General features: G+C 49.2%; 4 protein-coding genes across 4 annotated transcripts in view; 3 read left to right on the plus strand and 1 right to left on the minus strand.

Moving 5' to 3' along the window:
* Positions 1 to 11,724: 11,724 nt before the first annotated feature.
* Positions 11,725 to 12,195, plus strand: LOC144255107 (scavenger receptor cysteine-rich domain-containing protein DMBT1-like). Its single transcript, XM_077799127.1, has one exon. The coding sequence runs from the start codon at positions 11,725 to 11,727 to the stop codon at positions 12,193 to 12,195; it is 471 nt and encodes a 156-aa protein (XP_077655253.1).
* Positions 12,196 to 13,764: 1,569 nt separating this feature from the next.
* LOC144255108 (scavenger receptor cysteine-rich domain-containing protein DMBT1-like) lies at positions 13,765 to 18,960 on the plus strand. Its single transcript, XM_077799128.1, has 6 exons — positions 13,765 to 13,784; positions 15,640 to 15,669; positions 15,752 to 15,781; positions 16,719 to 16,766; positions 18,245 to 18,252; positions 18,587 to 18,960. Exons 1-6 carry the CDS (start codon positions 13,765 to 13,767, stop codon positions 18,958 to 18,960), a joined length of 510 nt encoding a protein of 169 aa, XP_077655254.1.
* Positions 18,961 to 20,715: 1,755 nt separating this feature from the next.
* Positions 20,716 to 34,001, plus strand: LOC144255109 (scavenger receptor cysteine-rich domain-containing protein DMBT1-like). Its single transcript, XM_077799129.1, has 9 exons — positions 20,716 to 20,743; positions 22,616 to 22,645; positions 22,728 to 22,757; positions 24,193 to 24,384; positions 25,097 to 25,244; positions 27,275 to 27,483; positions 28,380 to 28,564; positions 31,001 to 31,389; positions 33,692 to 34,001. Exons 1-9 carry the CDS (start codon positions 20,716 to 20,718, stop codon positions 33,999 to 34,001), a joined length of 1,521 nt encoding a protein of 506 aa, XP_077655255.1.
* Positions 34,002 to 69,676: 35,675 nt separating this feature from the next.
* C5H10orf120 (chromosome 5 C10orf120 homolog) overlaps positions 69,677 to 70,179 on the minus strand; it is a 1,707-nt gene continuing 1,204 nt past the window's right edge. The window contains exon 3 of the mRNA XM_026384304.2: positions 69,677 to 70,179. This exon is cut by the window's right edge and continues 151 nt beyond it. Within this exon, the coding sequence (XP_026240089.2) occupies positions 69,677 to 70,179 (503 nt within the window).

Below are 70,179 nucleotides of genomic sequence, written 5' to 3' on the forward strand. Positions count from 1 at the left end.
ACAAAAATGGGCTTCCCAAGCCACGCAGTTGGGAAAATCATCCAAGAGGGATGCTCAGGTGATCCAAGAGCTTGATGAGTCTCCGTGGCCTCGGGACCAGCTGACTGGGAAGCCTCTGCTCTCATTCCCACTCAGCCCTGGAAGGTCCCTCCTGTCCTCCGCGAGTCTTCTCAGTCTCAGTGGCTGGCTGACCCGCTTGCCTTTGGCGTCTCGGCTTAGGCACCACGTCTCTGAGTCTGCCTCTGCCATCTGACTAGAGGCTTTTCTGTAGGTCTCCAGAGCAATGTGTGCGAGTGTACCATCTGATCCAGGTCTCAGACCAGGCCCCTGCTGCTGCTCTGTGTGGGAAGGACCCTCCTCCCTCACAGACACAGGGGTCCTCCACCACTTCCTGCTGTCAGGCAGACATTGCTGACCTGTCACCGCACTCTTCTTCGATGATCCCAGACCCGACTTCAGCATCGTGGTCAGCTCAGCACTCCAGGATTAGTCTTAGGCTCCCTATTCTCCTGTCACCTGATACTTTTCAACTGTCATACTGACAGCAGGAGAAGCAAACACTGTGGGCCTGCCTTGCAGAGATGTGCTTTGTGACTTTTATCTGGATGCAGCCAGAGGCGGATGTCCAGTCCTGAATCCAGATGGGTGGCTGACATAAACCTGGGTTCAAGATATCCTTCTATAATGTAACATGGAGACTAGGGATTGATAGCTCATGGCGAGAAGTCAAGGTCCTTCTGCCAGGGAGGGCCTTGCTCACCCTCATGGTATAATAGATGACCCTGCAAAGCCAGCTGCTTCTCCCTTGGGACTCCTCACCCATAGAGTGTGTCTCAATACAAATGCAATGCAGGCAATCTTCTTGGTAGATGGCTGGGGATTGTCAGAGACCGGGGGTGCAGACTCGGGGATCTTGCAAATTGAGGTGGTATTGACATCACCAACCCCAAGGAGAGGGACTGTGTGCAAGGCAGCAAAGCTTGGAGGCAGGTTTTGTGAGTTTTCCAGGCTCCTAGCGTCACATAGTGTGAATGCCAAGAGCAAGAAATCAAAGCCGTGTGAAATGTTTGCAGGTGGTTCAGTGTGAGGTCATGTGTTTCTCAGCCCCTCTGTGATGGAATCACCGTGAGACCTAGAAGGTGGTGGCCGAAGCCAGAATGGGCCCATGGTCTCTGGAGAATGACCCTTCATGCCTCCTACTCTCCAGTCATGTCATCAAAAATGTCATCTCTGTCCTCTGAGCCTAGGGTATGCACACAAGGGCAACCAGAGCAGGTCCTGCCAGGACCTGTCATCCCAAAGAGATGCTTTGCCCCTTGGCACCATGTCCCTTATTTGCCCAGCAACCCACATCCTGCTTCCCACAGGTTAATTCAGACTCTCCAAGATGAAAATCCAGCTCGTTTTCAGGGAGCACTTGGGAGTCTTGGAGGCTCCCCTAGAAGGAAGTTGGAATTCGTATCTCTAATGTCAGAGCTTTTGCCGTTGGCTGGGCCGGGGCCAGGTTGTTCATACGGCAATCAATCAAACACACCTCAATTGTTCCTACAGATTAGCCACAAAGTCCTGTCCCTCCTTCACATTGATTTATGGTAGTAATAGAAATATACCACCTGGGGGACACGCCTCATTCAGCCAGGAACCTATAAATATCAAGGAGTTTCCATTCAGGTTGAGAGGGACCCAGCAAAATGGGGATCTTCACTGTCATCCTCCAACTGTGTCTTTTGTGGGGTCCAGTTCTATCTGCAGGTATTCTGATTAACTGTTCTATTCTTTGATTGTATTCTTGCAACCCCAAATCCTGCCACATCAGATCTACTCTTTTAGTAGATCAAGGGACTTCATCCCTTGGGGATTTTTGTACTGGGGAGAAGGTGGTGATCATGGTCAACGTTGGCCAGTGTTTAAGAGAAATGCTTCTTTTTTGTTTTGTTTGTGGTTAGGAAATTCAAATGGTTGTTGTAGTTAGAAAATGCCAATCATATGTTAATGTTTTCAGTGAGTTTTTTGAAGGGGAAGTGACTGGTTGAGCTTAGGAAAGTCCCTAAAGTTCAGGAGGTGTGTGTGTGTGTGTGTGTGTGTGTGTGTGTGTGAGAGAGAGAGAGAGAGAGAGAGAGAGAGAGAGAGAGAGAGAGAGAGAGAGAGAGAGATTAAGAGGCCCTAAAGCTTCACCACATGGGGTAAACAGTTTGTATGCAATGAAAACAGGAGGAAAGATTCTCCTGGAGATGCTCCTGTGTGACTTCTCTCTGTGGGTGCGTCAGGTGTGATGACCTGTATTAGCTGAGCCAAATCGGGTCAAGGAATGACATGCCAAGGTTCCAAGGCTGTGTCACCACCAGCTGCTCAGACAGCCGGGCTGAAGCCCAGTTACTTGAGCACAACTTTGTGTTCTCAGAGTGTCAGATGATCGACAGGGCCACTGGCCCGTCATTGTGATGGTTGAGTCTCGGTGTCATTTTGCAGAGATGCTGTGAGAGCAAGAACCGACACCTGTCTGCTTGCTGTCTTCCTGCCTCTCTTTCCTCTGTCCCCCTGTCTGTCTGACCGGCCTCTCTTCCTCTTTCCCCTCTCTCTCTGACCTCTGGCACCTCACCTCCTTACCTCTCTTCCTCTGCCCCTCCCTCTTTCTTCCTTCATCTCTTCCTCCTCCTCCTCTTCTATCCCCCTCCCATTCTCTTTCCTCCGATGTTACCTTTTGCTGGATTCATGGATTCCAGGAGGCGATGTAAAAATCACAGATAACCCAGAACTCTGGCCAGCCCAGGCTTGCTGGGGGAAGCTCTGAAGTGGAAGGTTCACTTGGGAGATGGCATTCGTGAAAGCAGCACCCCAAAGTCAAGGCCTCAGGGCCCACAAGGTGTGGTGAGTGTGCACATGTGGTGGGCAACTGACTGGGGACAGCCACTGTCCCCTCTTGTCAGGAGGCCTCAGGTCCTGCCTTGGGGTTCGACATTCCAGAGCCTGGACACACAGTCTCCTTTGATAACATAAGAAAATGGGAGGCTGGGCCTCAGTCCCTGACTTCATGGGGACCGAGTTGCACTGGCTCTGAATGGTGGCATGGAGTCAGTCAGCCCTGGAGGACCGGGAGCCAGGTGCCCCATCCTTATCTAAAAAGGGACAAAAGGCAGCAGTGCTCAGGGACCAGGGGGAACTGGTCATCCTCCTGCGAGGCTACATGCATATGCACAGCCACACAGTGCGTGCCTGTGCTTGTGTGCAGAGGCGGGAGTCACCCTCTACCAAGGGTGTCTTGCTTCTCCAGTTTCACCCTGCTAACCACCACAAAGTCGATGCCATTATCTCCACACTTCCAACAGGGAAACTGAGGCTCAGAAAGGTTATGTGGCTTGTCCAAGGGCCGCAGGTGGTAGGAGATGGGGCCGGGGTGTGAACCTGAGCCAGGTCTGCTAGCCTTTGGGCAGCAGTGTGGCCACAGCCCTCACTGCTCCTTGTAGGGAGCAGAGATGAACAGGGGCCTCTGCTCAGCCCTGGGGCCCTGCCATGGCACGTCCCCTTCTCAGCTCTGTCTCTGCACAAACTCTTGAAGAACAGGCAGGGTGCCGAGGCTTGGGCTGGGTGGGAGTGGCCGTGGCCCCCGATGCTGGTCCCAGTGATGTCCTTGACTCGGTCACTGACCTGTGTGAGGCCGCTGCTGGCCTCGGCTTCCTCATTTGCAGGTGGGGTTATGTTCCTGTTCTCCACAGGGTGTGAGGAATGAGGGGCCCCGGCAGGGTCTGGCACACAGGGGCAGCCGCAGGACCAGGACGGTCAGCGGTCCTGTTCCAGGCATCTCTTGACATTTTATCCGAATGCAGTTTCCAACATGCAATGTGGGTCTTGGATTGGCTCCTGGAAAAGGAAACTGGAGGGACCCAAGTCAGGTCTGCAGTGTCGTTGGTGGACGTGTGCAGCGCGGGGAGCTGTGAACTTGAGATGTCAGTGAGGGGGTTGGGCCACATGGGACTCTCCGTAGTACCTTTGCCATTTGTCTTTAAGTCTTGAATTTGTCCAGACATTTTGGCCTTCACTTCCTTTAGTCCCCTCTCTTCCAGTCCAGTGCTTTGCAAAACAAGAAGGTAGTCTCTGCCCCTAAGCGGTTCCTGGCAGTTACCTTCCCACTCGGCCTTTCTGCACTGCGGCTGGATCACAGCCCTTACTAGTGCCTTAAAAAGACGGGAGATCTAGTGGAGAGACCTCCAGGCGCTGTGAAGATAGTTTTAACATAGGTGACGTTGGGATGGGGGACTTTTGAGTCACTTAAATAACGGTCACTCTTCGGCACAGTTCTTTAATCTTCTTAAATGTGCAAACACACCACCAGGTGTGATGAAACTCAGCCGCTGCAGCTGCCAAATGCTACGGAATGAACAAAGCCCGAGGCTTCACCTTGGGATCCAGAGCAAGCGCAGCAGCCTGGTGCCCAGGACCCTGGACCCCACAGTCTTCTGTGGATATTCAGGTCCTCACGCCCGGCTTGCCAACACCGTGTGTCGGTCCCCCACAGGTTCCTGCTGTTTTCTGCCTCCACCTTCTTGTTTTTCTGGACAGCTTGCTGCTGCTCTCTCCCACCACTAACACCCCACTGCCGCCTCCCACGCTCCAACCCTCGGCCTCCAGCCAGAGGGCCTCCAGCCACGGCCTCCCTGCTGGCTGCTGTCAGCACCTGAGCAGTCTCAGTCTTGCCCTCCTCTCCTCCACGCTCCACCAGGCTACATCTAACTTCTCTTTTTCAGGCCACAGACCTTGTCTTTCCCTGAAATAAGCTGCACACATGAAGACAGACACACAGACAAAATCATTTGTACACACACTCTCACCTACAAACAGATACATCCGTGGACACACAGACACAACTTCACATCACAGATAATAGTCACACAAAGACACACACAGGCACACAAGCAGACACATGCACACACTCACGTATATCTCACACTCACAGAGCATCTCACATACCTGCTTACACACACAGATGTACAGACACAGGGGTACAAGCAACAAACAGGGTTGGGCCACATGGATAAAAACACAGCAATGGGTCCATGGGCACCTGGGTGCCACCCACATCCTCCCACAGCGTCTTGGCTGGCAGTGCTTCTTGCACTAGACAGGATGTTTCTAGGCATGGTGCTATGCAGGAAGTCCCTGGAGGGTTGGGACCATGCCTTGTCCACTCAGTGCCTAGCCCAGCTCCTAACAGGGTGCCTGGCTGAATGCTCCAGTGCCAGGCCTTGGCAGGGCGTGCCCGGGACCCCCCAACTTTATGCCTCCTGCTTTGAAACACCAAAATCCCCGGCTGCTCGATTCCCTTACCCAAGATTTGCAGTATTTGTTCCTGACCTACCCCTTCTCCTGCACACCGTGAACCACCTCTAGGTGACTACGTACTGTGTGCAGTATAAACGCTTATAAATAGTTGTCACCCTATACTGTTCAGGGAATAACGACAAGGAAAAAAGCCTTTGCGTACTCAGTACAGATGCACTTTCCCCCAAGCGTGTTTGATCCACTCTGTTGAATTTGTGGAAGCGGAACCCAGGGGTACATTCCACTCTTTCAGAAGGTTCTGCCTTTACGACGAATTAAAATGGACTCTCTCTGCCTTAACTTGGCTTTGGGCGGGGGAGAGAGCAGAGGTGTCTAACACACCTGCTCAGGTCAACGTGCTGGACCCTGATGTCAGCTGACCATCGTGCCAGTTGCTGTCTCTGCTTCAGAGTCAACTGCATGGCTTCGTTCGGGGTCCCTGTGGGTGAGACACAAGCACATCTAAGTTTTCTTTTGTTTCATTACAGGTACGGAATCAGATGTTGTGACACCTGGTAAGTACTTTGAAAAGAATGTTCTATGTTAGATGGTAGTGTTTTCCACCCTATTCACCTATTTTTGTCTTTCAATAAAAGCCACCTCACTAAAGGTGTGATTTGGTCCTATAGAAACGCAGAGGCAATAGAGACCTCCTTCAGCCATAGCATAAAAGGACCTCGTGGATGCAGTTACGTTCTTCAGTTTTGCTTTGCCTCTGCCTCAAATTTCAGGGCACACAAGGATCAGGTAGAATAATTACATAAATGCAGGTCTTTGCACTCAGCTCCCTCCCTTGAGAGAACTTGATTTGGAGGCCTGAGGTGGGGCCTAAGGCTAGTCTGCCCACCACACTTTGGGAAACTCTCCTGCTTGGCTAGAATGAGACTTTGGTATACTCAAGGTGGTTACCGAAGCATTACTTTGCTAAGAATTTCTAAGGAAAGTGGCAGTGTGTATGTGTAGATATTTTAAATGCTAGCTCTTTTTGTTCATTATATCTGAAACTATTGAGTGCCTCATCTCCAACCCACTTCCTTCATGTGTTGCACAAACACGTTTACTAAGAATGCCGGAGGCACACTCGCAAGATTGGGCCACAGCGCCCCCTGGCAGGATTGTGAGGCAAAGCTGAAGCCCATTTCTGTGACCTGTAGATCACAGAAATGACTTCCAAACGGTGGGACCCTTTTCTAAGACACCTTTGGTTTCTTTCTAGATCAACGGTACCTGGTGACTACAGAGTACGGTAAGACCTAATCTCTCTCTCTCTGTTCCTGGGGTTGAACTCGGGGACACTCAACCACTGAGCCACATGTCTAGCTCTATTTTATGCTTTATTTAGACACAGGGTCTCACTGAGTTGCTAAGCGTCTTGCTGTGGCTGAGGCTGGCTTTGAACTCTCGATCCTCCTGACTCAGCCTCCCAAGCCGCTGGGATCACAGGCCTGTGCCACCGCACCTGGCAAGACCTTTCCTCTCTTTACTCTTCTTTCCACAGTTTTGGTTATTGCCTGGGATGGTCAGCTCTACTGCTGCGGCCATTGGCTAGTCAGGACCACAGAACAAATGCCCAGGGATGGAGTGGGGACAAGTGTTGTGGAAGCCCAGTCCCTGGCCAGGTCCCAGATGCACAGTTAATCCCGTCTCTCATTTTCCTTCCTTCTTTTCTCTCAGCCATTTCTGACACTAGCTTCAGCCTACTGTCAGAAGAGACTTGAGAGCAGCCAGGGCGTCTCCTTCTGTACAATAAGGGCCGTTATCTCAAAGACAATTGACCTCTGTGAGGCACTTGTTCTGTCCCTAGCACAAAATGGTTTTCATACATTAAATGAGTTACTCTATAACAAGTATATGACCACCTGTCACCTCGTAAGTGCTCACAGAATGCATAGAGTAAATGAAATCTTCCCAACACTTGAGGTAAGTATCGTTACGCTTCTTTTTCAGATACGAAAACTAGGGAATTTGGGGGTAATTTGCCAATACTTATAAGTTTAAAGTCACATGGCTGGTGAGTGGCAGGGCAGAGATTGGAACCCGGATCTGGAACCCTGTCGGTGGCTCTTGTTAAGTGAGCCCCCCACATGCACACACTCTCTGCACTGACGTGTACAGACCTTTGTGGCCGAGTTTTGATGTGTTAGGGTCATCTAGGACCAATGATCCCTGGAACTCTTGAGCTAGCCCCCTTTCTAAGTCATGCCTTGAAATTTGCAAACGTGAACTGGGAGAGGACTTGAGAGGCGCTTTGTGACTGACCCGGGTAGGGCCAGGCTGAGACAGGAACTCAGTGAGCTCTTTTGTAGGGATCATCCCAGGAGTGCCAGAAGGGGTGGTCATAAAAGGGGTGAACAGGCCCAGAAAACACCTCGGGAACACCCAGGAAACAGTCCCATTGGCCTTTTTTCTCTGAACATCGCCTGCCAAACGAAAGCAACCGCCTTTCCCCTTACCTTGCACCTCATTTCAACCTGGCTCAGATTTCTCAGAACCTCCAATGACCACGGAAGAGCCACAGTCAGGATCTAGCTGCACTGTGTATTTCCTTGACCACATCAGCGTGGCTTTCCACTGAGGGTGACCTGCAGGCATCGTGCCGCAGGAGCAGGGTGCCTGTGGGAGAGGAGGCTGGAAGGGTTGGGCGAGGCCTGCTCCCGACACACGCCATCTTGAGCTTGACCCCGGGGGTGAGCAGGGAAATGGCTCAGACACCTCTGCTCTTTGAAAAGGTTCGACGTGGGGGCCTTCAGTGGAGACAGACAGTCCTCTGGGTACAGAGGGCAGAGTGAGCTCTGTTGGGTCTGAATGTGGCGCCTGAGAGAGGGAGGAGCAGAGAGAGATCACCCGGATCCCCGGAGAAGGCCAGGTTCCAGAGGGTGAAGGTCTAACACAGTGATGGCTGTGGGAGGGAAAGAGAAAGGGGCCTGGGTGCTCAGTGGAGTGGAGCTGCGGAGGAGCAGGAATCCAGCCCAGCTGCTGCCGTGGGCCAGCACTGGCAATCCAAGGGGAGGAAAGAGACCCTGCTGGGTTTGGGAGAGTGGGATGGAGATGGGACATCCCAGAGGCCACTGAAATTCTGGTGGAGTTCAGGGCTGGGACTGTCAGGGCTGGGTAGGACCCGAGTGGTGGCTTTGGAGGGTCCTCTGTGTGGGGAGGTCTCAGAGGACACGAGGATCTCCGGGGGGAAAGAGGGAGGATGGCAAAGACAGTGACGTTTAAGGTCCTGAGGGGGAGAATCAGTGATGGGGACAGCACAGGGTGCGCTAAGAATGAGAAAAGGGAGCGCTAGGTGAGCGCCAAGACCCGGCTTCCCGCTGTGTTGATGCAGGTTTACCTGTGAGGCTGGTGGATGGCGGTGACCGCTGCCAGGGCCGGGTGGAGGTCCTGTACCAAGGCTACTGGGGCACTGTTTGTGACGACAGCTGGGACACCCAGGATGCAGATGTCGTCTGTCGGCAGCTCGGCTGTGGCCATTCCGTGTCAGCCCCGGGCGGGGCTCACTTTGGTCAGGGCTCGGGGAACATTCTCCTGGGCGCCATATACTGCTCAGGAGGGGAGCCCTACCTGTCAAGCTGCCGCCATGATGGGTGGTACAACCACGAGTGTGGCCACAGGGAAGACGCGGGAGTCGTGTGCTCAGGTAGAGCAACTATCAGCGCACCGCAGCGACCCCAAGGCCTAGCCCCCTGTGCGCGTGTGCACGCATGTGGGGGCGTGTGGGCAGGCGTGCATGTGTGTGTGTGCACGTGCGTGCGTACACTTGGCAGTTACCTACTGCCATCAGTGGTTCCTTATTTGGTGGCAAAGGGTCTGAACTACCAACCCTTTCACAAAGACCCTGAGGTCAGAGGGATGTAGGGACCCGCCTATTGTCCACAGCTGGGAAGTGATGGAGGCCAGCTGCAGCCTCAGAGCTTGCTGATGCCACTCCGCAGTGGACTGGCTCTGATGAGGAGCAGCATGACCATCACCAGCCTAAGTGGCAGTTTCCCTTCCTCTCCAGGTGGGGGAGGATGGGCCAGCCGCTGGTCCTTACTACTTAGACGTGAACTAAAATCACATCAAGATTTGGCCAATATGTTCTATTGACTGGGAATTAAATGCTAACACAAGGATGCTCACACCATGGGTGGAAAAGAGAGACCCCGACCCAGCCCAGCACATCCCGGCTGCATCTCCTGCTGGAAGATGTCAAATACCACGGGGTCTTATTGCACTAGAAGGCTCAGGGATGCTGCTCTATGGTGTCCTCAGAAGAGGAGTTTCTATTAGACTGTCCTTTGGCACTTACCATGTGGTCTGGCCTGTGCAGTCCAGCTCTGCAGGGTGTCACTGTGACCCCACTGTGACCCCTCCTGAGGGAGTGTTGCCCAGAATACGGCTCTGGGAACTGCCTTTCTCCCTGGGTGGGGTCACCTTTTCAGGAATATCTGAGTGATGGCAAATAGTCATCATTTGAGGGTGTCATTTCAGGTTTGACGTCTGCCTTGTGATGAGCCTGGGCTGATACTGAACTGGTGGAGACTGAAAGCAGAGGAGGGAGAGGGTGGTGACAAGAGCAAAAAATGCTTGTAGGGGCATCCTGGGCGACCAAGTGACAGATGGGTGTTGGGTTTCACAAGGAAAAATATGCAGCCTTTCAGTAAAGGAGGGGGCCTCAGCACGCGAGCTTCCAGCCCCCGCTCCCAAGGCTGAGCAAGCAGAAGACCCCCTCCCTGAAGTGAGGGCCGGCACCTGATCAAGGTCCTCTCCTCTCTCCCTCTGAAGCTGCTTTCAGGCCCTCCACGACAGTCCCGGCAGAAGGTAATGTTTGTCACGTGGGATCCCTGTGGGCTCAGGCCCCCGTGAACCTCGGGGTTCATCTCTGAGGGTACCTGGAATGGGGTGATCAGGCCTCCTTCTGAGAAGGCCTCAGGCCCGAGTGGACATCTCTCTCACGGATCATGTCCCTGAGACTGAGAGGCATCTCCAAGGATCTCTAAGGTGGAGCCCTATGTCCTGTCCTCAGGGGGTCTCATTGCTGTGCTCAGTGCCCTGTGGTTCTCACCCATCCATGCTGGCCTCTGGCCAGCCTCAGGTGCTGGATCTTGGGTTGCAGAGCCCAAAGAACCAGGTACAAACCTGCTCAGACAGCATCCTCACCCACGCCCTGCCTCTGAGCCCATATCAAGCCACCCTGGAAATCATGATCCTTCAGACTGTGGGCATCAGAGGCCCTTCTGATCCCCCGGGGGCACCTCAGTGAGAGACCTGGGAAGCTCAGTCAACAAGGCCTGAGACTCTGGCAGTATGGCCTCAGGGAAGGGAAGGCACGTCCCACTGCCCATTTCTTGATAAGCCAAGATCAAGGGCAATCTTCCTCCCAAGGCCTCTGCCCTGCCCAGGTGTCCCAAGCTCAGTGAGGAAGGCCAGTGACATGTGTGTCAGGCATCTCTGTTCCTCAGGCCAATGGGGTGTCCCGGATCCTACTTTCTCTTTCTCTTCTCTGAGGTTAAGGACATAAATGTCACAAGAGCTGAGGGTGAAACTGGCTTTATTCAAACTTGGCCACAACTCTTCCCAAGAGCCTGTGTACTTTGGGACAGAGATCAGTGGAATCATTTCTCTAGTCTAGCGTGCTAGCTCCTCCATATCCATGGCTCTGTACTGACCTCAACCATTCTGCCTATAGAATCAAGAGGAGCTTGTGTAAAATACACTCCAAGTCATCCCTGGAGCCCCAGAAAGATGTCAGAGCTTCTCGCAGGACATCCCAACATCAGCAGGCTTCTGTTTAGCAGGGGCCTCATGTGTCCCCTGTAGAGGGAATCAGCCTCTGCCCAAGCCTTTACCAGGGAAGGGTCATGTTGGATGATCTCTAGATTCTCTCCAGCCAGCAAAGTGGGAAGGATACTTCCTACCATCTGGAGGCCAAGCATAATTCCTTCACATGTTCACTTCTTTTCTGCCTCCTGCAGATACAGTGGCAACAGGTCTTTTTCCCCACTCTGTCTCTTTGGGTCACAATACTGTTGGCTCTCAGGTTAGTTTTGAATCAAAACAAAACTTGGGGTTAGAAAGATCAGAATCAGATGATCTTCCAGAAAAGTCTCCAGGTATATGAGGGTGGGACTGATGTCGTGTTTTAGGTGGTCCTGCTCTAAGTCATCTCCAGCCTTTGTTGTCCCTGGGGATCCAGCTGACCGGGTCATCTGTACTTGAAGGCCTTGGTTGCAAGGTTGGCTAAAATCCAGGGCAGACTCTGCACAGGTCACGGCAGTTGACAGAGCAACGGCCATTCTCACCTCAAAGGACTATGGAACTGGGACGTGCATCCCAATGAGGTCAGGGGAATGAGGTGTCACGGGGCGGACCTTTACAGGGCAAGGTGTCCAAGGCCCAGGATGTGAGTGAGCTTCAAATTTCACAATGGAGCTTGGCCCCTGGGAAGTGGTATTGTCGGCATACAACTACACAACCTTGGCCATTACGGAGCAGCATGGAATGAGAGATCATGTGTTTTCTCTAGGAACTGTATCTGGATTGGCCTTGAGGCTGGTGAACGGTGAAAACCGATGCCAGGGACGTGTGGAGGTCCTGTACGGCGGCTCCTGGGGCACCGTGTGCGATGACAACTGGGACACCAACGATGCCAACGTGGTCTGCAGGCAGCTGGGCTGTGGCTGGGCTGTGTCTGCCCCAGGGAGTGCCCGGTTTGGTCAGGGCTCAGGGCCAATTGTCCTGGATGACGTGGCCTGCTCTGGGCATGAGTCCTACCTGTGGAACTGCCGCCACCGAGGTTGGCTGTCCCATAACTGTGGACACAGTGAGGACGCAGGAGTCATCTGCTCAGGTGAGCCCCTGGCCCCGCTGGACTCTCACCTCATGAATGGACTCTGATCAGAGCCCTGGCCCTGCTCTTCATGTGTGAGCCCTGGCTCCTGGGTGGGGACTGTGGTTCTCCCCTTGAACAGACAGGTGGCTCCCGTGGGATGTGTGCTGGCAGGAGTGACGTCAGGCTGAGCCTGAGAAGGACCCCCTGGGCGGGGAGCTGCCCCTCAGGCTGGGTGAGGCCTCCTCACATGGGCCCCAGGAGGTCACTGTTGCCCTGCACCGCCCCTCCCTGAGGAGCCTGTCCACTGCCCGTCCTGTGAGTGCTGCTCTCTGACACGCCCCTGTCTCACTGACTGTCCCCTCCCCTCCTCCTTGGTCCACAGGGTCACCTGGCCCAAGGTGTCATTCTAACTGGTCCATCATGGGGCCCAATGCCCCCTTTGCTGTGTGTCTGCAGACATACACAAGGGCATTGGCTTTCCACAGTGGCCATTTCCCAGGGAACTCCTGGGGTGTGTCATGGCACCAGCTGAGGTGCCACCTGTGAGGCCACCTGCCTGGGCAAGACAGCTTAAGGGGGAGGCCCTGCCCCAGGCCCCTGCAGTCCACAGATGGGACTCTCCAGACCCTCAGAACTGCTGGAGATGGAGGCCAGGGCTGCCGCGGTCATTCTCCTCAGGATGGTCAACTGGGAGACCCTGGGAGAAGGGAGACGAGGAATCTTAACCCACTTTGGGGTGGGTGTGGGAGTGGACGGGGGCTGCCCTTGTAAAGAGAGTGCCCGTGGGACGCCAGGTTGGTGAGTGTGAACCTCACCTGGAGGAACTGCTGTGCTCCCCTGGAACTTTCTGGGCCATGTCTCTGCCTCTCCCCAGCTTTCCCCGTGAGACGCCTCCTGTGTCCCAGTGATAGTGACAGCACTGAGACCTTTCCTGGGGACAGGTTGTGTCTATGGTCTTAGGCAGAGATTGTGGGACTCCCAGCAGGCATGGGTGGCCTGTCCTATCCCCGATGCCACCCAGTGCCTGCTCTGTGCCACAGCACTGAGTGTCCTGCCCAGGTTGGCAGCACCTGGCAGCTGAGGAGAAGGGGAGCCCTGGGTTGATGTGGCATCTCGGCTGCTGCATCTTCACATGAAGCTATAGCCTCTGACATGTGACCTTGGACCCCAGTCTGGGCTCTGTCCCTCCTAGTTCATTCTGTGATGCAGGGCTCCTGGGGAAGCAGAGAAACCCATTTTGCACATATGTTAAATCATGCTAGCAATTTTTCCATGTGCAGAGATGTATTTTTGGTCCCATGTATTTTTCCAGACTTCATGTCTGTGGGCATGGTAACTTGGCGTGTAAATCTAATATAGAAATTCTGAGTTATGTCCTTAAGCAGACGGCCTTGCACTTTTGGGTGGTCCATTTTGTCTTCAAGTGGGTATTTCTTTCATTTCTCTCCACTGATTTCTTGAATAGTCTTCACAGAAGGATGGAAGCGGGTTGCTCTCCTCAACTTTCTGCAAAGCAGCTGCCTGGGGGAATGGATGAGGGAGGCAGGAATGGTGGATATTTGAGCCCTGCTGCCTGCTGAAGGTCCTTCCCTTTTAGAAGATTCCTACAGCAATGGCTGAGCCTCTAGGCCACGATGCTTTGTCAGTGGCACCTGTAAGGAGAATCACAAGTTTTAAACCAATAGGCCTCTGCCTGGCGCCTCTTCTGTGATTCCATGACTAAGAGGGAGTGGCTCAGGCCAGGGCCAAAGCTATGCTGTAGGTATCTGCTTCAAACCCTGAGTCCTGGAGACCAGCAGAGACAAAGCTCAGATTTCTGAAGTGTGACATCAACGCAGATAGCCACTGAGCACGGGCACCCACCCGACCCACGATGATGGGGGAGAGGGAGGAGTTCTTATTCACAGGTGAACAACTTCATGCTTGAACATAAGAAAGAACTTCCAGTGAACTTCCAGTGTCTTCTACATGGGCAGTCATGCGGGTCTCTGTCAGGACTCAGGGGACGTCTGTCCTTGGGATCACCTCACTTGGTCCCTCTGTCCTGCCTCACATTGGGGCATCCTGTTCCACCCTCAACTTGTCCTCGCTCTTTCTTGGGGGGCTTTGCTCTTAGAGAGACTTTCTGACATGTTAGTGTCCTCACGTGATGGTTTTTGTGCTTTTCCCATTTATTGGAAGTCACTTTAGTTCTTTGCTGAGAATCAGGTTTGCTCTTGCAGTTTAGCTCCTGGTCTGGGTTGTTAACAAACTGTGAAATCAAGACCTTACACACCTTGAAGAAGTGTAAATAAGAGTCAAGGAGAAAATCCCCGTATCCCCTCCTCCTCTCCTGGGTTCCTTTACTCCACTGAAGGGGACAGGGTGAGGGTGAGAGGGATGCAGCACAGCGGATGAGGGAGGCACCTGCTCACTGAGCCACATCTGCATCCAAATGCTGCATTGGGAAGGGAGGTCTTCACCTGGGGCCACCCCTGTGTGTGTGGGGGGGTCCATCTGGAGGCTCCTGGGCTATGACTGCAGATGGGCACATGTGCATGACTGACCTGTGTTCTGGGGCCCTGCTTTACTGAGTCAGTGGCTAAAAGCCACAAGGTGGAGGAAGAGGGGGTTCAGCTCCACCACCACATCTAGACAGGGTCTCCCCTTGAGGCTGAAGGGGACAGGATCTGCCTGGACACCTCCAAGGAGCATCCTTTGGGCAATTAGCTTCCCCTTTGAGGGAAGGGACCAGCAGGAATGAATGCCTGACCTGCTCCTTATCTTCCACCTGAGTCCCAGTTTTGCCGCCTCGTGTGTAATACATCACATCCAACCTTCTCTCTCCCACAGATGCCTTGCCTTCCACAGAGACTCCAACCATAGGTGAGTCCATCTGCCTCCTCACTTCTAGGTGACCCTCCCTCCTTGCTCCTGTTCACAGCTCCAGCTGGTGGCTCTGAGAGGGTCTGTGGAGTGTTCTAGCAGCAGGGCCCACAGAGTGTCCCTCCTCCTTCCTAGCCTGGAGGGACAGGACAGTGCCAGCTCTGACCTGAGTGTTGAGGAGCAGTCAGGCGGTTCCTGGGCCACTGCTCCTGGAACACCTCCTCGGCCAAGACTCACATGGGAGGGGAGCACAGGGATTTTTCATGTCATATACCTCAGGCATGTTCTGAGAAATTCTTTTAACCGGAGAACCATCCTTCAGAAAAGCCTGTAGCTTCCCCTGGGACTGTGTACCTCATTGCCATGGTGGAGGTGATTCAGGTCACGGCCTTGCTCACTGAGGCTCTCTAGAAAGGCCTTGTCCTCCCCCAGGCACAGAGCTTCTCTGACCACTTGTGCCTGATTCCAGCACCAGGTCCCTACCCAACCTCCACTCCACACCCCCTGCCTTCTAACGTGGCTGTGTCTTCCTTCCCAGGTTGGTGGCCTAGAACAACTCCCATCTATGGTAAGCATTTTTGGATTAAGTTCAACCTTGACATCACACCCCCTGCTTCCTAATCTGATCTTGTTTTCCTTTCCAGATTGGTGGACTACAACAACTCCTTACTACGGTAAGCATTTTTGAATTAAGTGTAACCTTGGCTCCATACCCTTTGCCCTCTAATCTGACTTTGTTTTCCATTTCCATTTCAGATTGGTGGAATCCAACAACTACTCCCCCTGGTAAGCACATTTGACTAAGTCAAGGCTTTGAACTCTAAGTGACAGCTCAGATTTGGGGGATTCTTGGACTTTGCATGAAGTCTCTGGCTGCTTACCACCTCTTCCACTGTGAAGGGCTCCCTTCACCCAGCTGTTGTGCATTGTGCTGTAAAAGGGACTGAGTCAGGATGCTTTTGCTGTCAAGTGACAGGAGCCCACGTCAAAATCAGCTAGAAAGAATTTGTTGACTCACTTGTGTAAGATGTGTGTTTATAGATCAGGGGTTTCAGGTAGAGCTAGATCTAGAAGTTTCTGAGGTGCCTGTTCCCCTCGAGTTTCTTAGGCACACTGTTTCCATGTGCAGGGTTCACTCTCAGCTTGCTTTTTTCGTGTAGGGGAACAATGTTGTTTCAGGCCCAAATCTATATCCCACTAGGTGAACGAGCCCTTCAGGCTCCATAGGTCTGACCAGTTTCTCCCAGGGGGATTCATATTGAACTTGGTGGCTCCAGACCCCTCTGCAGAGCCACCTCTGTGTGCTGGGATGGTCCGGGATATTATGTCCTCCTTCAGAGTTGTAGTTTCCTTGGGGGAGATGGGGAAGATGTGGCATATTCATACCATGGAGTGGCTTCTGGCAGTGAAAAGAAAAGACATGCTCCTACATGCCAAACGCAAATGAAAACCTGCTGAATGGAATAAGGCAGCCAAGAAAGCCAGGGCTTCCTGGCTTTGGATTAAGTTCTTTTTGAAATCTGTAGTATGAAGCTTTGGGATTTTTTTAATAGTAAATTTCTTTTGTATGTAAATTTATTAAACAAACAAAAACAAACCCCAAAACCCCTAAACCAGAGCAGTAGCAGACAAAGCCCTCCCCAAGGAGAGCTCTGCTTTCCTCCAAGCTCTCTGCTGAGAGCCTGTTGTCACCCCCTTCCTGTTGACACCTTTGCTCTCCCAGGTGTCCTCCCGTGTCTGTGCGCTGCTCCCAGCTGTCCTCTGTCCCTGGGTGAGAGCCTGAGCTGTCAGTGAAGTGTCCGTGGAGGAGTGCAGAGGCCTCCCCATGTCCTCCAAACCTGTTCACCTGTCTCCCTGAGGGACCTAGGAGCCCAGCTCCTCCTGCCTGTGGCTCTGTGATAAGACCGGGTCCTGGACCCAGCCAGCCAGGGTCGGGAAAGCGCCCACACTTTCATTGCTCCTCCACCCTGACAGCTTGGCTTCCCTGGTCTTCTGAGAGGGTGACAAATAGTGGGCTCTCCTGTTCTACACCAAACCCACATCAGCAAATTCACACCCTCCACGGGGACATTCCTGAGCTGTGTTAAGCTCCCAAAGGTTCCCTTGGGCTCAGGGCCCAGGGCGCTGCACAGGTCCATGGCCTGGAGATGACCACTGTTTGCCGTTAATGAAGCAGAGTGGCCATGTGGGCTGTGAGGACTAGGATGCTTCTGTCCCTCAGAGGAGGGACTGGGGGACAGTTGATGGTGGCCTGAAGGACTCGTCCAGGACCTGCTCCTGTTTTTTACATTTCCTAATACAGATTTTATTTCTTTATAAACTAAAAATTGACTCTGGATACAAGAATATGCATATATTCACGTATTGCATTGTATGTGTGTATGTATAGGTATACCCACATACATAGAGGTGTATATATGGAGCTCACAATGACATTATTTCCCTGTTGTTACTTTATTTTGATAACATCTATACATAACGTAAAATTTGTCATTTTCCTTTTATTTGCCTCCATATTTGGGATTGATTCCAGGGCTTTGCACATGATAGGTAATCCCTTTACCTTTAAAAAATAACACCAGCCCAAATTTACCATTTTAGATTGTATCCATTTAAAATTTTTTCATTTACCTTTTTTAAATTGTGCAATTCTGTGATATTGAGTACATCCGCGTGATTGTGCAACCATTACCACTGTCTAGTTCCAGAACTTTTCATCCTCCCCAGCTAAAACCCCACCGACCTGCCCAGCTCTTGCTCTTTCCCACTTCTGGTAGCACAGCTCTGCTCTGGGTGTCTGGATTTGCCTCCGTGGTTATTTCCCGTGAATGGAAGCCCTGGCTTTCTTGGCTGCCTTATTCCATTCAGCAGGTTTTCATTTGCGTTTGGCATGTAGGAGCATGTCTTTTCTTTTCACTGCCAGAAGCCACTCCGTGGTATGAATATGCCACCCTTATTGACCACACGTTCTGTTTACCCATTCACCTGTGGATGGACACAGGTCGTCTCTGCTTGTTGGCTGTGTAAATAGTGCTGCCTGAGCAGGTACATACAATTGTTTAAAATATTTCTTTATTTATTTTTTTAGTTTTTAGTGGACACAACATCTTTTCTTTATTTTTATGTGGTGCTGAGGTTCGAACCCAGCACCTCGAGCATGCCAGGCGAGTACACTACCACTTGGCCACATTCCCAGCTCCTACATACAATTTTTGCTGGGTTGTCTCTTCCTGGTTCCTCTTTGTATAGACCTAGAAGTGGGTTGTCTGTGTTCTATGCTAATTCAGTGTGTCACTTGTGGGGATGTTGAACCATTTTCTGCAGCTGCTGGAGTGTTGCTGTTCCCACTGGCAGTGTCTGAGGGCTTGGTCTTCCCATATGTCCCCAGCAGTGGTCATGGTGTATCTTGTTCATCATGGTGTCCTGGATGGAGTGAGGTGGTGTCTCATTGGGATTATTCCCCCCAGTACTGGGGTTTAAACCCAGGGCCTGGTGCACACCAGGCAGACACTTTACCACTGAGCCACATCCCAGCCCTCTCTTAGGGATTTTGACAGCACTTCCCTAATGACAAATGATGTCCATCTCTAGGAACAATTGATTTCCGTTTGGACCTGAGACTAGTGAATGGAGGTCACCGGTGTCAAGGCCGGGTGGAGGTCCTGTACAGAGGCTCCTGGGGCACCGTGTGCGATGACGGCTGGGACACCAATGATGCCAACGTGGTCTGCAGGCAGCTGGGCTGTGGCTGGGCTGTGTCTGCCCCAGGGTATGCCCGGTTTGGTCAGGGCTCAGGGCCAATTGTCCTGGATGATTTGTTCTGCTCTGGGCATGAGTCCTACCTGTGGAACTGCCCCCACAATGGCTGGCTGTCCCATAACTGTGGACACAGTGAGGACGCAGGAGTCATCTGCTCAGGTGAGCCCCTGGCCCCGCTGGACTCTCACCTCGTGAATGGACTCTGATCAGAGCCCTGGCCCTGTTCTTCATGTGTGAGCCCTGGCTCCTGGGTGGGGACGCTGTGGTTCTCCCCTTGAACAGACAGGTGGCTCCCGTGGGATGTGTGCTGGCAGGAGTGACGTCAGGCTGAGCCTGAGAAGGACCCCCTGGGCGGGGAGCTGCCCCTCAGTCTGGGTGAGGCCTCCTCACATGGGCCCCAGGAGGTCACTGCTGCCCTGCACTGCCCCTCCCTGAGGAGCCTGTCCACTGCCCGTCCTGTGAGTGCTGCTCTCTGACACGCCCCTGTCTCACTGACTGTCCCCTCCCCTCCTCCTTGGTCCACAGGGTCACCTGGCCCAAGGTGTCATTCTAACTGGCCCATCATGGGGCCCAATGCCCCCTTTGCTGTGTGTCTGCAGACATACACAAGGGCATTGGCTTTCCACAGTGGCCATTTCCCAGGGAACTCCTGGGGTGTGTCATGGCACCAGCTGAGGTGCCACCTGTGAGGCCACCTGCCTGGGCAAGACAGCTTAAGGGGGAGGCCCTGCCCCAGGCCCCTGCAGTCCACAGATGGGACTCTCCAGACCCTCAGAACTGCTGGAGATGGAGGCCAGGGCTGCCGCGGTCATTCTCCTCAGGATGGTCAACTGGGGAGACCCTGGGAGAAGGGAGACGAGGAATCTTCACCCACTTTGGGGTGGGTGTGGGAGTGGACGGGGGCTGCCCTTGTAAAGAGAGTGCCGGTGGGAGGCCAGGTTGGTGAGTGTGAACCTCACCTGGAGGAACTGCTGTGCTCCCCTGGAACTTTCTGGGCCATGTCTCTGCCTCTCCCCAGCTGTCCCCGTGAGACGCCTCCTGTGTCCCAGTGATAGTGACAGCACTGAGACCTTTCCTGGGGACAGGTTGTGTCCATGGTCTTAGGCAGAGATTGTGGGACTCCCAGCAGTCATGGGTGGCCTGTCCTATCCCCGATGCCACCCAGTGCCTGCTCTGTGCCACAGCACTGAGTGTCCTGCCCAGGTTGGCAGCACCTGGCAGCTGTGGAGAAGGGGAGCACCGGGTTGGCGGGCACCTTGGCTGCCACTTCTGCACATGAAGCTATAGCCTCTGACATGTGACCTTGGACCCTAGCCTGGGCTCTGTCCCTCCCAGTTTATTCAGGGATGCAGGTCTCCTAGGGAAGCAGAAAAACCACTGTGCTAGCTAGTTTCCATGCCTACAGGTGTACTTCTGGTCCCGTGTATTTCCCCACAATTCATGTTGTAGGCTTGGTACCTTGGCATGTAAAATCCCTATTGAAATTCTCCAAGTTATGTCTTTGACCCACTTCCTTGCACATTTGGGTGACCCAATTTGACTTCAAGTTGAATGTTTCTTTCATTTCTCTCCACTTTATTTTGTTGTTGTTGTCATTGGTACCAGAGATTGAATTCAGGGGCACTGAACTACTGAGCCCCATCCCCAGCCCTATTTTGTATTTTATTTAGAGACAGGGTCTCACTGAGTTGCCTAGTGCCTCGCCATTGTTGAGGCTTGGTTTGACCTCGCAATCCTCCTGCCTCAGCCTCCTGAGCTGCTGGGATTACAGGCGTGCACCACCACACCCAGCTTTCCTTGATTTTTGAATAAAGTCTTCACAGAAGGATGGAAGCGTGGATGCTCTCCTCGACTTTCTGCAAAGCACCTGCCTGGGGGAATGGAGGGAAAGGCAGGAATGGTGCATATTTGAGCCCTGCTGCCTGCTGAAGGTGCTGCCTTTTTAGAAGATTCCTACAGCAATGGCTGAGCCTCTAGGCCACGCTGACGGTGTGCCTTGTTAGTTGGCACCTGTAAGGAGAATCAGAGTTTTAAACCAATAGGCCTCTGCCTGCCTCCTTTTCTGTGATCTAAAGAGAGAGTGGCTCAGGCCAGGGCCAAAGCTATGCTGTAGGTATCTGCTTTAAACCCTGAGTCCTGGAGACCTGCAGAGACAAAGCTCAGATTTCTAAAGTGTGACATCAACGCAGATAGCCACTGAGCACGGGCACCCACCCGACCCATGATGATGGGGGAGAGGGAGGAGTTCTTATTCACAGGTGAACAACTTCATGCTTGAACAAAAGAAAGAACTTCCAGTGAACTTCCAGCATCTTCTACATGGGCAGTCATGTGGGCTTCGGTCAGGACTCAGGGGACGTCTGTCCTTGGGGTCACCTCACTTGGTCCCTCTGTCCTGCTTCACGTCGGGGCATCCTGTTGTACTCTCAAAGTGGCCTCTGTTTTTTCTGGGGGGCTTTGCTCTGAGAGGAAGACTTTCTGACATGTTACTCTCCTCATGTGACAGTTTTGTGATTTTCATAATTTCTTGAAATCATCTTAGTTCTTTGCTGAGAATCAGGTTTAGTCTTGCAGATTAGCTCCTGGTCTGGGTTGTTAATAAACTGTGAAATCAAGACCTTACACACCTTGGAGAAGTGTAAATAAGAGTCAAGGAGAAAATCCCCATATCTCCTCCTCCTCTCCTGGGTTCCTTTACTCCACTGAAGGGGACAGGGTGAGGGTGAGAGGGATGCAGCACAGCGGATGAGGGAGGCACCTGCTCACTGAACCACATCTGCATCCAAATGCTGCATTGGGAAGGGAGGTCTTCACCTGGGGCCACCCCTGTGTGTGTGGGGGGGTCCATCTGGAGGCTCCTGGGCTATGACTGCAGATGGGCACATGTGCATGACTGACCTGTGTTCTGGGGCCCTGCTTTACTGAGTCAGTGGCTAAAAGCCACAAGGTGGAGGAAGAGGGGGTTCAGCTCAACCACCACATCTAGACAGGGTCTCCCCTTGAGGCTGAAGGGGACAGAATCTGCCTGGACACCTCCAAGGAGCATCCTTTGGGCAATTAGCTTCCCCTTTGAGGGAAGGGACCAGCAGGAATGAATGCCTGACCTGCTCCTTATCTTCCACCTGAGTCCCAGTTTTGCCGCCTCGTGTGTAATACATCACATCCAACCTTCTCTCTCCCACAGATGCCTTGCCTTCCACAGAGACTCCAACCATAGGTGAGTCCATCTGCCTCCTCACTTCTAGGTGACCCTCCCTCCTTGCTCCTGTTCACAGCTCCAGCTGGTAGCTCTGAGAGGGTCTGTGGAGTGTTCTAGCAGCAGAGCCCACAGAGTGTTCCTCCTCCTTCCTAGCCTGGAGGGACAGGACAGTGCCAGCTCTGACCTGAGTGTTGAGGAGCAGTCAGGCGGTTCCTGGGCCACTGCTCCTGGAACACCTCCTCTGCCAAGACTCACGTGGGAGGGGAGCACAGGGATTTTTCATGTCATATACCTCAGGCATGTTCTGAGAAATTCTTTTAACCAGAGAGCCATCCTTCAGAAAAGCCTGTAGCTTCCCCTGGGACTGTGTACCTCATTGCCATGGTGGAGGTGATTCAGGTCACGGCCTTGCTCACTGAGGCTCTCTAGAAAGGCCTTGCCCTCCCCCAGGCACAGAGCTTCTCTGACCACTTGTGCCTGATTCCAGCACCAGGTCCCTACCCAACCTCCACTCCACACCCCCTGCCTTCTAACGTGGCTGTGTCTTCCTTCCCAGGTTGGTGGCCTAGTACAACTCCCATCTATGGTAAGCATTTTTGGATTAAGTTCAACCTTGACATCACACCCCCTGCTTCCTAATCTGATCTTGTTTTCCTTTCCAGATTGGTGGACTACAACAACTCCTTACTATGGTAAGCATTTTTTAATTAAGTGTAATCTTGGCTCCACACCCTTTGCCCTCTAATCTGACTTTGTTTTCCATTTCCATTTCAGATTGGTGGAATCCAACAACTACTCCCCCTGGTAAGCACATTTGACTAAGTCAAGGCTTTGAACTCTAAGTGACAGCTCAGATTTGGGGGATTCTTGGACTTTGCATGAAGTCTCTGGCTGCTTACCACCTCTTCCACTGTGAAGGGCTCCCTTCTCCCAGCTGTTGTGCATTGTGCTGTAAAAGGGACTGAGTCAGGATGCTTTTGCTGTCAAGTGACAGGAGCCCACGTCAAACTCAGCTAGAAAGAATATGTTGACTCATTGTGTAAGATGTGTGTTTATAGATCAGGGGTTTCAGGTAGAGCTAGATCTAGAAGTTTCTGAGGTGCCTGTTCCCCTCGAGTTTCTTAGGCACACTGTTTCCATGTGCAGGGTTCACTCTCAGCTTGCTTTTTTCGTGTAGGGGAACAATGGTTGTTTCAGGCCCAAATCTATATCCCACTAGGTGAACGAGCCCATCAGGCTCCATAGGTTGGACCAGTTTCTCCCAGGGGGATTCATATTGAACTTGGTGGCTCCAGATCCCTCTGCAGAGCCACCTCTGGGTGCTGGGATGGTCCAGGATATTACACATGATAGGTAATCCCTTTACCTTTAAAAAATATCACCAGCCCAAATTTACCATTTTAGATTGTATCCATTTAAAATTTTTTCATTTACCTTTTTTAAATTGTGCAATTCTGTGATATTGAGTACATCCGCGTGATTGTGCAACCATTACCACTGTCTAGTTCCAGAACTTTCATCATCCCCAGCTAAAACCCCACCGACCTGCCCAGCTCTTGCTCTTTCCCACTTCTGGTAGCACAGCTCTGCTCTGGGTGTCTGGATTTGCCTCCCTGGTTATTTCCCGTGAGTGGAAGCCCTGGCTTTCTTGGCTGCCTTATTCCATTCAGCAGGTTTTCATTTGCGTATGGCATGTAGGAGCATGTCTTTTCTTTTCACTGCCAGAAGCCATTCCGTGGTACGAATATGCCACCATTGTTGACCCCACGTTCTGTTTACCCATTCACCTGTGGATGGACATGGGTCGTCTCTGCCTGTTGGCTGTGTAAATAGTGCTGCCAGAGCAGGCACATACAATTTTTGTTGGGTTGCCTGTTCCTGGTTCCCCTGGGTACAGACCTAGAAGTGGGTTGTCTGGGTCCTATGCTGATTCAGTGTGTCTCTTGTGGGGACATTGAACCATTTTCTGCAGCTGCTGGAGTGTTGCTGTTCCCACTGGCAGTGTCTGAGGGCTTGGTCTTTGCATATGTCCCCAACAGTGGCCATAATGTATCTTGTTCATCATGGTGTCCTGGATGGAGTGAGGTGGTGTCTCATTGGGATTATTCCCCCCAGTACTGAGGTTTAAACCCAGGGCCTGGTGCACACCAGGCAGACACTTTACCACTGAGCCACATCCGAGCCCTCTCTTAGGGATTTTGACAGCACTTCCCTAATGACAAATGATGTCCATCTCTAGGAACAATTGATTTCCGTTTGGACCTGAGACTAGTGAATGGAGGTCACCGGTGTCAAGGCCGGGTGGAGGTCCTGTACAGAGGCTCCTGGGGCACCGTGTGCGATGACGGCTGGGACACCAATGATGCCAACGTGGTCTGCAGGCAGCTGGGCTGTGGCTGGGCTGTGTCTGCCCCTGTGCGTGCCCGGTTTGGTCAGGGCTCAGGGCCAATTGTCCTGGATGACGTGGCCTGCTCTGGGCATGAGTCCTACCTGTGGAACTGCCCCAACTGAGGATGGCTCACCCATAAGTGTGTCCATGCTGAGGACGCCGGAGTCATCTGCTCAGCTGACAGTTCTCTAGAGTCGTGTGTGGTTTTGGTGAAGCGAAGGCTCCTTTGAACTGGCCTCCTCTCACCCTGAGCTGTTCTGGGAGATAGTGGTTCCCCTGAGACCTGCCCAGGGTCACTGGTGTCTGGCCTTGGTTGGTGTTCTGTGGCTTCTTTCTTCGTTTGGTCCCTACAGCAGCCAGGGGTTGAGTCTCCTGGAGCCTGTTAGAACAAATTCCCCCAGGGCTGCAGTTTGGAGACCAGCCCTCGGGGGTGTGTTCAGGCCTCCCCAGGAGCATTTCTGAGAGAGAAGGAAGGAAATCGCTCCAGCATTTTTCTTGCTCATCATTGTGTGGCTCCTTGCAACACATCTGGTCCGTGGGACTGACTCACGTTCTCTTCTCTTTCCTGTAGGAACTACAAACTCTCCTACTAGTGTGTCCCCAGCCCCCCTTCTGGGATTGCATTTCCTCTGTGCACTTCTGGAAGGAGGAGGAGTGGGACAGAGGTGGTGCTCTCAGGAGAGGGTAGACAATTCCTCCCAGGTGGCTGAGCCAGGTGCTGGGGGCTCATCATGTTTCCTTCTTGTTCTGACAGTGAGTTCCTGCGGAGGCTTCCTGGCCCAGTCCTCAGGAAACTTTTCTAGCCCATTCTACCCAGGGAACTATCCAAACAATGCCAGGTGTGTGTGGGACATTGAGGTCCCCAACAACCATCTGGTGACTGTCACCTTCATATATGTCCGGTGAGTGCATGGGCGCTAGCAGAATGAGTTGGGGACCCCACAGACATTTAGAGAGAGAAGACATGGGCGATTCAGGGGCGAGGCTTGTCCAGGGACAGGTTTTATTACTAGTTCTTTTTGACCTAGAACAGCAGCAGCCCATGGGGAAGGGGGGCCTGGAGCCAAGATCCCTGCAGTGACAAGGGCTCTGGTTTCAAGTCCCAGGTCTGTCACTAATTTGCTGTGTGACCATGGGAAATCACTCAACCTTCCCAAGGGTCAACCCAAGGAGGGGAATAATATATTTTCCTTTCCCTGGTGATTCCGGGACAGGTGCAAGAATATGTGGAAACACTTGGAAAATGTCACCCAGTGGGAGTAATGGAGAACGATGCAAATCCTCCCCTTAACAACTGCACCCATTTGGGACCCTTCCCTGGCCTCTCCCAGGGGAGGGGGGAGCCCGCTGGGACGCCAGGTGGCCTCTTCTTCATCCAATTGCAAGTGGGAATCATTGTTCTAAGCAGAAGGGGACGTCACCAAAAGCATGTTAATATATGATCTATTCAGAGAGGGGGTGGCCAAGCTGACCAGGAGGAGGAACCCTTAATGTGCAGAATCCTGGACACGGGAAACCATGACTTCTCCTCCAGCAGCCATTGCAGAACAAAACAGTTTTCCCTCTTGAGTTCTACTTACAGAGAAGTTGGAAGTCTCTGCTTTAGAAATCCATTTGGGGTTTTGCAAAAGGTATATTATCTGGATCTCACTACAATACAAGGGCTGCATCTCAACCTGACTGGTTCTTTAGCCATCATCTCAATAGCAGCGACAGCCACCATTCAGTGACATCTTAGAAAGCACTTGTCCCCAGGCTGTATCACTGGAGCCTCACAACAGCCCCCTTCCATGTGCAGGGACAGGTTTGCCCAATATTTATTTATTCAATTACTTGTTTCCATCACTATGAACTCACGGATATTTGTTTTTATTTATTTATTTACATTAAAAAAAATTGGTTCATGTTAGTTTTACACGACCGTAGAATGTATTTTGACATATTATACATACATGGAGTATAACTCCCCATTCTGGTGGTTGTACACGACGTGGGGTTACACTGGTCGTGCATTCATACAGGAATATGTCCAATCCTTCTACTATATTTCACATTTCCATCCAGGCTCCCTTCCCTTCATTCCTCTTTAATCCAATGAACTTCTGTTCTTCCCTCCCCCTATTGTGTGTTAGCACCTGTATATCAGAGAATATTTCGGCCTTTGGTTTTTGGGATTGGCTTATTTCACTTAGCATAATAGTCTTTAGTTCCATCCATTCACCAGCAAATGCCTTAATTTCATTCTCCTTTATGGCTGAGTAATATTCCATTATGTATATATACCACATTTTATTTATCCATTCATCTGTTGAAGGGTACCTAGGCTGGTTTCATAGCTTAGCTATTGTGAATTAAGCTGCTGTAAACATTGATGTAGCTGTAAACATTGATGTAGCAGCAGCCCATTGACGTAGCTGCATCACTATATATAGTATGCTGATTTTAAGTCCTTTGAGTATAGGAATGGGATAACTGTTAAATGGTGGTTCCCTTCCAAGTTTTCTGAGGAATCTCGATACTGCTTTTCAGAGTGGCCGCACCAATTTGCAGCCCCACCAGCCATGTATGAGTGTGCCTTTCCCCCAACATCCTCGACAACATTCACTGTTACTTGTATTGGACGTTTGTTTTATTCTGGGGGAGCCGGGAATCCTTTGATGGAAGAAAGATGGTCTAAATTAGGATGTGAATCCTTCCTTTTACAATCTAGAGGGTTGTGCAGAAAGGCTGCAGATTTCACATGTGCCACCTCAAAAAGCTGAACACAGATCCAGGTAGAGTGGTCATGGGGGGACAGACCCCCTCGATTCAAGAAAACCAATGATGAGCTTTGTCAGAGTCCCTGGCGCACCCCTCCCCTCCCGCCAGGCATGAACCCCTGTGTCCAGTTGCAGACGAGGTGGGGCCAACGTGGTGTGCTCTGTCCCCGTAGACTTGAAGGAGGCTGCAACTACGACTACATTGAGGTTTTCGACGGCCCCTCCAGCAGCTCCCGGCTCATCGCCAAGGTGTGTGACGGGGACACGGGCTCCTTTACGTCCTCCTCCAACTTCTTGTCAGTCCGCTTCACCAGTGACGGCAGCGTCACGCGGGCGGGGTTCCAGGCCGCCTTCTACTCCATCCCTTCCAACGACAGCACCAGTAAGTGCCCCGGGGAGTGCAGGGTTGGGGGGGGGAGGTCCCTGGGAGCCTTCTGCGGCTCAGCTCCCCTCTGGATGTGAAATAAGAAATCAGAGCAGCCCCAGCAGCCGGCCCCCAGGCTGGATTTCCTGCGGGGAGAGGCCATGTGCAGGAGGTTTGGGGATTCTGGCTGCCTGAAATGAGGTCAGCAGTCAGCTCTGACTGACGAGAGGTGGACGGGCCTTAGGCAGTCGGCAGGGACTAAGTAGAAGGCACAAGAGGGTGCTCTCAGCAAATGAGAAGTCAGTGCCCACGGCAGAGTGACCACTCCGCTGGAAGTTTTGTGACCATCCCGAGTATGAGACACTGGTCATGTCCTGAGACCTCACACATTTGGCTTCTATCTGAAGATGGATGCAGCTGCTCATAGGCACTTCCAGGAAAGGCCATAGGGTGCTGATTTAGGATGTTATATGAACTACCGTAAACCTTGGCCAAGGACAGGGCAAGGTGACGTCCAAGGCTTTTTATGTAGTTAGGATTGAAAGCATTGGCTTTCTTCATATCTAAATGACTTTACTCCATGACTTCTCTGCAATTGGACTGTAGTTGCTTTACTTTGTGGGTAATTGGTAACTTGGCAGTTCATTTCGGTTATTTAAAATCCTGCCTGCAACACTCCGTCCGTTAGAGAAACCCCAAGTGTCCTCAGGGAGCTTTACTGAGCTTGGGGCTGGCTGGGTGGAGCCCGAGGGCCCTTGGAGGTGGCAGTGAAGCACATTCTGTGCAGGTATCCTACCTACTGACCACCTGGGTCACCATCTTTATCTGTCCACCTGTATCTGGGAAGAGCACCCAGTAGGACTGGAGGGGTTTGGGGGAGCTGACCAAGTGCATGGTCTTCCCTTGTCCCTCAGGTCTGTTCTGTCTGCCGAATCACATGCAAGCCAGCTTGAACAGGGACTACATCCAGTCCCTAGGCTATTCTGCCAGGGACCTTGTCATTTCTGGATGGAATGGGAACTACAGGTGTCAGCCCCAGATAACTTCGAGCCAAGTGATATTCACAATTCCCTACACAGGCTGTGGAACCCTCAAGCACGTAAGCCCGGGGCTGCCTCTGTTTCCTGTTTAGCTGCTTCCTTACAGCGATCAGTGCTAAGCGTCTTGAACACTGGGAATCCAGAAATGCTATCATAGTATAACCAGAACGTAATCAGGATAAAGGAAGATAGACACCTCTGGTACGTGATACAGCTGCAACTACCTCCAAGTAGGAGGAGGAAGCTCCGCAGGTTGTGCCTCCAGCTGTGTCCAACGGGGGGGGGGCACCTGGCAGGCTGTCACTCACATTAGTGATCCCCAGAGCAGCTCCGAGGGGCAGCTCTGGGTTTTGTAGGGCCTGAAGCCTATACGGCATAGGGTTGAGGTGAGCGAGAGCAGGGTGGTCATTGAGCAAAGAATGCAAATGTATTTTACTTTCCTAAGTTTTACGAAAACTTAGGAAACACATTGCAAACCCATTGCTAAGCCTTGGCAGAGGCCTGTGGACTCATTGGCTTCACAATGAATCGGTCTCTGCAGCTTTGGTTGTTGAGCTGTCACCATCTAGGGTGACCTGCCATCCTGGATTGTCCAAGACTTTACAGATTTTAGCACATGATGTTCCTTGTTTCAGGAAACCCCTCAATCCTGGGCAAACTGGGATGGTTGTCCTCCTACGGGGTTATAGATTCTGTGGTTTGTCTCTTTCCCCAAATTCTCATTAAGTAGTTTCCTATTGTCATCCATTTTAAAAATGCTGAACATAATTCACATGGCTGATTGTGACAACCGTTGGTACTGAATTATAAAGTAAAAAAAAAAATTTTCCTTTTAGAAAATGGAAAGAGAAAATATAATGTGCTTCTTGAGCAGATAGATCCATAGAGCTCTTTCCTATGGCTCTTCCCCAGGTCTGGGCCCAGAGTGAAGCCTCTCTGGCACCCCCTACTGACTTAGATGACTTGCCCCAGGCTCTTGGTCTGGGGAAAAGGAAAGGAACTGATCAGAGAGGAGAGGAAGGGCCGAGAGGTGCCGAGAACCACAATAAGTATCTTCTTAAGCTTTTCTCTTTTCCTATGTTTCACCTGGAAGAGACATATTCAGAGTTCTGCAACTGCAGGCAGGACGTGGCAGATTCTCCAACACATTCCATTCTGAAGGACAATTACATTTGAATATTTGAGCTGCACAGACGCTGGCTTCAGAAGGGACTTTGTTCAGTGTCCCAGCCAGCCAGGAATGGAGTTTTGGCCCTCGATAGGCTCATGACTAACACAGAAAACCTCTCTCTCTCTCTCTGCTTTAGAACTTCTGCTTAGACCATTATTATGTTATTCCCTGGCCCTTTCTTGCAAAAGCACTTGTGGCATGCTGGGAGGCGTAGCATAGGGGACCAGGAGAGATTTACTTGAGACCTGTTCCTCAGGCGGGGAGGAAGTCCTGCAGACTGCAGCCTGGTGATGGCACGCTTGTGCTCACCTTGCTGGGGCCAGATGATCTCGACCATGGAGCTCCTTGGGGACCTTGTCCACCTGTGTCCTTTTGGCCATTCAGCTGCCCCATGCTCCACTCATTACAATATTTCTGCTGGGTCTCTGGCTCCTGTCCCTTCCACATTCACTCCATAGGTCACTAGAGATGCTGCTGAAGCTATTGGTGATACACTGCCAAGCCCTGGGGGGATATATATGCCTCATCTTTTCTTAGAAATTCTCACAGGCCCCCAGGTGTAAGGCCACTCTCTGTCGATGGCGGGCACATGAAATGGCAGGAGGCACCAACATTCTCATGAACATGCTGCTTAGCTGCTTAGTGAAAGGCATGGTAGCCAACGGTCCTGTGGTACAGGTGGGTGGGACAGGAAGGACTCCAGGGTTTCCAGGACCCACTCGGTTGTCCCTATGAGCCTCAAAGGAGTCCCAACCTCAGAGGTCAAGAGCTGCAGTTCTGGATCTCTGTGGCTTCCAGCTCCCACAGAATTCATCACCACGTGGTGGTAGTTATCAATCAACCAAAGCAGAAAGCAGTTAACACCGAGCTCACCGAAGTGTGCCCCTCCCCTCAACAAGTATGAGACTATCTTCTCTGAGACCCCAGCAACAGTGAGCATGGAGCAGAACTTTCTGTTCTGAGCCCTAAGCCATGGAATCCAGGCCGACTTGGCTAGTTGCATGGCAGGTCAAGGTACCATCCAGACACGCCCATTGTGCCATGAGGAGGAGCTCCAAGAGGTGCCAACCACTGGCCCACACTGAGGTCCCCATCATGTGGCAGGGGAAGCAGGGATTGTGCAGGGAGGGGGTCTTGCTCGTTGAGCCGGATATCCAGCCCTGGTGAAAGTCACCGTGGCACTATGCATTGCCATCTCTGTGGCTGTGGAAGGGTTTGACATCTCATTGTCACTGCCTTCTCATTCTAACCCTGAAAATCAGCAATGAGATTCCCTCCGCAGGTGACACATGCCTGACTCTGCTCTCCCACCTGCCTCTCCTAGGAAGACAATGACACCATCAACTACTCCAATGTCCTCAAAGCATCTGTGTCAAATGGCATCATCAAAAGGAAGAAGGACCTCCTCATTCATGTCAGCTGCAAGATGCTGCAGAACACCTGGGTCCACACCATGTACATCACCAACGACACCATCCAGGTCAAGGAAGTGCAGTACGGCAACTTCGACGTGAACATTTCCTTCTACACATCCCCCTCTTTCTCCTACCCTGTGACCAGCAGCCCATACTTAGTGGATCTGGACCAGAATCTGTACCTTCAGGCTGAGATCCTCCATTCGGACGCCTCGCTGGCCTTGTTTGTGGACACCTGTGTGGCTTCTCCAAACCCCAACGACTTCTCATCTCTGACTTATGATCTCATCCGAAGTGGGTAAGGGCTGGCTGCCTTTCTGGGCAAGATTTAACCCCTTGCCTGAAAAGTCAAACAATGAGGAGCTCTGAAGCTTTGAGGACTCCAGATTTTGGTTAACCAGAGTTCTTAGGAGTTCAAGTGCAGACAGATCCCATGCTGTATGCAGTCACATCATGTGGCTTTTACCCTTGAGGTGCTTTTGTGCTGTGTCCTGGGCCGCATCCTGACCTGCCCCATTTCCTGCTTACATGTTAGAATGGAAGAACCCACCAGTGGTCAGGTTGGCTGTCCACTGGGATTAAGCCCCAGGTGACCCAACTCTAGCCTTAGGGTTAGAAAGCCTACAAGCAGTGGGGAGATCATTGGATGTGGAGCAGACCAAGGTGGAAGTATGTGCCTCTGGGCCAGTTTCCTCATCTGTCAATGGGGGACGGTGGTGACAAAGGCTACTGGGAGGACTACATGGAAGAGTGGATGGGCTCCTAGCATAGAGTGGGCCCAGCAGGTGGTCCACAGAATTGTTACACCAGAGGCAGCAGGAGGTCCTCGTGACCTCGCTCAGCCCGGGAAGTTCTGCAGTCCAGCTCAGGGAGACCTGCTCTCCCCTGCTCCAGCTTCCCTGCATGAGGCGTGCTGGAGCTGGGGGTTGACTCCTCTGCACTCCTGCAGGGCTCCCAACCCATCCCCAATCAGTAGTCTCTGCTGGCGGGTGGCATGGCACCTCTTGGCTTACACCTTGTAGCCATTGCTTCCGAGAAGTTACGCCAACAGGGTAAGGGGTGCTGCTAGGCATCTCACTTCCCTGAGGTCCTAAGACACAGCTCTTTCCGGGCACAATTTGAACCCATATGTCAGTTCAGTGAACAGAAATTGAAGCTTGTCTTTTCATAGCCACCCCCTCAGTAGCAAAGATGGGGAGAAGGCTTACCCAGAACCCCATTCCTCAAATAGTAACAAAGTGGCATTTCAAGTGGTGTAAAGTGGTCAAAATCAATGCAATTGATGAGTGATTTAGTTCCCCCTGGCCAAAGGATTCTTGTCTATGGTGACATTCTGCCATGTACGTGATGGATGAAGTATGCTTGGAGAATGGAGGGCTGCACTTGGGGGAGAGTGTCCCCAATGGGCCTGGAGCACAGGAGTCACCTGGCCCTCAACCACATCATCCACCTGTAGGCCCATGGGAATTAACTGGGCTCAGACTTTTCCTGTCCACACACATTCTCCTTATTTGGTCACACTTGGTATCTTGCATTTTTATTTTATTTTAAATTTTGTTCTTGTATTTTAAATAATTTCCCCAGATGATTCTGAAGAGCAGCCTGGGCTCTGCAGCTCTGGCCCCCACAGAGCCCCCGACTGGCAGGGTTTTATGGGAAATGCAGTTATTGGCCTGGCAGCTCCCAGGTTACCCTGACCTTCCACAAATGTCCCACCTCTGAATGGACCCCTGGGTATTTTCTCTCACCCTGGTGGCTAAGGGGGCTGCTGTGGAAACTGAAATCTGGGTATCTGAGACCAGCTGAGTTGAAAACAGAGGTAGGACGAAAGCTCTGGAAGTGGAAATAGGAGGGTAAGCAGACGCAGGGCCAGGACTTCAGGACAGCCTGGCTGCTCTGTCACCAGCCCAGGCCAGCTTTCCTTGCCTCTTCTCTCTTGCCCCATCACATGGTACCAGCGAGATGCTTCCTCACCCATTTCTTCGCAAAGTTCCTTAAGCAAAGACTCAGGTTGCTTTCCTTCCAGCACCAACCAGCTGGGAGGAGGCGCCTGTGGGGTCAGGAAGTGCTTGATCCTGGGGGAGGGTCCTGGAGCTACTCAGGCCAGTGTGGAAAGCATAGCTACATGGGTCCCCGTGGCTCAGGAGGGGCAGACCCTGGGAGTGGGAGGGCCAGGCAGGTCAGGGAATGTCAGCAGTACCCAGTGTGCAGCCCAGTGTCACCTTGCAGGGCCCTGCAACCAGAAGAGGGATGAAGTCATGTTCTTTCCTGGCCTATCTCTGACCTGCTGATGGGCTCCACATTTGAGCCATTTCCCTGACTTACCCAGCTTGTAGGGGGCCATGGAGCCCATGGTCATTGGGACTGGCCTTTGCCACATTGGGCACTGTGGGGCTTGCTTGTCTGTCTGGAAACTCCAGGGGTATTTTCTAGTTAAAGATGCTGGAGATGTTCCAGAGCCACCGGGATCTATCAGCACGCCTCTCAGTGAGGGGACCCTGGAGGCCTGGGCTTCTGGGAGCTCTGCTCCTGGTGCAACTGAGTCAGGATGAATCTCGGGCCCTGGTGAGAGCTAACAAGTTTCCTTTCTCTTCTTCCAGGTGTGTAAGGGATGAAACCTACCAAACCTACTACTCGCCATCACCCCGCATCGCCCGCTTCAAATTCAGTTCCTTCCACTTCCTGAACCGCTTCCCCTCAGTGTACCTGCAGTGTAAACTGGTGGTGTGCAGAGCGTACGACCACTCTTCGCGCTGCTACAGAGGCTGCGTGGTGAGATCCAAGAGGGATGTGGGCTCCTACCAGGAAAAGGTGGATGTCGTCCTGGGACCCATCCAGCTGCAGCCCCCTACCAAAGAGAAGAACCAGCCACCCTCAGACTCCACATCCAACCAGCGCCCAAGGCCGTGACTTCCCAGGACTTGGGAAGCTTCTGAGGGTTCCCACTCAAATTGAGCACCTATTATGTGCCAGGCACTGTGCTATGCCTGGCCACACAGAGTAGAATTAGACCTGGTTGCTATCTTCCCCCCAGGGCTCTAGGTCTCTGGGGCCCATGTGTAGGGCTTGGGCAGAGTTCTGACCTGGAAATAGACAGACCTGGCCCCTGTCTCCTCTGGATCTGAACTGCCAGAACGCACACTTCTCATCTGTAAAGTGAAAATGCTAGCACTTGTCTCTTAGGACTGTTGAGAGGGTTCAATAAAGTAATGTTAATCAAACTGCCTTGGCCCCTGCTTGGTGGGAGTCGCTGAGTGCTGGGTGGGCGTGTTGAAATCAGGTCTGGGCAGCTGTGGAGACACAGCAGCAGGGCTTCGTAGGGACTGCTGGCAGGGTGTGGCACTGCACAAGCAGGATCCTGTTTCCCCCTAGAGCAGGGAGTACAGTCTCTGCCCTGCTGTTTAGTCAGGGAGGTGGATGAAGCAGGGCTCGCTGCGGGCTTCTCAGGATATCTTCCCAGATTGGAGACAGATCAGCAATGTGCTGGCCATGGTGACAGGGGCAGGAATGGGGCAGTAGTGGCCACGAATCCTCTTCACGATCAGGGTGCCCACCTTGGGTGGGTGTCTGACAGCTCCTCCTCTTCCTGCCCTGGGTTAAGCCCATCCCCATGGCCCACTGGTTCTAGACTCTTTCCTTACTTATTCATTCAGTGCATTTATCTACTGAAGGCCTACTGTGTGCCAGGAGGCAAGAAAATAAACAGATCAAGATTAAAATGTTACACTCCAGTGGGGCAAGATGCCATCACCTGATGGGGTCGGAGCTACGGAGATGAGCGGGGCAGGAGGGGCTGGGCCGGGCCAGGTCTCCTCGTGCTCGACTCCAGCAGCCAGCGCAGTGGGGCAGGTTCTGTCTGCCTCTTGCCTGGGTTCTTGCGACCATTCCGAAAATGCCCCACCCGCTCCCCTCTGGTCTTGTTCTCCCGAAGCCCAGCTCTCAGTTCCTACCCCAAACCCCTTCCCGGCTCCGTGGCTAACAAGACTAGGTGGAATAAATCTCTCAGCCTGAACTCCACGGCCATCTGGGGCTGGCCTCGGCTTCCCCTTGGCAACTTCCCTGATTTCTCTGCCCTTCCCACAGGACAGCTCTAGGGGGTCACCGCCCGGCCTTGCCTGCCCTCTCCGGGTCCTCTGGGCTCCGTCCAGGCTCCCACTCTCCCCAGACCTGGCAGAGGCGGATGTAGAGAAGCCGGCCACTCCCGGGGTGCTGTCACAGCACGGCCGTCCTCGCGGGGGTCGCCCCAACTAAGGTGCTGGCTGTGGCAGGTCGCGCTGGGGAGGATGAAGTGACCTCAGAGCCACCCTTGGAGCACTAGGACGCAAGCCAGAGCTCGCTCAGACGAGGGCCGGTGACCTCAGGCACCCAGAGAGGCTGCAAGGAATGAGGTGCTGAGCTTGGCGCCCAGCAGCATTCTGACCCCGGGGGCAGGGTGAGGTGGCAGTGAAGAAAGGCAGGAGCCAGGGCTTGCCCAGATCCACAGGCTCAGGCTGGGCAGAATGGTGCCAATGGCTGCACCTCCGTGCCGCTGTGAGCCAAAACCTAGCGGCAGCAGAACCCTCTCTAGATAGAAACCCTTGTCTGGTCTTTCACTAATCAGCTCCTTGGACGACAGTGCAAGTCTCGACTTTCCGCACGATAGGGCAAACTGGACAGAATATCCCTTTGAAAGCAAGTGAGTGTCTGCTTGGTCAGAGTTTCCAGAGGCTCACCTACATACTGGGCCTCTCGACTGGACCCTGTCAGCAGGAACAGCGAAGGGCTTCCAGAACCCTCCGGGGAATGGATAGTGTGTGCTCCCCAGGTGGCCTGATTGGTTTCTGTCCAGAGCAAGACATGAAGGACGAAGACCAGAAAAAGACAAGAACACCGCCATCCCGTGGTTCTTTGTGCTTGTGACTTAAGCATGATTGCTCCTTTCCTCCAGGAGACGGCATCTCTCTGTTTGTGACACTGTGTCCACACTGTGGGCTAGAGAGGGTTGGGGAGTGGGCATGCAAACCCCGAGGGCCCCTAGGAGAGGAGTTTTGCTTGCACAACATCTCCAGGGAGAATGGGGTTGACAGGCGACCCCAGAAGCTCAGAACAGAAGACGGATGGGTTCCAAGGTGGCAGTGAATCTGCTGGAAAGCAGAAGAGAAGGCAGACCCCAGGCCCTTAGCTCGACTCCATAGGAATGGGAACGTTTGTGTACTGTGCTGGCATCCACCCCTGGACCAGGCTCAGGACCCCTCCTCAAAGAGGGAGCTTCTAGGTCCAGCCTAACTCTGTACTGTGACTTGAGTGGGGTGAAGCCCCAGTAGGACAGCAGCTGCTGGGGATACTCCAGGACAAAGGGACAGCTCTGCAGCTCTGACCGGTGCTGGCTGAGAGTTGCCCACCAGCTCTCTGTGGGCTGCAGGGTGAGCTCCTGAACCTTTCTAGGGAGCAGAGGAGCTAGGGTGCCACAGTCTGGCTGGGCACAAAATCATAAGCCACTCAAGCAGGAACAAACTTTATTTTTTGAAACTGCCGCCAATGCCCCGTACACGCCCAGGAAGATTGCCAATCCACACACCTGGCGTTCTCCCGGAACCCCAGAGGAAGTTCCTCCCCCGGAATTCCCTCCTACTGCACTTCCCCAACCAATGGGAACTCTCCAGGAGTCCCGTAGCAGGCCGAGGTGAACAGCAGGAGTCCAATATCCATATGAATGCAAATCTTAACATAATCATATCATCTCAATGGCTAGCTGGCATCACCTTTCAACCCAAAATGCCATGCATCATATTACTTGGCTGTGGCTCTTAGCATCTTCCCCCTTCTATTTAATTAAGCAACAAGCAATGTGGTTAGGGACCGTGCCTGTTAGGTTTGTCCAATTCAACATATGGTTTTTACCCGTCATCGGAAAACTGACCTCTAGGCATCAGCCTCCTGTCTTAGGTTGATACCACTGTAATTGGATCATACCCGTCACTGACTACTGGTCCAGCATATAGCCATGCTTGTGGATAGGCCTATGCACCAGTGGGGGGGTGAGGTTCTTTGCCTCACCTCTGTTGGCCCCCAAAATTAGACCATCACTAGTAGAAGGGAGGAGGATACAGAAATGCCACGACACCAAGTCAATTGATGGCTCTTTAGGAAAAATTGCAACACTGGTGACACATCAGCAAAGATACGCCAGCACTACCATAATTCGCTGCATCAACAGATAGAGCACAATGCATACAAGTGATACATAGGCCAGGCAAGTTTTGTAAGCAGTTCAAAGCGGAGGAATCTATCAATATGTCCATTTCCTCCCAAAATAAATCGACTCAGTGATTGAGCATTACTTGTTGAGTTATTATTCATTGATGCATCAGTTTATACAGTTTGTTGTGATAACTATGGAAGAAACTGTAGTTTGGTTTCATCTTGTCTTCACTGGCACTGGGATGAAGATAGGAATTCTGACAATGATGCTAAAAAAAAAAATTATGTAACATTTTAACAGGTACTAAGAAAACAATTTTTTGAACAATTTACATTATCTTGAACAGAATTATTAAATATAATGAAAAGGAAAGGTGAAAGTAAACAAACAGATCTGTTAACCTGCTTATTTGTACACATATTAAAACAATCCTCAACAGCTGTTTACCCAATTTAAATTAAACCATTAAAATCATGTGAATAATAAAAAAAAAATTCGGATCCATTTTTTCATGAGCGCTCCTCATATATGATATATGGACATACAAACATACAAACATACAACACAAAACAGAAGTGTGCACACGTAACATACAACACATAAGACAATAGTAAAGGCCTTGTAGCTTTACCTAGGTGAAATCTCCATTGCAATGTTTAAAAACTCCATAGTCAAAAAATAAAACTGATCAAAAAAACATTAACCTAGGTCTGTATGAGCTCAAAAATAAAATAGAACTTTATGATGTGGGAAAAAGTAATAATAAAATAGATATTGAAAAAAGCATCCTGGTTAATCACTGTCGCAGATGTAAGAATAGCCAAGCTGGAGTTCTGGATATCAGCTGTTATGGATTTGAGTCAAATCATCTTCCTTTTGGTCTGTACAAATTGTTTTGGTTAATCTCTCTGGAATCCAAATCGGCTGCTGTTCTCCCTGTGGAAAAACACAAACAGAGCCCCGACTCCAGACAATCACTGGGTCAGCACCTTTCCATTGTCCTGTTAGAATATCCTTCCAAAGTACCTTAGGCTTATGTACATTTTTTGGATACAAATGTCTTTCCGCAGCACTAAGCCCTGATGAATCCAAATTTAAAAAGTTTAGAGTAAAAAGGGTTATTTTAAGTTTATCTTTGGGGGATATATACCCCTTTCCAATTCCCTCCTTTTGTTTTAATAAGTACATTTTAATAGTTTGATGAGCTCTTTCAACTATGCCTTGTCCCTGTGGATTGTATGGAATTCCTGTTATGTGAGTAATGCCAAATGATGAGCAAAATTGTTTAAAAGAGGTAGAAGCATAACCAGGACCATTATCTGTTTTTAACTGTTTTGGAATGCCCACAGTGGCAAAATTTTATAAGCAATGAGCTATAACATCTTTAGTCTTTTCTCTGGCATGAAGGGAGCCCATCAAAAATCTGGAAGAAGTATCAACTGTAACATGCAAATATTTTAATTTTCCAAATTCTGGCAAGTGTGTGACGTCCATCTGCCAAATATGGTTAGGTATCAGTCCTCTAGGATTGAATCCAAGATTAACTTGTGGTAAAAATGTCACACAATTTTGACATTGTTTTATTATATGTCTGGCTTGTTCTTTAGTTATTTTAAAATGCTTTTGTAAAATATTAGCATTGACATGGAACCTTTTATGAAAATTTATAGCTTCTTCTATTGTGGAGAAAATATGTATGTCATGTGTAGATTTATCTGCTAATTTATTGCCCAAACTAAGGGCTCCAGGCAATCCTGTATGTGCCCTGTTATGTCCTATAAAGAATGGATCTTTTTTGTCCCATATTAGACTTTGTATAGTGGAAAACAAAGAGAAAACAGTAGAAGAAGGGGAAATCCTACCAGCATCTTCAAGGGATACTATAGCATTAACTACGTACTGACTATCAGAAAATAAATTAAATACAGAATCTTTAAACATCATAAAAGCTTGTAATACTGCATTAAGCTCTACCTTTTGAGCTGATTGTTTGGGTACTAAAAATGTAAAAGTTTGATCAGGGGTAACTACTGCTGCTGTACCATTATTTGACCCATCAGTGAATATATTTGGAGCATTCATGATAGGGTGTTTTTTTTTTGTCATTTTTGGAAAAACTACAGGATGCTTAGACCAAAAAGACAACAAAGGATTAGATGGTAAGTGATTATCAAATGAAACATTAGATTTACATATGATTATTACCCAGGTATTTAACTCATTAGCTAACTCATCAATTTGATCCATAGTATATGGAGTAATAATTTTATTGGGAGAAATTCCAAACACTCCCTTTGCTGCTTTTATTCCTTTGAGTATTAATTGTCCTACAGCCTCAGGATACCTAGTAAGAATAGTGTTAGGAGAATAAGATAAATGTATCCATAATAATGGACCTTCTTGCCAAAATACTCCTGTAGGAATATTTTGAGTTGGTAGTACAATAAATAATAAAGGCAAACTTATATCAATTCTATCTAAATGCATATTTTCCATATATGTTTCAATGATTTTTAATGCCTTTCTTGCTTCAGGCGTTAACATGCGGGGTGAATTTGGATCTGATGGACCTTTTAGGATATCAAATAAAGGTCCTAGCTCTCCTGTTGGTATGCCTAGATAAGGCCTTATCCAATTTATGTCTCCCAATAACTTTTGAAAGTCATTAAGTGATTTGAGTTGATCTACTCGTATTTGAATTTTTGGTGGACGGACCATGGTTGAGGATAATAGAACTCCTAAATAATTAATTGGAAGATTTAATTGTACTTTATCTATTGCTATCTCTAGATTATAATTTTTTAATAAATTTGTAAGTGTGGCATAACATTTTAGCAATGTGTTTTTATCTTTATGTGCCAATAACACATCATCCATATAGTGAAATATTTGTAGTTCAGGATTTTGATTTCTAAGTGGCTGGATTGCTTTGTCAACATAAATTTGACACATAGTTGGGCTGTTAGCCATCCCTTGAGGGAGTACTTTCCATTCATATCTCTGATCAGGACCTTCATGATTTAGTGCAGGGATAGTAAATGCAAAACGTGGACTATCCTCAGGATGAATTGGAATTGAAAAAAAAAACAATCTTTAATATCTATAACTAAAACATACCAGGTTTTTGGTAAAGCAGACAATTGGGGAATCCCTGATTGAGCAGGTCCCATAATAACCATCTCATTATTAATGGCTCTTAAATCTTGCAATAATCTCCATTTACCAGATTTCTTTTTAATGACAAAAATGGGAGTATTATGGGGAGATATGGAAGGTTGTATATGTCCCTCCGCTAATTGTTGTTTGACCAGGTCATGGGCTGCTTGTATCTTTTCTTTAGTTAGGGGCCACTGAGCAACTCACACTGGTCTTTCTGATTTCCAAGTAATTTTGGTTTGTCAGTGGCCCTTTCTGAAAATCCAATCCATGTCTATTTATTCCTTGATCTATTTGAATTGGTGTTGTTATACCTTGTTTTTGTTCTCTTAATCTTTTTTCTTTTCTAAAGCCTTGTCTAGCCCTAGTAGTGGGCGCGTTAGGATTGATGTTATTTGTTAATGTCAAACCTAATTGATCTAGGACATCTCGTCCCCATAAATTTACGGGAAGATGGTCCAATACATAGGGCTGTATAGTTCCTTCACATCCTTCAGGATCCTTCCAATCTTATACCATTGCACTTCTATGGGGATTAGTCGCCACTCCTAGGCCTCGAAGCATTTTAGTGGCTTGTTGTAATGGCCAATGTTTTGGCCATTCTTGACGAAAGATGATGCTAAGGTCTGCAGCTGTATCCAGTAGCCCATTAAATTCATGTCCTTGAATATTTAGTTTTAGCATGGGGCGAGAATCTAAATTTAAAGACAGCATAGCCCAATCTACACCTGTGGAGCCTAATCCCCTGGAACCTCTTTCTACAGCACGACTGGAAAATTTATCATGTAGGCTTGGTATTATTAGTAACTGTGCTATTCTATCTGCTGGTGAAATTACTGATATACCTCTTGGATAACTAGCTATAATTTTTATTTCACCTTCATAATCGGGATCAATTACCCCAGGACTTATCATAAGTCCTTTTAGAGTAGAAGAGCTGCGTCCCAATAATAAGCCTACTGTTCCTTTGGGAAGAGGTCCTTTCACCCCTGTGGGAATGATTTGAACTCCCATCTCTGGAGTTATTACTGCTCTGGCAGAGGAGCAGATGTCCAACCCTACGCTCCCTCTAGTTTGTCTGATGAGGGATTTAATGGATAATGTGTCCTGGGCACTACCTTGATGGTGCTGCTGGGTTCCTCCATTGCCCCGTATATTTGTGGTTTTGGGCCCTGGAGCATTGGGCCCTCCAGTCCGTTTTTTGGCAATGGAGCCTGATGCCTTTCTCCATGATATAGTGGGCAAACACTTGGTCCTTGTCCGTTTTTTGATAACGGAATACCCTCTATGGTGGTTTGAGAACGGCATTCATTAGCCCAATGTCTCCCTCTACAGCATCGTGGGCAAATACCCGGTATTCTATTCCTTTGATACCTAGCTTTGTTAAACCCTCCTCCTATGGGGCAACTCCTTTTAAAATGTCCTGTTTGATCACAATTATGGCATGTTTTTGGCCTGGCATCTAAAGCCTGTTGTACTACTGCCAAGACTTGCCCTTGTTCATTAATGTCTCTACATAATTTAATATATGTGTTTAAATCTTCATGTCTCCATGGTCTAATGGCCTCTCTGCAGCAACGATTTGCTTGGTCATAAGCCAGTTGTTTTATAAATGGCATTGCCTGTTCTGTATCTCCAAATATTCTAGAAGCTGTTTGAATAAGCCTATCTACAAATTCAGCGTAAGGTTCATTAGTTCCTTGTATTACCTTAGATAATTGTCCTTGTAAATCTCCATGCCCCTGTATAGTTTTCCATGCCCTAACCGCATCTACGGCAATTTGTGCATATACGCCAGGATCATATTCAATTTGTTGCCGTTGACCCTCATAAGGTCCTTTTCCTAAAAACATATCTAGATTTCTTTGAGGGTAACTGGCTGCTGCATTTCGCCTAGCTGTCTCCATGCAAAATTCCTCATTGGCAACCTTCCATAACAAATATTGTCCTCCATTTAGCACAGATTTACACATGCTAGCCCAATCTGCTGGCTTCATGTCTAAGTTGGTAATGGATTCGACCATGCTCACAGTGAAGGGGGCTTGCGGCCCATAGGTTGTTACAGCCTCTTTTAATTGCTTCACTGTTTTGAAATCTAAAGCATGGTGAATTCGTTGCCCTCCTGCCTGCTCAAGTACAGGGCATGCTAATCTTTGGGGTCCTGCCTCAGGATTCCGTCCATCAACTATGGGAGTTGAGGGCCACTCAGCTGTAGATGGAGCTGTTGGTTGAATTACGCCCTCTGGTGATAGAACGGAGTTAGTAGCAGCCGCCTGTTGTAATTCCCCGCCTGATGGTTGTTTTTCCTCTAAGCTTTCTTTCTTTAAATTTTCCTCTGTCTGACTAGCTCGAGAGACCTTCTCTTTTGCTTGACCTAACATGTTTTCTACCATGTCTGGACCTCTAACAATTTACTTAACAGTCTTTCGGTTTGTTTTTTACTAGTTTCTAATCTACTATAAAGGTAACGCAACCCAATAAGATAGCATAAAACAAAACTGAAACAGAACGAAACAAAAACGGAACAAAAAATAGTTGTATTAATTTTCTCAGGGCCGAACAACTTCAAACCTTGAGCCAACCATTTTTCCCAGTTTGCCTGAGAAAATTCTAGGGATAGGCAGCTTGAAACAAAAACATAATAAATCAAAACAAGAACACATTGTTTTTTGAAATGGTCACCCATTCTCTCACCTTCCCTCAGGGGCGAGCAATTTTACTCACCTCCAAGCTTCAGGCGTCCCCGTACGGGCCACCAATTGCCACAGTCTGACTGGGCACAAAATCACGAGCCACTCAAGCAGGAACAAACTTTATTTTTTGAAACTGCCGCCAATGCCCCGTACACGCCCAGGAAGATTGCCAATCCACACACCTGGCGTTCTCCTGGAACCCCAGAGGAAGTTCCTCCCCTGGAATTCCCTCCTACTGAACTTCCCCAACCAATGGGAACTCTCCAGGAGTCCCGTAGCAGGCCAAGGTGAACAGCAGGAGTCCAATATCCATATGAATGCAAATCGTAACATAATCATATCATCTCAATGGCTAGCTGGCGTCACCTTTCAACCAAAAATGCCATGCATCATATTACTTGGCTGTGGCTCTTAGCACTAGGGGGCGGGTTTTGCCAGTGTCCCTTCTCCTGGCCATCCCTGCCCATACCCCACTTGCCCTCCCAGGTGATCCCGAAGAGACTGGAGGTCAGGCTGTGGGGCCAGCCTGTCATGGAATTCAGTGGCAATGCAGTGAAAGGCAGGCACCTGCCCAGGCAGCCGCCTTGGGAAAGCCCACAGAAAGCGAATTCTATATGTTTGGAAATCTTAAAGGCCAACTGATAAACAGCTGTTACTAAGAATTCCGTGGTAGAGACTTACAATTTAGTAAACCATGTTAGGGACAAAGGTATATTCACCACTTCCTCATTCTTTGGCTTCATCATTGTCTAAGGTTATTTGCAGGTATTGTCTCTGTCTGGTGGAAAGGCTACCTAGTGCTAAGTGACAGCCCATCTAGTCCCAGCTCCACATACAGTAGTGCCATATTGTTAGCATAAAATGGCCATCGTGGGGGGGGGCATGCAACCAATGGAAATTATGCTCCAAACCAGGGCTCTATCATTCTCAGAATTTGTTGGTCAGTATTTCCCAACATGCCATGGCCCACAGCTCATCCATTAGGGATCCACACACTAGGAGAGCTGGGAAAAACTCTCTGCTGGGCTGCCACTATGTTCAAACTTCCTCCATTAGCATTACCTCCTGTGAAGGGCATCTTATTTGAGTAGGTGTAAAATCTAAGGTTACTTGGGCCAGGAGAGGTCTTGGCAAGTTCCATCAGGCTCTGAGGAAAGCAAGACCCCACAAAGCCCAGGCGGACCATGGTTGTGCACCCGTGAGGAGGGGCAAGCTGCCCAGGGGCAGGAGAGGGACAAGGCATGCAGCAGGAGCCCCCAAAGAGGGACTGTGTCATGAAGATGTTGAGGCCTGGCCCTCTCTTCCCCACCCTGAGCTCAGCACCAAATTCCCTCTCGGGCCCCTCTTAGCCATGCAGGAGTCTGAAGCCCCTCAATCCTAACTCAGATCTCTGGCCTGAGGCCACTGGCAGGTGACAGTTGTGTTTGTCCTGGAACTCTGGCCAGGAGTCCATATTTTAGTGTCTATGACCTGAAGTGAGGACCAGAATCCCTGCAGATCAGACACAAAAATGGTACCACAGGATCCCCTGGAGGTCAAACCTCCAAGAGGGAGCCACGAGCCCGTGGGGCACTATGGCCTCTGGCAACTGGAGCGCCCAGCCTGGGCAGCTGCTCAGAAGGAAAAGGAGGGCCCAAAGCACACACAGCAAGAGCACTGTGTGGAGATGAGGCTCATGCCATCGGGCTAAGATTCTTGAAGAGAAGGCCGTCAACAGAGGGTGGAAAATTTCAAAATTTGCCGCATCCTCATTTGTAGCCTACGGGGGGCTCTTCAGGTCTAGAGAGCCTTGACTGGTCGACTCCCACCAGACTGTCCCATGATCCAATGCCGTCAGAATCTCCCCTCAACCCATCTGCTTCCACCGCTTGCACCCATTATAGGCTTTGGGGGGGATTATAGGGGGGGCAAAGGTGAAGAAAATTTGCCTCTTGATGCTTGTCCTCTGTGGATATCTAAGTGTTAGAGGACCAAGGTGCCTGAGGTGCCAATGGGGAGTGCCAACCTCAGGGGTGGGTGTGGGCTGTAGACTGAAATGTCAGGAGCTCACAGGGAACACGGGATCAGAAGACTCTTGGGACCGAGACCTTCACATGTCACCTTCCTCCCCTGTGGGTGTCACTGGTGAGATGTTAGGAGAGGAGTGGAGTGCGTGGGAGGGGCCAGGAAGCTGCCGGACATTTGGACCTATAAAATCACAGTGGGAGACTCTCATATAGGGTTGTTAGGGGCTTGTGTTTGACTCAGTCATTGTCTGGGTTGTTTTAATTATTTTGATTCCTAGGGAGGCATTCTCAGTTGGGACTAGGAGTTGCAAAAGCATGTGAGCCTTAGTGTGTGTGTGTGTGTGTGTGTGTGTGTGTGTGTGTGTATGTGTGTGTATTTAATATTGGGTTATGAATTGGTGAATTCGTTTGTTTGGGCTGCCATACAAATATCATAGATTGGGCAATTTAAACCACATAAATTCAGAAGTCCAGGTTCTCTGTGTGCATCTCTGTCTTAATCTCCTCTTCTTGTGAAGTCCCATTAGGTATGGGGCCCTCCTAATGTCTCCTTTAACCTTAATTACCTCTTTAAAGCCTCTGTCTCCAAATACAGTCATATTCTGAGATACATTGAATTAGGATTTCAGCATATGTATCTTGGCAGAGTGGGGCTCCGTGCAGCCCATAACAACTGGAAAATGTCTTCCAACATCACTTGCAGAGCTGTTAGGAACATTTGCGACTCACTGTGTTCAATGCAGGCAGTGATGGTAGTTTTGACCTCCAGGAGAAACAGAAGAGAATTGTCTCAGAGGCCAAGGGCACCCTGAGGGCTGGGAGCTCTAGGACTCTGTCCTAAGATGCTGTCCAAAACCAGGCCTTGGGCTTGTCTTTGAATATTTCTCACCATCATATATAGGTCTATAAACATGTGCCTTCTTCTTCCTGTAACATGGAGGGGAAAACCGACATCACCCCTGGAGATAAAGGATGCTGAACTAGAGGTGTTGCTGTCTGAGTAAAATATAAAGATGGTGCAAGGGAACTAAAAAAGGCTGAGCTCTATCAGAAAGGAGTTTTCAAACCTTAGCCTCCAGTGGGGAGCTTCTTCTGGCAGCCTGGCCTGCAACACCAGCTTGCAGCCCTTGCCATACCTGCCTGAGCTTCTGAGGGGTGACTCTCCAGCCTCTTCTAGATACCTCATTTGGTATCTGATGCAGATGCAGCCCTGAGTCCCTGCTGGGACGATCTCCTGGGCACTCAACACCTAGCGGTAAGAGAGAGCCTATGAAAAGAGAAACAGCAAGCTGATCAACAGGCTCAATAGGAAAGCAACGTTCCAGATGGGACTAGGAATTGCAATGGTCTAAGGTCCAGAAATGACGAGAAGCCCAGTGGCAAGCTGAGCTGAAGCTCAGCCTGCAGGGCCAGCTCCATGTTCCCACGGGGCTGGGAAGGCTCCCTAGACAGGCTCTCCAGTGGGCCGACCCACCCAGCGAGCGAGAGAGGCTGATGTGATCCTGTCGATCCGAGGGCCAGAGCTGCGGGAGGCAAAGGCCACAGACAGGGCCCAGGCAGCCACCCATCTTTGGCAGATCTGCTCTCTCCCCACCACCATGGCAGGTGATTCGGCTGATTCCAGGCTAGGGGCCCAGACGGGGGCCAAGAAGGCACCTGTGAAACCCTGAGACCAGGAGAGGACCGCACCAGTGGGAGGGTGGGAGAGCTAAGGGGAGCACAGATGTAGGGAGAGATAAAGGGAAATTGATGATGAAATACCTCCCACTCCAAATGGGCCGTAAATCAAAAGCACAAAATACAAACATGTGAATAAAATGCTAAAGATGACAGCCAGCAAAACCAACAGTCGGATTGCAAATTTACCCCAGATTTGTTTTGCAGCTTTGCTATTGAGTTAAAATTCAAACGGCATAAGTTTAATCACTCTAAAGTATACAATTCAGTAGTTTTTAGTACGTCACAATATTGAGCAATCCCCTTCTCTTTCTGGCTCCAGTTTTTTTGTTTTTTGTTTTCATCATCTCTAGGTAAAACCCTGTGCCTGTTCAGCAGGATTCCTACTGCCCTCCCCACAGGCCCCACAACCACTAATCTGCTTTCTGTGTCAACGAGGTACCCACTCACTCTGTTCACTCCAGATTAACTCTAAAGAACATTCCCATAGAGGTTTTAATAAGAATGTTAAAGATGACCCAAGTATCATTGAACGCACAACTTGAGTTTTCTTTTTCTTAAATTTATTTTGAAATGCTTTCTGACGCACAGAAATGTTGCAAGAAGAGCACCGAGAACTCCCAGATCCACGTGAGGCAGATCCCCTCTACTGGCCTCTCCCTGCGTTGGCTCCACCACCCTCTCGGTTTCTGCTTATTCCCATTTTCATCAGTTCTTTTTTCCTGAACCATCTGAGAGTAAGCTGCAGACAAGAAGCCTCGTCAGCCCTGAATAAGCCAAGCCAGCATTTCCCCCCAACAGAGATACCTTTCTGCACCATCACCAATTCCAGAAATCAACTCTTCCCATCCAGGCCACAGACCCGTTCAAATATTGCCAACTGTCCCCACAATGTCTCTTTCATTTTCAGGGTCCAGGATTCCACTGGAAAGCACACATTGCATTTAGTTACAAGGTGTCCTCAGTACTGACCACTCAGAAGGAGTCCTCCGTCTGCTCCTGACTGTGAAAAGTCAAGGCTTGGAGTGTGTGTGATGCCCTCTGTTCAGGTCCATCCACTGTTTCCTGATGGTGGATCTCGTCTTGCATCCTTGGCAGGAAAATCACAGCAATGATGCTCAGCTCTTCCAGGGCATCATAGCAGGGGCACATGACGTCCACCCACCACACCTGTGGTGATCTGAACTTTGGCCACCTGGTCATGTTGGTGCTGTCGGGTTCTTGGTGGCCAAAGGAGCCATCCTTCTTTTTGTTACTGATTTTCATTTTGAGATTTTGCCATCATCCCTTGCCCCTGTTAATGAGCAGAGTTATCAAGTTTTTGGTGTGGTGAGAACATGGAGACCTATTACCCAAGAGCTGTGGTTGGAAAGGATTTCAGGGTAACGGCTGACTTAGAACCCCAGAGCTGTGCTACGCGCCAGGAAGAGCATTTGCTGAATGGTAGGTGACGAGCTGATTTGGAATGGAGGGAACATTCAACAATGGATTTAAAAGACATGATTGTCCTTTAAATCATTTGTGCTTAATCTCTCTGGTGCCCATCGCCACGGAATACAAAAGCCAAAGAGAACTCCAGTCAGGACAGCCACATAAGAATGTGGACATGTTCATACACAAAAATGAAGTCTTTTGAACGTTCACTTGAACTTGAGTTTGTGCAAAGAATAGCAATGATTTCTCAGCATGGTATTGGGTTGTTTGTTCAACAGGAGTAGAGATGGGATGGGAGCAGTATCTTGGTTTTCCATGAATTTGAGTTCTGGAAGCCCAGTTGATGGGCTTTAAGTTAGGGAAGTCATAAAGGGTGGATTTCCGTGATTCTTCAGGACGAGAATTTTCCAAGCACACTGCTTTGTTTATTTCCCAGTCTTTTTTTTTTTTTTTTAATTTGGATGTGTTTTCTGAGAGCTGTGACTGTGCACGTAGCCTCAGGACCGTTGAGAGTCTGAATATTTTATCAGAAGGATCGGGAAGATTTCTTGGCGACCACCTGCCCAAGCTATTTGGCATCTCCCAAGGTGGACAAGCAGAGCAGATCTGCTCAGCCTGGGCAGCACCAACCGGCAACAGACTGTTCCTGCTCTTCTGCGAGTCTCTCAAGGGCAAGTGCTTTATTTACTGCATTGGTGGGACCTTGCAGGGGCTAGGATGTTTCAGGGGCAGGCCTCAGAAACCCCATCTCAAATGGGTTCTAAAAATCAGGGCAGGGATTGATTCATGCAACCGGCAGTCCCGGGGCTTTGGGACTGATGTCAGGACCTTTGCCCTCTCTGCAGCCCAGGGTTGGAAGGAGGGCGAGGAAGTGGTCATTGCAAAGGGTTTCTGGAGTGAGAAGGAGAAGGAGAAAGTGTGGCGCTTGATGTTAGTCCTACTCCGGAGGCTTAACCAGTAAACTAGGACCAGCAGTGAGTGTGGGGCAGGGAGAAAGCTTCCCAATCTTGCTTCCCCCTCCATTCCTCCACCACCACAGCTGAGCGAGCAGGTAGAGCACAGCCCAGCAGGTCTCCCTGTTCTGGAGGAGTGCCGGCCTCCCAGCTCCCAGCTCCCTCGTGCTGCAAACCCACTAGGGCCATGTGTAGAGGAAGGTGTGGGTCAGAAAGGACGAAGACAGCTTCTGTGACCCACAGGAAGAAGAAGAAGAGCAATGCAAAAGGAAATGGGCCAGAAGACAATGGGCGTTCACAGAATCGTGGCAGCAGCGCTGGAGACTAGAAAAGATGCCAGCCCCACCGCAGATTAGGGAGGTGCACCTTTTAAAAAGATTATTGCCAGGTGTGTTGGTATAGCCTTGTAATCCCAGCCACTCAGGAGGCCAAGGCAGGAGGATCCCAAGTTCCAGGCCAGCCTCAGCAACTTAATGAGACCCTGTCTTGAAATAAAATGTAGAAAAGGGGTTGGGGAATGTAGTTCAGAGGTAGAGTGCCCAGTACTTCCCCCACCAACACAAATTAGCTATCATTTCCTATATTTGAGCAAGCTATTTTTGAAAATTTGGTGAAAGCCAGAATTGGTTTGATTTTTAGGAAAATGGATGCTTGTATTCTCCTGATTATTGTGTTTGTTGGTAATGGTCCTTGGTGGACAGTTGGGCTGTTAGTATGTAGCAACATGTAAAAGTGTTCTTGACTCACCAGTGTCACTTTATGAAACCCCCCAGAAGCACTACTTGAACCCTCTGTTGAGGGTTCCGAGTGGCTTGACTCCCTGTGCATTATTGGATGCTTTCGTGAGCAGCATCTCTGGCCTCCTCCCATCAAATACCACTCCCATTCCCAAGTCGTGATGCTGGAAGATGTCTGCAGACATTACCAAACGTCACTGGGAGTGGGGACAGGAACTCTGCCCTGGTGGAGAAGCATCGCCCTGGAAAAAACAAAGCCATGAAAGACAGGGATGGACGCGCTGGGAGGTGCACGGTCCAGAGCTGCTTCTGCATGGACAGCAGCCAGGGGCGGAGGGGGGACCCACCCCTCAGGGTCACTCCAAAAACCAAACCGAAAAGTAAAGGTGAAAATCAGGAAAGGAACTGTAATCCATATGGCCTGTATCCCCACCTCTTCACAAGAACTTGGGCCAATTGCTAGAGAAATACAGATAAAGTGACCAAACTGCCCTTTGGCTGTGCGTGATGGGTTCCTTCCCTGGGGTCCCCACTCTCTGAACAATTTCCTTGTAGCATGAACATCCATCGATGCTTTTATGTAACAGCTTTAGTGAGGTATAATTCACACCCTGCACAATTCACCCACTTAAATTTTACAATTCACTGGTTTTGAGAATGCTCACAGTTGCAGGCACCCTCACAGTCTATTGCAGAACATTTTCATCACCTCCAGCAGCAATCTGTCCATCAAAAGTCACTCATTTGCTTCCAAACTCCACCCCACACCTAGGCATTCACCAGTCTGATTTCTGTCTCCGTGGATTGACCTCTTATGAACCTTGTAGTATGGGTCTTCCGTGCTAGCTGCTTTTCACACAACCTGATGTTTTCCAGATTCATCCATGCTTTGTTAAGTCCCTCACATGGTTGCATGATATGCTCTCGTCTGGATATACCACATTTTATTTACACATCTGTCATTAGATGGCGCTTTGCTTTTGTTTTTTTCACTTTGACTACCAGGAATAAGGCGGCTACGGATGTCCATGAATAAGTTTGTGTATGGACATATGCTCTCAGTTCTCGTGGATATGCATCCAGTGTCAGTGGTGAGCAGACGTAGGACTATGTGTAACCTTTTGAGTACCTTCCAGACTGTTTTCCACAGGAGCTTGTGCTACGTTTTTTTCCTGTAACTGTGACACTGCCCTGAGAACAAGCCACGAGGGCCCTGGTATTGTTGTCAGAGTCCTAGGTGAGACACCCCTCCCTGGACGTCCCAACAAATTAGTTCTGGCCACTCACTCCAAAAACCAAATTGAAAAGTAAAGGTGAAAAGCTGGAAAGGCACTTTAATCCACATGGCCTTGCTGGGAAGTCAAAGTGATATCAACATCCACCTCAGCCCTGTCTTTGGGGCACTGACATGAAATTTAGGTTTAAATAGAGGAAGAATGGGGCAGGGGCAAGAAGTCTGCATAATTAAGCAGACTTGGCCGAACTCTGACCTGGTCAATCGTTATCTAAGTTCTGGTTCTGCAAAGAGGCTCTGGACACGTCCTTATCACTTGAGGGTGAAATCTACATTTGTTGCTCAAGATGTTTATCCATCAGACCTGGGATCTGGGAAGGGGGCCATTTGGTTCTCACGAGATGGTTGTTTGTGCTTAGGGGTAGGGTAGTCTCCTCACTGGGTGATCTGCCTGCTGGTCTCCACCATTCCTAGAAAGTATAAGCCGATGGCTGGAGACTTTCAGGTGCAACATCAGGGATCTGGAAAGAATGTTTTAAAGCTTGTAGTTGAATGTCCCTAAGAAATCTTGAAAATAACTTTGTTGTTCTTATCTTGGTGACTTCAGCAGGCCTCGGAAAGGGAAGGAGGACAGCCAACGAGGTGTAAGGTGCACTCACGGGCTCCTCCTGGCTGACCCGTATTGTAAGAATGGATTCTAGGGCTCTACGATGAGTTCTAATTTACCAAGAAAAGAAACATCATCTGAGTTTGGGAAATGAAGTGAATGTCCTGAAAATGTGACAGTGTGTGGCAGGCTACCCTTTGCTGGGCACCGTGCCATGGCTATCGTGTGGCTTCTTCTCCTTCACGCTATTAGACGGTTGTTATTTAGTGCCCAATTCACAGATGAGAGAACCAAGGCCTTGGGAAAATAAATAGCTCATCCAAGCCATTTAGCTGTGATGCCAACCAGAAGTGTGCTGAGGGCAGTCTTCCTCCAGAGCCGTTCCTGCCCACTACTTGGGGCCATGACAGTGGGTCACGGTGCCATGTCAACTGCAGAATGCCATGTGGTGGCACTCAGGTCTACCATGGATCCAACACAGGCAGCCCTCCTCCACATGCATGGGTTCTGCAGCCAGAGAGTCGACTCACTGCAAACTGGGCACCACTTACACACACGACGCCCGTGTCTACACTGCACAAAACACACTCTTTTTTCTTGTCATTATTTCCTAAACAAAGAACTGTAACCATTATTTCAATGGCATTTACATTGAATTAAGTGTGATAAGTCATCCATAGATGGTGTAAGTGTACAGGATGATGTGCGTGTGTTACACCACCCACAGCAGGATGTGAGCATGTGCAGATTGTAGAACCAATTTCCTGTGGCTATTAAGGTCCCAGGAATTTCCAGAAAGAAAAGTGGTTCTGTTTGCCACATTTCAATATTTATTCAGTGGGTCTGTTTCAACATAAAATTGATAGTTTGTTTGTTGTGGAATTTAAATAAGGAATGTTCAGGTTAGTATTGGCCTATGGAGTTCCCAGGACTTGGGACTTTCAGTGCTAAAAATGTTAACGTCCTGGGCAAACAGGAAAAGGCTTGTCACGACATCTCCATGGACTTTCCTCACTGTGACTCCAGAGTGGGGACATGGCACTTTGAATCACAAAAACGAGGAGAAAGCAGGAAATGAGCTGATCTTTGGATGCTGAGAACCCACCCTTGACTCTGGGTGACCCAGGGCCGCTCCAGGGATGGGGACTGTTGGGAGTCTCCCTGAGAACTCCCCAGGCCTTTCAGACATGGCGGTGGGCAAATTCCCAGTGGGCGGCTAGAACTCCCCGGGCCTTTCAGATAAGGAGCCCCTAATGCAACATGACGGCGGGCAAGTTGCCAGTGGGCGGATAACAAGTTGTTTTGAAAATTCTCTAATTGGCCCTCCTGTCTTCTGCGCTCAAGGACAGCTTGTGCCCCCCATGAATCTTATGCAGGGCGGACGAGCGTGCACCGTAGGTGATGACCTGACCTTTACTATGATTGGCCCCAGGAGCCTCCTGGTTTAAGATAACTGACCCTCACTTTCTATATAAGCTAGCACCAGCTTGCAGTAAGGTGCTTCATCTTTGTCACTGCTATCTGTGTGTGTGCATTTTAATCTCCGGCCACGAGCCTTGGCCTTTCAGGGACCACTGGGCCCTCCCCTCTCTGCTCAGTGGCAGCCTCAGCACTGGGGTTCCACCTCTCCATGGGGTTCATGGTCCCTCCTCCAGCCTGGGCCGCTGAGTAGCTCCGACTTCTCATTTGTCTTTCTGTTTGTGTCTTTCAGTCAAGGATCTTTCCACTGAAGGAAAAAGTCCAGGTAAATGCAAACAGGCCATTCCCTCACTCTCTCCCCACACAGAACACCTCTGCTCTAGATTGGACTCCAAACGGTAGGGGCTGTACTGGGGACTAATGTGGCCCAAACATGTAGCATTTCCAAACATGTAGTATCCTCTCCATGCACCACAGGTGACTCCTTCACAGCCCCAGGGGACACCCCGTACCCTCCCCTTGTCCCAACCTCACCATGCGGGGAAGGGATCCCTCTCCACAGAGCCTGTGCCACCGAGGAGTCTGGACACCTGGAGGCTGCAGAGCTGAGGGCAGCTCCATGTGCAAGAGGGGAGAGGAGAACAGTGAGGGGCGAGGGCCGGAGGGCAGCAGAGGACGCAGGCTCAGCAGAGGACAGGTTGCCTGGTGATACCAGTGCTCCGCTGACTGACCCATGCCCTCAGTGACCACGAAAAGTGCAGAAAAGAAGTTCACAAATGTGAAGCCTTGTGGGCTTCCGTTTCCTTGGGTGAGTGTCCAGGGGGTCAGTTTCCTTTGCACGTGTGGCTGCAACTTCCAGGGAGGGGTCGGCCTGAGCCTCCTCTGGCTCAGCTTCCACCCACCGTGGCACGAACCCATCCCCACTCCCTGCTGAAACCTCCAGTGGTCCTTAGCCTGGCTTCACAAAACCCTTCATCATCGGACCTCCCCTCCGCCCTCCTCTGCTCTGAGTCAGAACAGCTCCCGCCATTGCTCAAGTCAGCCCTCTGCCTGGAGGCCTCCTCCAGTTCCTCCCTGACTCACCCGCCCCGTCTCAGGCACGCGTGTGTATGTGTCTGTATTCAGTTTGAGGTTGAACTCTTCCAAAATGTCTTTCTAACTCCTTCCTCAGATGGATTGACCTCTTTCTCCTTTATCACTCTCTCAGTTAACTTCGTGGAAATCTGAAGGTGGAACATAGCCTAAAATGATCCTTGCTTCAGTTTTTTAAAAATCTACCTGAAGGGGAGCTGTAACTTTGGGGCCAAGGAATATTTTTTCAACAAGTGACTCAATAAATGAATGAAGGCCATGATCACACCTCAGACAATATTTCCAATCATCCATGAATCACGTGGTCTTCAGGCGAGTTTCTCAGCTCCTTTGGGCCCAGAGCCGTCTGTGTCTGGAATGTGCCGGGGAAGGCTCCAGAGAGAGCTCTTCTGGTACATCCTCTCTGCAAGTGCGTGCCCAGGTCCCTGGTGTGTTGGCCCCTCTTTCCCTCTTCTGGCCTCCTCCAGTCTGCCTGCTACCCGGCCCCAGGGAACTGAAAACACATTCTGACTGTTTAAAAAATTGTTGAAATACCAATGACACAGAACTGACTGTTCAGAGCCTGTAGTTCAGTGGTGTTTATTATACTGGCAATGCCACGCTCCTACCACCTCTCTCTAGTTCCAAAAGTCTTTCATCACCCCAGGATAACACCTGCAACCAGGTGTTATCCTGCCTTCTCAAACTCCCGTATCCCCACTACCTGGCAATATCAAATCTGCCGTTTTTCCTCTACAGATCTGACTGTTGTATTTCCTGCAAATGGAATCAGATAACATGTGGCTTGTGGTTTGTTTCCTTGGTGGAACAATGTTTTCAAGGCTCCTCCAGGCTGGACCTACTTCTGTGTGCCTTTCACTTTTCCTGCCTGACTAATGCAAACTATCATCTCATTATATGTATGTACCCTAATTTGTTGATGGGTTCATCTCTTGATAGACATATGAGTGTTTCCACCCCTAACTACTGTGAATGCCTCTATGAACCCAAGTTTAAGGCCTTGTTTTAAATTCTTTGTGTCGACACCTAGTGGTAGAATGGAGCATCCCATGGTAACTCTAACTATGGAATCCCTAAGCTCTTCTCTTCAGCAGCTATACAGGTTCACGTTCACCTTAGCAATGTATGGGGTTCCACTTCTCTACACGCTTGCCAACAAGTACTGTTTTGTTTTGATTTTTCTCAAATTACAGCTGCCCTAGTAGATGTTTAGTGGTGTGCCATATTGCCCGTGGTTTCCCTTTCCTGGTGTGTTTTGATCATTTTACTTTTTCATTAATGCTATTTTTGATTGACACACAGTAGCTGCCCATGTTGATGGGTTCAGTGGGGTGCTTTATTACATGCATATGACGTGTAACGATAGGTCAGGACTATTGGATTTCTGTCACCTCAAACATTCATCATTTGTGTGTGTGTGTGTTGGGAGCATTAAAAATCCTCTCTGTTAGCTCTTTTGAAGTAGTCGATTAATCGCTGTCATCTAGAGTCACCCTTCAGTGCTGTTCAATATTAGAAGTTGTTCCTCCTACCCAGTAGCACCCCGGTGCTTGCTAACCACCCTCTCTGCATCCCTCCCTCCCTCACACCTCTCCAAGGCACTGGCAATCACTATTCTACTTTCTGCTTCTTTGAGATCAACTATGTTTCCACATATTCATGAAAACATGCAGGATTTGTCTTTCTGTTTCTGACTTATTTCACCCAACATAATGTCCCCCAGTTCCACCCATGTTGTTTTAAGTGACAAAATTTTTGTTCTTTTTATGGCTGAATAATATTCCATGTGTGTACCCACAAAATTGCCTTTGTCCATTCATCCACCAGTGGATACCTTGTTTGATTCCATGTCTTGGCTATCATGAAGAGTGCTGCAATAAATATGCGAAAATACAGATGTCTCTTCAGCACACTATTTCATTTCCTTTGGGCAGACACCTAATAGTGGGATTACTGATCATAAAGCAGTTCTTTTGAGGTCATTTGTAGTGTTTTTTCATAATGGCTCTTCTAATTTACATTACCACCAATGGTGCACAAGAGTTCCCCTTTCCTTACGTTCTCGACAGCACTTGTTATTTTTTGTCTTTTTGTTAATAGCCATTCTAGTTGATGTGAGATGATATTTCATTGTGGTTTTGATTTGCATTTCCCTGATGATTAGTGATGTCAAGCAATTTTTATATACTTGTTGATCATTCATTTATTCTCTTTGGAGAAATGTCTATACTCAGGTCATCAGCACATTGAAAAAACAGATTATGTATCATTTTGCTGTTGGGTTGCTTGAGACCCAATTTCCTTATATGTTCTGGAAATTAATTAATTGTTGGATGAATAGTTTGCAAATGTTTTTCCCCCATTCTGTAATTATTTTCTTTGCTGTGCAGAGCTTTGGGTTTGATGAATTCCCATTTGTCAATTTTCACTTCTATTGCCTGAACTTTGGAGTCATATATAAAAAAAATCTTTGTACAGATCCCTTATATTTATATTTTTCCCAGTTGTTTCAAAGTTTCTTATCTTTAAGTCTTTGATCCATTTTGAATTGACTCTTTTTGCATATAATGAGAGAGTCTAGTTTCTTTCTTCTATATATGAATATCCAGATTTCCCAGCACCAATTGCTGAAGAGGCTTTCCTTTCTCCAAAGAATGTACTTATGCATTTGATCAAATTTGAGGAGTTTTCTGCTCTTATATCTTCAATATTTTTCTTTCCTTACTTCTTCTAGAACACCCATAAAGCATATGTCAGTATGCTTGATGGTTTCTCATAGATTCCTATTCCTCATTTAAAAAACCTCATTCCACTCTTCCCTGGAATGGACGGTTCCAATTGCTTTACCTTCAGCTTCAGCAATTCTTCCGCCTGTTCGATTCTGCTGCTCTTCTCTCTAGTGAATTTCCATTTCAGGTGTTGTGCTTTTGGGCTCCAGATTATCTACTCTAGGTTTTATAATTCATATGTCTTTTGGGATATTCTAGGATCGTTTTTGCATTGTTCTCTTGATTCCCTTTATGTGTCTACCCATGGTGCCCTCTATCTCTTTAATCATATCTAGGAAGTTTGTTTTAAAATATTTGTTTAGTAACCATTTGTCTGGGCTTCTTCAGGGATGGCTACTATTTACTCTGATTTTATTAAATTTATGGATGTGGATCATACTTTTCTTTCAAGTACACACACACACACACACACACACACTTCCAAATTTTGTTGAATAATGGACATTTGAATATTTTACTGTATTAACCATGGATATAGGTTTTCTCCCTTTCGGGGTGGGGGGGTGAAATTGTTTCTGTTGAGGGCTACAGCAGTCAATATGTTCAGTGAGTTTTTCCAAACTGTACCTGCAAAGACTCTATTCCTTTTTGTGTAAAGTTCCTGGAGTATCTGTTCCAGTTTTGTTCAACTAGCCATAGTCCTGGCACAGGTTTCCTCCAAAGCTAACCTCTTTCCTCATCCAACTCTGCCAGCATTTGCAGTTTGGAGGACACCACGGGCCTAACGTGGTTACTCCTGAGCCATGTAGCAAGCAAGCTCAGCCGTTGTTGCACTGGAGGGACAACACCCGGGGCTCCAGGCCCGTCACCTTCCATTAGGTCACTCTTCGGACTCACTCTTTGACTCCCTGCCAAAGACCTTTCAATGACCACCTGCTTTTTGGATAAAGTTTACTCTTCTTAGGATGAATCACAGGATCCTTCATGACCCAGTTCCTGGATTCCCCGTCCCCCAGTCTCCATCTTTAATAGGTCCATAGCTTGACTCATTCTGTCCGTCTGCCTGGAATGCATCCCGTAGCCCTACCAGACTCATCATTCTATGTTTAGGGGCCTCTGTTTGTACCTTATGATTGAGGCTCAGTTTTCCAAAATAATTCCTGGTTCTCTTCTCCTTGTAGAATTTAAAGCATGCAATTGCCTGCTTATTATTTTTTTGTTTTTTTTTGTCTCTAACAGAATAGATGATCTATCTTTGGGATTCAAGGAATACTTCTTGAATGATTGAAGGAAGGAAGATAGAAAGGCAGGTAAGAAGAAAGGAAGGAAGGAAGGAAGTACAGAGATGAAAGAAAGAAAAAAAAGGAGAAATCCAGACAGTGGTCATGCAGCCACAAATGTCTTTCTCAAAGCAAGAACGATTTACAGCCTTTATACCCCAGGCAGTCTTCTTCATTTAATGCGTAATTCCCCTCTTCATCAATCATAATCAGAGCCAACTGGAGCCTGAAGTGGTGGGCTACAGACGAGGTGAATTCTGTTTCAAAGGGCTCCTGCCCCTCTAGACTTGATGCAGGAGTAAAACCACCTTTAGGTTACAGAGCTGCTTTGTGAGGACAACCTAGAGCTGTTGTATTAAAAAAGTAAGATTTCTATCTACCAAGTCTTAACTGGGGGATTATGAAAAAAGGTGGACTGGAGAAGACCAGGTGGGTACTTAAGAGGAGGAGATTTGTGAGAGGCTTAGAGATAAGTAGGCATTTCCTGCTTTACCCTCTCTCCAGATATCAGAGTGTGCACTGTTCTCAAAATGTCCTCATAGTGTAGCCTGCCACCCGCGCTGGCTTCAAGAAAGAAGGTTCGAGTCGTGAGAAACCGCTAGGGAGTTTTAAATTAAAGAGACAGACTCTAATTACCTCAAAGCAGCTCCAGGACGGCTTCTCCAAGGAGGAACCCAGGCTTGGTCAAGAGTGTGACTAGTATAAAGGACGTCATAGATGTGCCCTGGAGGGATGTCACGCTGCTGTCCTGTTATACTACTGAAAGGCCCTGGCTTCTTTCCTGTGAGCAGGAGACATGGAGGGTACATGAGGGATGGAAGAGAGTTTGTAAAAGCAGAGGGTGAGAGGGACGTGAGGAGCCCTCCAGGTCCCACAGTGCCCTGAGAAGTCCGTTTTCGGGAGGTCGGGAGGAACACCTCTCTCCCATCTTCAGGGAGGGGAGCTTGGGCTGCTGGACCATGCAGCTCTGCTCCGCGCCCCACCTGCCAGGGGAGGGAGTCACTTGAGGGGCTTCTCATCCCGCCGAGGACAGGACACACACTACCGCTCTGCCTCTGTTGTGAAGGACCAGGGGCCTGAAGCCCAACCTGGTCTCTAGAACGGAAATGCTGGTGTGAGAATCCCAGGGCCACAGCTGAGCTTCCTGGAAGCCAAGCCAGGTGGAAGGTTCCGGATGACGGTCCTCTGTTCCTAAGAACCGAGGCTTTTCTTCCCTTGTCCACGCCTGGTCCGCTCTTCTCATAAACAAGCCAGTGAGATCTGGGTCCAGTCATTTGGGAACAGGCTGCCGGGGCGGGATGATTCCACCTGCCGATGCCTGTGCTTTCCTCTACCCCCACAGCCTCCCCTGGGTGAGTAAAGAGGCCAAGGAGGCCTATGGACCTCCCGGGTGGGATTCCTTGAGCGACTTTGTGGCGCCATCTCTTTTACATAGACACCATTCTCCAGCTGTATAAATAACTTTAGAGGTGAGGAAGCTGAGCTTTAGCAAGAGTAAATGACTTGTCCAAGGCCACACAATTAGTAGTGCCAGTTAGATCTCAAACCCAGGGCCACCTGCATCTTAAACTGTGCAGAGCAGATAATGAGGAAAGTTCACCTCGTACCACACCTGTGCACGCCTGTGCGGCTCTGGGCATCTCAGGTGCTGTACTTGGGTCTCACAAAGGGTATAACTTCCATAAATTGAGAATACTGATTTCTCCTCACTATAAAATTGTGTTCGATCAGTTTATTTTTACATCAAATCGATAATTAATCTCATTACAGAATTTTAAACAGGAAATGTCCAGATCAGAGTGCGTGTCACCAATGGTCTAGGTTTGCCTAGAACTGAGGGTTTTCTGGGACAGGAGGCTTTGAGGACAGGTGGGTCACCCTCATCAGGGTGAGCTCTCACTGTGACTCCAGAGTGGTGGCATTGCACTGTGAGTGAAATCACAAAAAGGGGAGAAAGCAATGAGCTGGTGTCTGATGCTGAGAGCCAGGCCTTCCTTCCCCCTTGCCTCATGTGGCCCAGGGCTGCTCCTGGGACGCTCTGCCCTCTGCACTTGGGCCCCTCTCCACGGGAGGCCTACTGTCCATTCTCCTCCTTGAAACTGTCAGTAACGACCAGTTTCTTCTCTCTCTCTTTTCCTGTCTAGACAGATTTTCGTCATCATTTTGTTTACCCAACAAGCAAAACGGTAAGTGTGGCCATATGATTTCATGTTTTCCATTGCCTCCCAGGGAGGGCATGTGCTTTGGGGTGGAGTCTAAATGGTATCGGGAGATACATGCACCAGGGACACATCATGGCCAAAAACAAAGTAGCAACCGCTGCAGCTTTAACCATCCTTAAATCCTCCTTTCCAGTCTCAGTTTTTAATTCCAAATATATCCATCCCACCCCACGGACAGCCTCAGGAACCCCCTCTGCCCTTCTGCCTGCTCAGCCTCAGGAGGCAGGGAAAGGCGCCATCTCTCCGTAGAGCCTGTGTTGCAGCAGGACCTCTAGGGGCCTGGAGTGGGCAGAGTGAGGGCAGCTCCATCTGCAAGAGCAGACACGAGAGCACGGAAGGAAGAGGGGACTGGGCAGCGAGAGGCGCGGGCTGGAGGGCGGGAGCTGGCCTGGAGACACAGTTACTTTAGGTGTGTTTATTGCTTCATGCTCAACTAGGCAGAAACAAGGAGCTAGGCACTGCACAACAAGAGCACAGCGGACCCCAGGCAGCCCCAAGGTGGGCACCTTCATCTTGGCGATGCTGGACTTCACTTGAGTCCAGCGGTCCTGGGAAAGGGGAAGTGAAAGAAAGCCCCCATCCCTTTGTGCTCAGGGAGAGGCTCCCTGTAAAGAACCACTCTTCCCTGACTTTGAGAAGCCTGGGCTGACCCTCGCTTTCTAGGACAACCTAGACACTGTCTCCTGAGTTCATGTTCTCTCTCTCTCTCTCTCCTTTTACTCATAAATGATTGTTCTCCCAGAATGAACCTCTCCTCAGTTGGCTTAACCACACTTCAGTTAAGCTTCTGTCCTCACACAGGATGGTGCGCTTGGACTCACCCCCGAGGGTAACACTGCAAAGCAGAACAACCCTCCTGAAGACCCTTTGGATCCTCCAGGAAATCTGCTGACCCCAAGGAAGTGCCTTCCCGGTCAACCACCTGGTCACACTGCCTGTGTGACCTGGTCACCCAGCCCAGCCCAGCCCTCACCCTCAGTCCTGCCAGCCTCTGTCCAGCACCCTAGAAACAAAGCTCCTTTCTCTCTGGCCCTCGAGACGCTGGCCAATCCTGTGGTTGGAGCACCTGACTCGTTGCTATCTTCCTTTGGAGTAAAGTCTTTCTTTGGCTAAGTTGGGTTTGTCTTCGTTCCTGTCACTGAGTTGGAGCCCCAGGCATCACTGGGAGGGACCATGAAGTCCCTCTGATCTGTCTCAAGTGTAAGATGGATTTTCAGTGTCAAGGCCTCTCTTGGGGCCGTGGAGCCATCTACTTGCTGTTCGTCTCTCCTTCCCTAAGAAGGGACCTTCAGGCAACCGACGAGGTGGCGCTGGTCTCTGTGGCCATTCTGGCAGTGCGGCTGGCCATCAAGGTTTTGGTGAGGGTGTGCCGAGCTTCTCCTACTTCCCACGGTCAAAACCAAATTGTATTTCATGATTATTACAAATTATATTATACGTGTATGGGCCCTGTGAAAAGCTCCAAGAAGACCCAAATTTAGAAGTTTGTGGGATAACACACTCCAGGTATCTGTGCTGTTCAGCTGCCATGTGCATTTTGATCAGACATTGGTTGACTGATCAGACTGTGGATCTAGCCAGCTAGGGTTTATCTCAGAAACATAGAATGGGGACTGGAAATCTCTCCATCATGCCCAAATGTGCATGACCATGTACACAGTCAACTCTCCATAAAACCCACGATTCTGCTTTGCTTAGGATAGTAGCTGGCCCACAGATGTACTGAGTTCCTACTATGTAAAAACAAGACCTTCTACAATGTTTATGGAGATGAGAAGCCCCTGCTTTGAGTTCAAAGTTAGTTATAAATGTTGTCTTTGGTATTTTGAGGTGGGATCTAGCCTTCTCACTTGTCATTTACAGGTCGGTGGCTTCTCTGATTTTTTTTTTTTGATTCATGTTAACAGGTCCTAGGGCTCCTAGGACACGTCTGAGGAATCTCTGTGGAGATATCCTCCTCTGATGAGATGAAAAGTTAAGTGTTTCCAGTGAGCCAACTTAACAAACACTAATATGTTATGTTAGTTCCCCAACCAACTGGCCAGTGGATTTGATTCAGGATTTTTCACATTGTTCTAAAGAACAATAATGAGTCAGGTAAGAAACATAATTAATATTTATTTCTATATAAAACAAAAGTATATATATATGTAATTATATATATGAAATATATATATATGTAATTATATATGAAATATATATATGTAATTATATATATGTAATATATATATGTAATTGTATATATGTAATATATATGTAATTATATATATATATATATATATATATATATATATATATGTAATTCCATATATTCTTCCAAATTGAATAAATGCTAAGAGAAATAATTTATTATCTTGGTAAATACTTTTGTTATAACATTGGTTTAAGGTCCACCCTTATAACCTTGTTTAACTTAATTATCTCTGTTAAAATCCTATTTCCAAATAAGGTTGCATTCTGAGATACTGGAGCTTAGAACTTTAGCCTATCTTTATGGAGGGATACAAATCAAAACATAACAGTTTTTAAACTTGCTTTTTGTTGGTGATTTTCAATTATACCTAATTGTAGGATTCATTATGTCATATTTGTACATATGCATTACATAATTTCATAATCTGGTTGATCTCATTCCCCAGTACCTTCCTTTTCCCTTCCCTCCACCCTTCCCCTGATCCACTTGCTCTTTCTACTGATCTCCTTTCTATTATCATCATCATTATTTTAATTAATGAGCTCTAATTATACATGTCCAAGCAGGATTTACTGTGCTCTGTCTGTACATGGACACACATAATTTGGTACCCTCCACTCCCAGCACTTCCCCATGACCTCCCCTCCCCCCGATCCTATTCCTCTACCCTGTTGGTCCCCCTTCTAGTTTTGTGAGACTCCCCCATTCTTTGACCCTCCCCTCTCTGGCTTCTGCATATGAGAGAATAATTCAACCCTTGACTTTCTGAGCCTGGCGTATTTCACTTAGCATGGTGTTCTCCAGTTCCATCAATTTACCGACAAACGCCATGACTTCATTTCTCTTTGTGACTGAGTGAACTGCATTGTGCATATGTCCCACATTTTCTAGACGTGAGGATGATCTGACTGCAACACCTGTCACCCCGTTGGTCACCAGGCTTGATTTGGCTGATCTGCCTGGCTAGGAGGGTGTCCCCTTCCTCTGTCTCTGCTCCATATGTGACCCTCTGAAGCTATGTCGAATAGGATGCCCTTCCCCGATAGAGGAGGACTGTTCTCAGTCAAGGGTACACCAGTAGCTGGGCTTCCCTGCTAGAATTTCCCACCAAGCTCTCAGCTAGTAACAGCTCTGTGTTTTCAATTGCTCTGGATGATGGGTGAGCTGTGAGTTATAAGTGAATCCTTTGAGGAACATCTTGCCTTAGTTCAGGTGAGATATGGTGGTGGTTTGGACCAAAAGGTGGCTGTGAAGATAGACAGAAAGGTCTGCCTGGAGGTGGCCTTGACCTAAGAGAAAGGCATGGGCAGGATATGAGGCAATGGATGGCAACAACCGGATTGAAGCCCATAAAAATAATGCAGATTCAGATAATTATAAACTCTTAGCTAATGTGAAGTAATTATGAAATGCTTATGGTGCCTCCTGCTTCATTATCTGTTCCTGACTTTCCCACAAATTATCTCACTCACTCCTCTCCTTCCTGCGAGGTAGACAGCGTCATTGGCCTCACTTCCACAGGCAGAACCCCAGGCTGAGGAACTCTGGCTCCTGGCTGTGATCCCACAGCTCACCACATAATGGCACAGTCGTTCCCACCCAGGTCTGCCTGAGGCCTGTAGCTGGAACCAGAGGTTTATGGTGCCAAGAGGGAGATAAGGTTGGAGAGTTGGGGCTCCTAGGATTAGCATTATGGAGAATTTGTCTCATTCATTAACTATTTATTAGCTTGTCGAGGATAGAGGCCAAGACTTCTCTCTGCTTCTCTCCCTCTCTCTCTCCCCAAACTTTTTCCTGTTGTTTTACTTTCCAGTTCTCTGCTTGCTCTTCCACCAACCCCAAAGTGGTCCAGTTTAAGTTTAATGCCTTCAAGTTTCTCAATAAAGATGTTCTGTGTGTCTTCAATGTCACACGACCACTTGCTTAAACAATAGCATCCTAGTGCTACGGGGGCTCCCTCCAAGAGCCAGAATTAGAAACCCCTCCTGACCAGGAGGACAAGGTAGACTGGGACCAATCCCCCCTCTACCCCTGAGTCTTTCTGGAAAGAGAATATGGTAATAGAAAGTCACAGTTAGTTCCATGCTCTGTGTTCATGGTCAGCTGAGTAGGACGCTCAGCTGGGTGATACGTAACCATGCCTGACCCAGCAGTCCAACTGCCTTCATTTCTAAATACCTCTATTTTGTTCACCTATTCATTTATTCATCTGTAACCCAAAAGCAGCTTGAGCTCAGTGCTCCTCAAAGTGCTCTACAAGGCAAGATCCGCTTCCCGATTTTACCCTGATTGAAGACCCAAGTCTTCCTCGGACTTCCGCAGATGACCAGGGGGCAGAGTCTCAGGAACCACCAGCCTCCATGTTCCTCCATCCACACCTGCTCTCTCCCTTCTGAACTCTGCTGGATGTGAACCTCTGCCCTTTCCTCAATTCCCAAACACCAGACCCCCAACCTCATTCAGACAAGGAACTCCTGAGTTGAATGTTTTGTTTTTTTTTCTGATCATGAGGGTTTCAGAGAGGATTCACTGTGCTCTGAAGAGCAAACAATTAAAACGACATGTTAGGCATTCATCGTCTCAAAAGCCTGCAACCTCCTTGCCTCTCAGGGCTTTTTACGGTCCTTTATTCCACACAGTGGGATAAAGATTCTATCTCCCTAGCTCTTCTTTCCTCTCCCTTGTTCTTCCTTTCTTATCAAGGGAAACAGGAAATCCCTCTCATTTCCACATGCAAAGAGTCTAACCGTTCTTTCTTTGTTCATTGATTCCTCAAATTACACCCTGTTGGTCCCAAATAAATTGTAAGGTATTTTTCCCCAAGAAAGACCACTTACCCTAAGGTAAATCCAGGTGCCAGCTCTTAAGGAATATAACTTCCACCTCATGGAATTATGTGATCATTTACTAATTACATACGATGCCCTAGGTACTCGGAATGACTAAGCTGGGCAGTGGTTACAAAATTCGCTCACATCTGTACACCGTGGTGGAGAGGTGATGTGTGGAGGGTGAGGTCCAGGGTGAGATGGAAGGAGCTAGGTCAGGCTGTCTAGGGTGACAGGGGAGGGCAGTGGGCGCAGCCTAGAAGCCGTGGGCTGGACACATCCAAAGTGCTGGTCACATGCTTCATCCCAGGACCCTTCAGCTTGTTGGACCCACCTGGTTCACCCACTCCAGGCCTCACATTATCAAACAACCCTTTTGACTTCATGGGCCTCTCATGAGTCTTGGGTGAGGACATATTAAAACTAGAGGCTCTGAGCGTGGAAAAAGTGATGAGTTCTGTTTCCAAAAGCAATTCGAAATAAAACCAACACCAAACCTAAGTGTAAGGAGGTCCAAAGAAGTTCTGGGTTTTCCAATAACAAACATGTTCATTAATTAAGCTTAATGAACATAAATTATTTTTTCCTTCAAAACATCTACCATCTTTACCTATAATCCATCTATCTATATATCATCTACCTTATCTGTCAATTGGATAAACCAATACAGGGCCTTTGATAAAAACTTAATGCATCTCTTGTTCCCCTAGTCTTCTTTGTTAATCTGAATTCTCAGGGAATAGGGATTGTTAGACAGTTCAGATTAAATGACTTCTCCCCAGAAGTCTCTTTTACTTTCAATTCTGATTTCCAAAGGCTTTCTAAATTTCACATCATCGTTAGCATAATCTATAGAGCATAAGATTCGCACAGGGCCTTGTGGTCACTTATCTCTTGATCAGATATTACCATCTGGATGTTTTTATGTAAGTCAAGATCAGCAGATAGAATGAATATGTACTTACTATAGGGAATTTTCTAGAGCCTTTAAAAATTCAAATCTGGACCTAATTTTATTTTCATATATACTTCCCAAAAGCAGGCCCACACATACACACATAGGGTAACTCTGATTTATTTCTGGATGGCTCCAGGTAATCACGTTTACTAGAATTAGCATTACATTCGTCAACAAGTTAGTTTTTGACTACAGCCAGGGGGGCAAAACTTGACTTTCCTTCTTTTTCCAAAGGGGTGGGTTTCTTCTCATAAGTGGTTTCAGGATCTCAGAGAATTTGACTTGGTGAAAACCTGTGTACGCCAGCACCACGTGCCTTTCCTGTAGCTCAGTACTCACTCAGGTCATAAGTGCCCACACTGGGTAGATGGTGGGGCGTGGGCAAGGATTTAGTCAACCACCAACTCCATCGAGAACAGCAAATTAAAGAATCGTCGAAGCAAGCGGTGGTTCTAGTTTAGGGTACTCCTTTCACAGGGGAGTTGAGTCACAGAGAGTCCCCCCCCCACCCCGCGCTTTCACAAACAACTGGTTGGCAGCAGAATTAGTTCTGATCCCATGTCTCATTCAAAGAACTTCCTACTACATGGTATAGCTGATGCTAAGCAAATTTTAGGATCCAGTTTGTCTCTAGTGTTCTCAAACCAGATGATGATTTGATACTCACGATTTTATTCATATTTAGGAAGTTAGAACAACACTGAACATTTCTAACATTGCCTCTGGAAAATCTGGCCCATTCCTTTGGTTGACACTGGTTCTTGAATCAGAATCCAGGGATGATCTTGGAAACTACATTCCCAAGAATCATCGTCTTGGCCATTGTAGCTGTAGAAGGAATCCTTCCAGTGGTTTACCAGACTCGAGGCCGCGGCCCCTGTTGCTCTCCCGAGAAATGAGAGTCAGCTGAGTGTGGTTCTTCCTCTGCCTGGAGGGAGCCGTCAGTCCCTGGGAACAAGCTCAGTGTTTTCCCAGCTCTGTGAGGAGTTGCTGAGGACAGAATTGACTGAGGGATCCTCTTGCGCTTCGGATGAAGATGATAAGTGACTGTGTCATGCTCCTCAAGAACCCAGTGTGTGGCTGAGACTCAGCATCAGCTTTTTGTCTTTCAGAAAAAAAAAAATATCCTCATTTGTTCCAGATGCCACAAAATGCTGCACCTCGTATATATGCCTGGCACTCAGAACTGACTAGAAGGTACATGAGGGGCTGAAGGTCCACCCCTGTGCGGTCCAGGTTCTGGCTGTCCCCCAGGTTCCACTGCACAGTCCAGGGTTCACTGGGCACTTCAGTTTCTCACTGAATAGCTCAGGATACGGAAAATGGCCTGATGTCGAGGGGACAGCCCACCATTTGGAACAGTTCCAAACAGGTCATGGACAGTGGCCAGCTGTCTTCCGTCTTGATCACTGGAGGAAAGCGGAGTGCGGCTTTCACCTCCTAAAGAAGGCAGTGCTAGACATGACTTTGTCACCGACAGTGGCTAGGGGTGAGCCCCAGTCATCAGCTAATCCTGCAGGGTCAGCAACAGCCAGGCCTGGGAAACATTCCTTGCCCAAAGACGAGGCTGTGGACAGCCTTGACCCTGGCTCTGACCCAACAGTTACCAGACTTTCCAGTACAATGGGCTTCCGGGGTGCCGCAGGATAGCTGCAAAAATGTCTCTGGCTCTGTAACTTTTTAGTGCACAAAGAAGCCTCTTGATAACTCACAAGCCTCAACATTTACGATGCTCTGTAGTTAACTTCCTGGGTCACCTTTCCTCCATCGGAGTGCAGTGCCCCACCTGGCCCCAGCTTTACTTGACAATGTCTCTGTGTTTTCTATCTCTGTGTCTTTTTCCATCTGTGGTCGCCCCTACTTGAGACCCTTTGTAGATGGCGTGCAGGTCGCGGCAGACTGAGCTGGTGGCTACTTGTGAGTGTGGCTCAGTGCATCACTGGTGAGAAGCAGAGAGCTGTCTCAGGGTCCCATGGCAGTGTGTGTGTGTGTGTGTGTGTGTGTGTGTGTGTGTGTGTGTGTAACACAGTGTACAGGGAAGTGGCTAGCCAACTTCTGCCTCCCCCTTCTTGTCTCCCTTAAGAATCCATTTTCATATCTCATAGCAGACCTGAAAGGGTCAGCCCTTCTCTGCGGTGCCCTCTTTATTGATGGCCAAACATCTGTGAAAATAAGAGCACAAGTCGAGAGTGTGGGTCACCTGGCTGCAGTGAAGAGGAGGATAGCCAAGAGGTGAGGTTGGAATGAGCTGGCTCTACCTTCCAAGGCAGAAGCTGTGTGTCTAGGCCGTAAGACCTCTAACTTTTAGGGGGCTCCTTCCTTTATACTGTTCTTTTCTGCATCTGGGTTACAGGCTGGTCCTGGTTGAAGGGACTCTGGGGTAGATTGTTTGCAATAATGATCCTAACTGTGCCTGCCTCCCTTTTGAATATGGCCTTTGTAATATGGCCACCCATCAAGACAAAGCCCACTTACCTCTCCTTGCACCTGGGCTGGTCATCTTAATTTGGCCATCAGAATGTGGCAAAAGTGATGGTGTACCAGTTCTGTGCCTCAGCTCAAGAGGTTTTGCAAACTTCCACTTACCCTCTGGAACCCCAAATGGACTGTGAACAGCCTGAGCTAGGCCGCTGGAGGGAGGAGTTGTGTGGCCCAGGTGCCTCCACTGACCTAGCTGATCGTTTTTCAGCTGCCAGATGGACAGCCATGTAACTAGCCTGCAGTTGACCACAGACTCAGAAGGAACCCAGCTGAGACCACAATCACCACCCAGCTGAGCCCAGCCTACTGTGTTGTCCAACAAGATGATAAGCTAACTTAAAGGCTATTGTTTGAAGCCACCAAATTTTGGATCAATTTGTTTTACAGAAATAGGTCATTGATACAAGCCCCAGAGGAGAAAGAGGTGGCAGAGAGCTGAGCCGGGCTGCTAGTGAGGTGGGAGCTAAGGGACCCGGGTTGCTAAAAACCGGGAAGTCCCAACAACTAGGTCTTCCTAGGATCCCCTGGAGGTGGGGCAGGGGAAGCCAAGGCCCTGAAAAAAGGCCAGGTGAGAGGGACCCTGGGGCCCAGTGTGCAGGAGAAATAAGGACCAGGACACCTGGTCACCCTAGGGAATAAATAAAACTTTAATACGGACAGGGAACAGCGCTGTGTTGTGCTCCTTGGGGTCTCTGAGGTCTCGGTCACTTTGCAGGGTGGGTTCCCTGGGATAGAAAGTCCTGGGTCATGAGCATGAGGTCTCCCGGGAATTCCGCTAAGCTCAGGCGGTTTCGGTTCGTTTGGCCCGTGATGCATCTTTCCAGTTTTCTTATGGTGAGGAAAGGCTGGCGGTCATGTCGATGGCAGGCTATGCATCTCTTGGGTTCTTCTGACTTGAAAATAACGTTCATTTTTATTTCGTGTCTCTTTGTGGGGTTTTGCTCCTTGATATGGTCATGGTAATAACTGTCATAGCTGTCCCCCTTTTCCCAGGCCTTATCTTTTGCCTGGGGACCCAGGCCGCCTCCGGATGGAAACAGGGAGCCCCGGAACCGTTCCACGCAGGGTAAGAGGTGCTTGCTGCTGAGGGCTCGAGCCAGCTGCATCCGCTCTATGTGCTTGCTGATGTTGACCTTCTCCCGCGGGGGCATCTGAAACTCCTCAGAGGGTACGATCACCTTTGCCGTCCACACTCTTTCCAGGGGTG

This window comes from Urocitellus parryii, chromosome 5 (genome assembly GCF_045843805.1).
Source record: "Urocitellus parryii isolate mUroPar1 chromosome 5, mUroPar1.hap1, whole genome shotgun sequence".
NCBI classification, from domain to species: domain Eukaryota; kingdom Metazoa; phylum Chordata; class Mammalia; order Rodentia; family Sciuridae; genus Urocitellus; species Urocitellus parryii.

Excerpts from the sequence above, each read along its gene's own strand:
- LOC144255107 (XM_077799127.1), top strand. The coding sequence starts at position 11,725 with ATGGAGCTTGGCCCCTGGGAAGTGGTATTGTCGGCATACAACTACACA.
- LOC144255108 (XM_077799128.1), top strand. The coding sequence starts at position 13,765 with ATGCTTTGTCAGTGGCACCT. Across the intron at positions 15,670-15,751 it reads TACAACAACTCCTTACTACG|ATTGGTGGAATCCAACAACT; the intron begins GTAAGCATTTTT and ends TTTCCATTTCAG. Across the intron at positions 15,782-16,718 it reads TCCAACAACTACTCCCCCTG|GTGTCCTCCCGTGTCTGTGC; the intron begins GTAAGCACATTT and ends TTGCTCTCCCAG.
- LOC144255109 (XM_077799129.1), top strand. The coding sequence starts at position 20,716 with ATGGCTGAGCCTCTAGGCCACGCTGACG. Across the intron at positions 20,744-22,615 it reads GCCTCTAGGCCACGCTGACG|ATTGGTGGACTACAACAACT; the intron begins GTGTGCCTTGTT and ends TTTCCTTTCCAG. Across the intron at positions 28,565-31,000 it reads GCTGTGGAACCCTCAAGCAC|GAAGACAATGACACCATCAA; the intron begins GTAAGCCCGGGG and ends TGCCTCTCCTAG.